The sequence below is a fragment of the Pseudophryne corroboree genome, unplaced genomic scaffold (assembly GCF_028390025.1).
Source record: "Pseudophryne corroboree isolate aPseCor3 unplaced genomic scaffold, aPseCor3.hap2 scaffold_1528, whole genome shotgun sequence".
Classification (NCBI taxonomy): domain Eukaryota; kingdom Metazoa; phylum Chordata; class Amphibia; order Anura; family Myobatrachidae; genus Pseudophryne; species Pseudophryne corroboree.
In genome coordinates, this window is record NW_026968160.1 from 41,771 (window position 1) to 113,859 (window position 72,089).

The window sequence follows — 72,089 nt, forward strand, 5'->3', positions numbered from 1 at the left end:
TGCTTAGCTTCCATCATCAGATGAGATTGGACCAGTGGCGTAACTACTGCCCCCGCAGTCCTCGCGGTGGCTTGGGGGCGAGGGGCTGCGGGGGCGCCACTGATTTACAGCAGACTGACATGCGGACGAGCGTCCGCATGTCAGTCTGCAGTCTCCTTCCCTCCGCCGCTTTTTGGAGGGACACGGAGGGCACACAGCGCGCCTCCCTGTGTCCCTCCTGCTGCATCATCTCCGGCGGCCGCGGGTCTAATAGGGGGAAGTGCCATCCGTGAGCTCTAATTGGCTCACGAACCGGCACTTCCCCCTATTAGACCCGCGGCCGCTGGAGATGATGCAGCAGGAGGGACACAGGAGAGACGAGCTGTGCCCTCCGTGTCCCTCCAAAAAGCGACGGCGGGGGGGGGGGGTAAATATCTGGCACTGGGGGCATATATGGCACGGGGGGGGGGGGAGGGAGGAATATCTGGCACTGGGGCATTTCTGGCACTGGGGGGAATATCTGGCACTGGGGGCATATCTGGCACTGGGGGGGATATCTGGCACTGGGGCATATATGGCACTGGGGGGGAATATCTGGCACTGGGGGCATATATGGCACTGGGGGGGGTATCTGGCACTGGGGGCATATATGGCACGGGGGGCATATATGGCACTGGGGGGAATATCTGGCACTGGGGGCATATATGGCACTGGGGGGGAATATCTGGCACTGGGGGCATATGTGTACCTGGCACATGGGGGGGACGACTATATTTGGCACTGGGGCATGTAAGTACCTGGCACCGTGGGGGAATATCTGGCACTGGGGACATATGTGGCACTGGGAGCACAGCCCTAGCAACAAGGACTACCTCCTAGCAACTAGCATGACACCCAGTGCATGAAACATCTGGCAACGAGCATGACACCCAGTGCATGAAACACCTGGCAACGAGCATGACACCCAGTGCATGAAACCCCTGGCAACGAGCATGACACCCTGAGCATGAAAACCCCTGGCACCGTGCATGGAACCAAGAGCATGAAACCCCTGGCAACGAGCATGACACCCAGTGCATGAAACCCCTGACAACGAGCAGGTAATTGAAAAGTAATTAGAAGCCTTACTGTAGGACTTAATGTGTAATGGGCATTACGGTGTGTGGCATAATGTATCACGGACATTGCGGTGTGTGTCATAATGTGTCGCAGGCATTACGGTGTATGGTATACTATATCGCAGGCATTGTGATAAGTGGTATAATGTCTCAGGGTCATTGCAGTGTGTGGCATAATGTATCACGGACATTGCGGTGTGTGTCATAATGTGTCAGGCATTACGGTGTGTGGTATACTATATCACGGGCATTGTGGTATGTGGTATAATGTCTCAGGGTCATTGCAGTGTGGCATAATACATAACGGGCATTGCGATGTGTGGCATAGGGTATAACGGGCAGGGCATTGCGGTATGTGTCACAGGCATTACGGTGTATGGTATACTATATCACGGGCATTGTGGTATAATGTCTCAAGGTCATTGCAGTGTGTGGCATAATGTGTCACAGGCATTGTATGTGCTATAATGTATCGGGCATTGCAGTGTGTGGCATAATGTATCACGGACATTGCGGTGTGTGTCATAATGTGTCACAGACATTGTATGTGCTATAATGTATCAGGGGCATTGCAGTGTGTAGCATAATGTATAACGGGCATTGCGATTCCTGTCATAATGTGTCACAGGCATTACGGTGTGTGGCATAATGTGTCACAGACATTACGGTGTGTGGCATAATGTGTCGGGGGCATTACAGTGTGTGCATATTGTGTCGTGCATTATTGTGTGCGGCATAATGTCTAAGGGCCATTGCAGTATGTGGCATAATGTATACTGGGCATTACTATAAGGAGGAAAAATGACAAATAATGTAAGGGGCATGAATCAGGATTATTTTTCTTTCCTGTGGTGGCCAACGTATGGGCGTGCAGGTTGCAAAACTGGGGTATAAGGTAGTCTTTTCCTGCAATGCCACGCCCCTTTATGCGAAACCACGCCCACTCCAACAAAACCACGCCCCTTTTTTGACGCGCGCACCTTAGGCGCGCGCATATTTATCCCTTTCTTGCTCCCAATTATGGAGCATGAAGGGGGGGGGGGGGGGGGGCGCCGAAGAATTTTTTGGCTTGGGGGAGAAAAATTTCTAGTTACGCCACTGGATTGGACATATCCAGTGTGATGCGGCTGTAGATGATTTTTGCTGTTTCTAACTTCTACATCAATGAATAAGTTTCAAAATAGAATGCATCAAGAGAACGGTGTTGGTAGTATAAAACTACCTACAGCACCTGGTATTCCCAGGTGGTCTCACATCCAAGAACAAACCAGGCCTAAGATCAGGTGATATTGGGCATATACAGTGTGGTGTGGCTGTAGATGAGCTTAGTGGTTTCTGTTAGAGTTCTTCTACTTCTAACTACTCGTACATAAATGAATAAGCGGATGATTTATTAAACCTGGTGAAATGATAATTTGCATGGTGATAAAGTACCAGCCAATCAGCTCCTAATTGCCATGTCACAGGCTGGGTTTGAAAAATGACAGTTAGGAGCTGACTGGCTGGTACTTTATCACCTTGCACTTTATCAGTTCACCAGGCTTAATAGATCTGCCCCAATGTTTCAAAATGGAATGCATCAAGAGAACGGTGTTGGTATTGTAAAAATACACACAGCTCCTGGTATTTCCTGGTGGTCTCCCATCCAAGTACTAAAACCAGGACCAACACTGCTCAGCTTCCATGATCAGGAGAGATTGGGCAAATCCAGTGTGCTGTGGCTGTAGATGAGCTCGTGGTTTCTGTTAGAGCTCTTCTACTTCTAACTTCTGGTACATAAAAGAATATGTGTAAAAATTAAATGTACAGTACCAAGAAAAGGGTGTTGGTAGTTTAAAAACACCTAAAGAATCTGATAATACATGGATGGGAGACTGCTTGGTAGTAACAAAGTCCAATACTGCTTTGCTTCAAAGATCAAATGAGATTGGGCATATCCAGTGTGGTGTGGCTTTAGATAAGCTTTGTGGTTTCTGTTAGAGCTCTTCTACTTCTAACTACTGGTACATTAATGAATATGTATAAGGTTGTAGTTTATCCAATATCCCTTTACTACATTACCTCCCCCCCCCCCCCTCCCCTCCCCTCCCCTCCTTATAGCTTCCTTTGTTCTCTCCTCCTCGTGTGTGCGTTATTTGTTTTCTCATACGTCCTAGAGGATGCTGGGATCACATTAAGAACCATGGGGTATAGACGGGATCCGCAGGAGACATGGGCACTTTAAGACTTTCAAAGGGTGTGAACTGTCTCCTCCCTCTATGCCCCTCCTCCAGACTCCAGTTTTAGAATTGTGCCCAGTGAGACTGGATGCACTACAGGGGAGCTCTACTGAGTTTCTCTAAAAAGACTTATGTTAGTTTTTCTTATTTTCAGGGAGGCTGCTGGCAACAGTCTCCCTGCTTCGTGGAACTTAGGGGAGAGAAGTATGACCAACTTCTAGTGAGTTCAATGGCTCTGCTTCTGGCTGACAGGACACCATTAGCTCCTGAGGGTGCTGATCGCTGGGTACGCCTAGATGCCCACTCCCGTAGCCTGCCATCACCCCCTTACAGAGCCAGAAGTCAGAAGACAGGCGAGTAGCAGAAGAACAGAAGACTTCTTCTCCAGTGACGGCATTCTGAGGTACCATGCAGCGAGCGGAATGCTGTGCGCCATGCTTCCACACAAACACAGGCACTGCAGGGTGCAGGGCATGTGGGTGGGGGGGGGGGGGCACCCTGGGCAGCATAAATTCCTCACAAAAGGCTGGCAAAAGTGGACATTAGTGCCTGGGCACTGTCCTTACCCCGCCAGCGTAATTAATTATTTGTTTCTGAGCGGGACAGAAGCGTGCCATTACAGCGGCGGGGCTTCTTCCTCACCTCACCAGCACATCTATAGAGCGTTACAAGTCTATCACTATAGAGTTTATTATTTCCCAGACTGTGTACTTTTGGCGCTGGGTTGTGAGCTGAAAAATCCTCTCTGTCCCTCTGACAGATTTACTGTAGGTCTATCCCCGATAAGCCGATGTGTCTGTGGGTACTTGGTACATGTGTGTCAACATGTCGGTGGCTGAATGTTTTTCCCAAGAGGAAACTATATTAGGAATGCAGACATATGATGGTGGCCCTGTTGGCACCACCAATAACTGACTGGGTGAAAGTTTCAATAATATCAGAGTGAGGTTGGATAAATCTGTGTCCCAGACACAGACGTAGAGAATAGATGTGATGTTCATGGCTATGCTTCTTTTCCCTCAGGCCCGCAAAAATGTTACTACACACTGATACTGACTCGGATACTGATTCCTATGTCGACCATAATATTTCCTGATTAGATCCAATATTGGCAAGGAGCATTCAGTACATGATTGTGGATATTAAGGACATATTAACATCACTGAGGACCCTGCTGTTCCTGACAAAGGGGTCTATATGTATGTATATATAGATATATAATGAAAGCTGATGTAACGTTCCTCCATCTCTGTTTGAGAAAGTCTGGGCCAGCTCGACAAGATGGTTTCAAATCCCCAAAAGGTTTCCGATTGTTTATTCATTTCCTGCTGCGGACAGAATAAAGTGGGAGTCACCCCCTGTTCTGCACGGGGCCCTGTCACAAATCCAGCGGATCATATGCAGGAAGCTACATTATTTCTAGTTATGTAACCATGGGTACATTACTTAGACCTGCCATTACATGCGCATGGGTGAGTAGTAGTATTCAAGAATTGGTCGAATACCTTGTCTTCCGATATAGATATCTTGGAGAGATGGGATACTCCTTACGTTGGATCATATCAAGGACACTGCAGCATACTTACGACTGCAAGGGATATAGGACTCTTGAGTTCACGGGCCAATTTCATGGCAGTCTCGGATAGGAGGGCATTGTGGATTCACCAAGGGAATGCTGATGCTGACTCCAAGAAGAAAGGGAGTCTCTTCCCTATGAAGGTGAAGCCTTGTTTGGCAACGGCCTAGTTAATTTGATCTCGGCAGCTCCCGCAGGTAAGTCAACCTTCTTGCCCTATGTTCCCTCTCAACGGATGAAGACGCATCATTGTCTAACGCAGTCATTTTGTCCCAATAGATATGCAAGAAGTTAAGATTCCCCTTTCTTTGCAGGTAGAGGAAGGAGAAGAGGGAAGAGGTCTGTAGCCTCTTCAAGATCGCAGGAGCAGAGATCGTCCTCTGCTTCTGCCAAATCCACTGCATGACGCTGGGGCTCTCTTGCAGGAGCCCACACCAGTGGGGGCACGTCTAAAACACTTCAGTCAGTTCTGGATTAATTTGGACCTGGACTCGTGGGTTTTACAAATAGTGTCACAAGGGTACAAACTGGGGTTTCAAGACGTTCCCCCTCACCGATTGTTCAAATCGGCCTTAGTCAGCAGGGAGAAGGTTTTTATTCAAGCCTCTTCGTGCTCCCGAAGCCGGACGGCTCAGTCAGACCAATCTTAAATCTGAAATCCCTCAATTTCTACCTGAAGAAATTCAATTTCAAGATGGAATCTCTCAGGGTAGGGATCTCCAGTCCGGAGGAAGGAGATTTCATGGTTTTGGTAGACATAAGGAAGCCTAATTACATGTTCCCGTTTAGCCACTGCATCAAGCTACCTAAGGTTTGCAATTCTGGATTGTCATTACCAATTTCAGACGTTGCCGTTTGGTCTGTCCACGGCTCCGAGGATTTTCACCAGGGTGATGGTGGAAATGATGGTTCTCCTTCGCAAGCAAGGAGTCACAATTATGCCGTACTTGGATGATCTCCTGATAAAGGCGAGATCCAGGGACCAGTTGGTGCAAAACATCTACTCTCCCTGACAGTTCTTCAACAACATGGTTGGCTCCTAAACTTGCCAAAATCGCAGTTGGTCCCAATGACGCGGTTGTTGTTTCTGGGAGTCATACTGGACACAGAAGAGGCTTTCTTCCAGTGGAAAGGCTATGGAGTTCCAGAGTCTGGTCAAACAAATTCTGAAACCAGCAAGAGTGTTAATCCATCAATGCATTCTGTTGCTGGGGAAGATGGTTGCGGCCTACGAGGCCATTCAGTTTGGCAGGTTCCATGCCAGAGTGTTCCAGTGGGACCTGTTGGACAAGTGGTCCGGATCCCACCTACACATGCACCGGAGGATAATCCTGTCTTCCAAGACCAGAATCTTACTCCATTGGTGGCTGCACAGTTCTCACCTCCTAGAGGGGCGATGGTTCGGGATCCAGGACTGGATCCTAGGGACCATGGATGCAACCCTCCGAGGCTGGGGAGCAGTCACACAGGGGGAAAACATCCAAGGAAGATGGTCAAGTCAGGAAAGTTTTCTCCACATAAATGTTCTGGAGTTAAGGGCCATTTAATAACTGCAGACACAGTACGCACTGGGACGGGTGCCCAGCATCCTCTACGGACTAAGAGAAAAGGATTTACCGGTAGGTATTAAAATCCTATTTTCTCTAACGTCCTAGAGGATGCTGGGGACTCCGTAAGGACCATGGGGATAGATAGGCTCCGCAGGAGACATGGGTACTTTAAGAAAGACTTTAGTTCTGGGTGTGCACTGGCTCCTCCCTCTATGCCCCTCCTCCAGACCTCAGTTTGATACTGTGCCCAGTGGAGACTGGGTGCTTTTCAGGAGCTCTCCTGAGCTTTCTGACAGAAAGTATTTTGTTAGGTTTTTAATTTTCAGGGAGCACTGCTGGCAACAGACTCCCTCATCGAGGGACTGAGGGGAGAGAAGCAGCCCTACTCTCTGAGTTGCAAGGTCCTGCTTCTTAGGCTACTGGACACCATTAGCTCCAGAGGGATTGGTACGCAGGATCTCACCCTCGCCGTCCGTCCCAGAGCCGCGCCTCCGTCCCCCTTGCAGAGCCGGAAGATAGAAGCCGGGTGAGTATGAGAAGAAAAGAAGACTTCAGAGGCGGCAGAAGACTTCATGATCTTCACTGAAGTAACGCACAGCACTGCAGCTGTGCGCCATTGCTCCCATACACCTCACACACTCCGGTCACTGTAAGGGTGCAGGGCGCAGGGGGGGGGGGGGGGGCACCCTGGGCAGCAATATAAACCTCTTTTTGGCAAAAATATAACACATATACAGCGGGGCACTGTATATATGTATGAGCCCCCGCCAATTTTACAGTTTAAGCGGGACAGAAGCCTGCCGCCGAGGGTGCGGGGCTTCTCCCTCAGCACTCACCAGCGCCATTTTTTCTTCACAGCACCGCTGAGAGGAAGCTCCCCGGACTCTCCCCTGCTTATACCACGGTAGACAAGAGAGTTGAAAAGAGGGGGGGGGGGGCACATAATTTGGCGCAAATTACATGCTGCAGTACTACTGGGCAAACATTAAGTTACTGTGTATTCCTGGGTTATATAGCGCTGGGGTGTGTGCTGGCATACTCTCTCTCTGTCTCTCCAAAGGGCCTTGTGGGGAAACTGTCTTCAGAAAAAGCATTCCCTGTGTGTGTGGTGTGTCGGTACACATGTGTCGACATGTCTGAGGAAGAAGGCTATATTAGAGAGGAGCAGGAGCAAATGAATGTGGTGTCTCCGCCGACAGCTGATTGGATGGATATGTGGAATGTTTTAAATGCTAGTGTAAACTCATTGCACAAAAGATTAGACAAGGCTGAAGCTTTGGGACAGTCAGGGTCTCAACCCATGCCTGATCCTATGTTGCAGGGACTGTCAGGGTCTCATAAGCGCCCACTATCCCAGATTGTTGACACAGATACAGACACGGACTCCAGTGTCGATTACGATGATGCAAAGTTACAGCCAAAATTGGCAAAATCCATTCGATATATGATTATGGCAATAAAAGATGTTTTGCACATCAGAGAGGAACCCCCTGTCCCTGACAAGAGGGTACATATGTACAAGGTGAAAAAGCCTGAGGTAACCTTTGAGGGGGTCACACGAGCTGAACGAGTTATGTGAAAAAGCTTGGGAATCTCCAGATAAAAGACTGCAGATTTCCAAAAGGATTCTTATGGCGTATCCTTTCCCATCAATGGATAGGTTACGATGGGAATCCTCCCCTAGGGTGGACAAAGCATTAACATGCTTATCCAAGAAGGTAGCCCTCCCGTCCCAGTATACGGCTACCCTCAAAGAGTCTGCTGACCGCAAACAGGAGATTACCCTGAAGTCCATTTATACACATTCAGGTACCTTACTCAGACCGGCAATTGCGTCGGCCTGGGTGTGTAGTGCTGTAGCGGCATGGACGGATACCTTATCTGTGGGGATGGATACCCTAGATAAGGATACTATTTTATTGACCCTGGGGCATATAAGAGATGCTGTCCTATATATGTGTGTATGCAAACTACAGGTGGTGCTGCAGGGCTCATACCCTTTTACTTGTCTTTTAGAGCAACTCTGGAGCTGTTTCTGGGTCCAGCTGCTGCAAGAAATCAGCTTGAATGCTTCAGGGGCTGGGGCATGGCCAACATGAGCCCACACTGATGGGGGGTGGGGGTGTATAAAGCGATTTAGGGGTCATCCAAGCGCAACCCCACAAAGGCCGCCATGCCCTGCGTGACCCTTTTCTCTTTTCATATGCAGACGAGGGTTGCAGCCAACTATGCCCACTGCTTGGATGACATCACTATATGCAAATCCATCTGCTGCAGGCCTTCCCCCAGGAATGCTTGCAGTAGTTGTTGCATTTGGTTTGTTGTTTGGGGGTGCTTCAGTATTAGGCAGCCTTCTGCCCTCCCACATTCGTCTGAAAATGTGTTCTCCCTGCAGTTGTTGTTCCCAGATGAGAGTTCCCTTGTGCTTCCTCAGTTGAATCTCCTTAACTTGACAGGGGTGTGCCCGAGCAGCCGCCCTCCACAGCCCTATCCCAACACATACTTATCTTGCATATGAGATCTCTTGATCATGAAGATAGTTCTCACAGGGTGAGGTTCATCCATTACATTTTAAAGTAGGAAGGTACAAATTACATATTCAAATTACATATATGTGCTGGATTCAAATGTTTTCCCCCCTTCCTTTCTCAATTGTGCCCATCAGCAGCTATTCTAATGTTGCTGCCAATGGGTGTGACGCATTCATTTCTTCTGTGGGGTACACTGGACTCCACAAGGATTCACATTGTATATGTACACCAGAGTAGGATCTTGATCTGAGGCACCAACAGGCTCAAAGCTTTTGACTGTTCCCAAGATGCTCAGCGCCCCCTCCTCTATAACCTCGCTTCCATGAACAGGGAGCTCAGTTTGTAGTTGGTGCCTTCAGTAGCAGGCCACTTAACAGGGGGCTTCCTCAGGCAGCCTATTCTTAGCTATTAATTTTGGCAAGAAAAGAAGAACTTTTTTTATAAGAATCTACAAGGGCTGCAGCAGGCTAGGTCTAATAGACCTCTTTACTGCAGCTCCATCACTCCCAGTGGCGCAGTATACTCCCGTGCCCCGGTTGCTGGGTCACTGCAGCGGAGGCTCCGGTTTCTTCCTAAGGTCAGTCACACACACACCGCCCTCCGGGATCACGAGGCCGCTGATGGGGGCGGGCCGTGTGCGCACTGGCGTGGACACTGATTACTGGGCAGCCGCTCCACTAGCCACCAGGGACAGTTAAGGAGCACAGCTCTGGGGTTTTTTCTCCTATATTAACCCCATTTTGTACTACCCGCAGTGCATTGTGATAGGTAATGGGGCCTGATTCAGGTTGGATCGCAATCCAACTGCAAAAACTGCTAAGAGCATACGCATCCGCCTGCATTTTCTGCGGCACCCCGCAGATAATGCGATCACCTCTGCCTGTGAATCGGTGAAGGGGGGGGGGAGGGGGGTCAACAACACTCCATTTCCAAGTCGGAGATGGAGCGGTGCGGGGGCACGGTTTCAAAATGGGGTCGGCAACGGAGAAACAGGAGGCGTGGTCAGAGCAGCTGCATGACATCACATGGGCCGGACTCTGCCAGTGGAGCCCCAGCGTCATGAGGTAGATTTTGTAGAGGCCGGGGAGGACTTCTGTTCCTGGGAACTAGCTGTGTTGTGCAGCTTTATTCCTCTGCCCCTACCTCTGGCAAGAAAGGACGCACCTCGCACTTTCTTGTTTCTTTGTGACCGAAAGGACTGCATTTGATAATGCGGAGCTTTCTTATGCTGTGAGGGAACATAAGGTAAAAAATTTGATTTTCCAACTGTAGCTGTGCGTGTTAATGCTTTGTCCATCCTACGGGAGGATTTCCATCGTAACCTATCCGTTGATGGAAAAGGATACGCCATAAGAATCCTTTTGGAAATCTGCAGTCTTTTATCTGGAGATTCCCAAGCTTTTTCACATAACTCGTTCAGCTCGTGTGACCCCCTCAAAGGTTACTTTCCCTTGTACATATGTACCCTCTTGTCAGGGACAGGGGGTTCCTCTGTGATGTGCAAAACATCTTTTATTGCCATAATCATATATCGAATGGATTTTGCCAATTTTGGCTGTAACTTTGCATCATCGTAATCGACACTGGAGTCAGAATCCGTGTCGGTATCTGTGTCAACAATCTGGGATAGTGGGCGCTTATGAGACCCTGACAGTCCCTGCAACATAGGATCAGGCATGGGTTGAGTCCCTGACTGTCCCAAAGCTTCAGCCTTGTCTAATCTTTTGTACAATGAGTTTACACTAGCATTTAAAACATTCCACATATCCATCCAATCAGGTGTCAGCGGAGACACCACATTCATTTGCTCCCGCTCCTCTCTAATATAGCCTTCTTCCTCAGACATGTCGACACACGTGTACCGACACACCACACACACAGGGAATACTTTTTCTGAAGACAGTTTCCCCACAAGGCCCTTTGGAGAGACAGAGAGAGAGTATGCCAGCACACTCCCCAGCGCTATATAACCCAGGAATAACACAGTAACTTAATGTTTGTCCAGTAGCGCTGCTGTATGTAATTTGCGCCGAATTATGTGCCCCCCTCTCTTTTCAACCCTCTTCTCTACCGTGGTATAAGCAGCGGAGAGTCCGGGGAGCTTCCTCTCAGCGGTGCTGTGGAGAAAAAATGGCGCTGGTGAGTGCTGAGGGAGAAGCCCCGCCCCCTCGGCGGCGGGCTTCTGTCCCGCTTAAACTGTAAAATTGGTGGGGGCTCATACATATATACAGTGCCCAGCTGTATATATGTTATATTTTTGCTAAAAAGAGGTTTATATTGCTGCCCAGGGCGCCCCCCCTGCGCCCTGCACCCTTACAGTGACCGGAGTATGTGAGGTGTATGGGAGCAATGGCGCACAGCTGCAGTGCTGTGCGCTACCTCAGTGAAGATCATGAACTCTGTGGAGCCCGACTATCCCCATGGTCCTTACGGAGTCCCCAGCATCCTCTAGGACGTTAGAGAAACTAGGATTTTAATACCTACCGGTAAATCCTTTTCTCTTAGTCTGTTGAGGATGCTGGGCACTCGTCCCAGTGTGTACTGTGTCTGCAGTTATTAAATGGCCCTTAACTCCAGAACATTTATGTGGAGACAACTTTCCTGACTTGACCATCTTCCTTGGACGTTTTCCCCCTGTGTGACTGCTCCCCAGCCTCGGAGGGTTGCATCTGTGGTCCCTAGGATCCAGTCCTGGATCCCGAACCATCGCCCCTCTAGGAGGTGAGAACTGTGCAGCCACCAATGGAGTGAGATTCTGGTCTTGGAAGACAGGATTATCCTCCGGTGCATGTGTAGGTGGGATCCGGACCAATTGTCCAACAGGTCCCACTGGAACACTCTGGCATGGAACCTGCCAAACTGAATGGTCTCGTAGGCCACAACCATCTTCCCCAGCAACTGAATGCATTGATGGATTAACACTCTTGCTGGTTTCAGAATTTGTTTGACCAGACTCTGGATCTCCATAGCCTTTCCACTGGAAGAAAACCTCTTCTGTGTCCAGTATGTGTTATGATTCCAGCACTCTGGTCAGAGAAGATCTTATGGCAAGGACCGGTGCACTGGAACGGAATGCTGGGGAAGGGAGCAGGACAGGAAAATAGCCCCTGGCGCCCTAACTCTGTTGTCTCACCCGTGTTGTCAGAAATCCCCTGCGAGACTATGGTTTCTTGAGCCCTTGGCAGCCGCGTTTGAAGGGCGGATTATGTCTGCCCAACTTCGATGCCCCCCGGTCTTAATGAGAGACAAAGGGAAACCCGAGACAGGGTGATAACAAGAGGCCCTCTAACTAAACAACCAGGCCAGGGGCTAAGCAAACTCAAAACTATAATATGTGCGGAGAAACCGCCAGGAAAAAGGACAACCAAAATATCCACTTGTCCAATTCTCCTACCCGGCACCGCCGAGTACCAGAGAGGACTTGTGGAAGCGGAACCCTCCGCAAATGCTCCAAACACAAAATATAAAAGGTAAAGCGGCTGAGCCGCAACACACGGCAGAGCCGCAACTCACGAACACCACTGGATATAAAACGGTGATCAGTCAGGACTCCAGGGAACCAAACGACCTCTTGGGATGAGATGACAACTCCCGAATACCGGACTTCTGCGGACTGGAATGACCGGATACAGCAGGACTGGAAACAGACTCTCAGCAAACAAAGGCAGCATGCAGGAAGCTATTACCGGCATCTGTGAGAAGCCCTGGGAGTGTATTTAACAAGGAGTCCTCCAATCAGCTGCTAAAGGCTGATTAGAATAAATGCTGTGCAGCTGCCTTGCTGCACGGCCAGAGAGCAGGTGAATATCTTAATTTCCTAAAACCTAGCAACGGGGAACGCGGTCCGCCAGTGGCGTCCCCGTTGCTAGGGTCCGTGCGGCTCAGCGCGCCCGGCGTCTAGCGTTGCTAGGGAGCCGGCGGCTGTACGTGCACGGCATCTCTAGTTGCTAGGCGCCGGGCCGCGCAGACCATCAAGCGGACCCCGGCGCCTAACAGTACCCCCCCCTTGAGGAGGGGTCAAGGAACCCCTAAAGCCAGGTTTCTGAGGAAATTCCCGAAAAAATGCCCTCTTGAGCCTCGGGGCATGAAGATCCTTATCCAGGACCCAAGACCTTTCCTCCGGACCATAGCCTTTCCAGTGAACCAGAAAATACAGCCGATCCCGGGACAATTTGGAATCGAGAACCTTCTCTACCAAGAACTCCTGTTGTCCCTGTACATCCACTGGAGATCTACCCTGAGAGATCTTCCGAGGAAATCTACTGGAAGAAACGTATTGTTTCAACAGGGAACAATGAAACGTATTTCCAATCCTGAGAGATCTTGGTAAACGTAACCGAAAGGCAACTGGGTTGACTCTTTTAATAATAAGAAATGGCCCAATAAATTTGGGTCCCAGTCTAGCTGAGGATTGTCGAAGCCTGATGTTGCGAGTCGACAACCACACCCTATCTCCCACCTTAAAAGTGCAAGGACGTCGGAGCCTGTCAGAAAATTTCTTCTCTCGAAAGGCCGCTTTTCTGAGAGCAAGGTGCACCTTTTTCCAAATGGCTCTGAGATGGGAGGTTAAGGTAAGCGAGGAGACTGAGGAATGATGAAAAAAAGAATTAGCTCTGGGGTGAAAACCAAAAACTGAAAAGAATGGAGACTCTTTAGTGGAGGAATGACAAGAATTATTGTAAGCAAATTCAGCCAACGGAAGAAACTCGGACCAATCATTCTGGAGTTTGGCTGAATACAAGCGCAAATATTGTTTCAATGATTGGTTAACTCGTTCGGTTTGCCCGTTGGATTGTGGGTGGTAACCGGATGTTAACGACAATTTCATCTTCAATGAGGCACAAAAACATTTCCAGAATTGTGCGATGAATTGTGGACCCCGATCAGAAACAATATCAGTAGGCAACCCATGAAGCCTGAATACATGGCGGAGAAACAAAACTGCCAACCCTTGGGCAGAAGGCAATCGGGGAAGAGCAATAAAATGAGCCATTTTACTAAAACGGTCCACTACCACCCATATGACTCGGAATCCGGCTGAAAGGGGAAGGTCAACCACAAAATCCATGGAAATATGAGACCATGGCCTGAGAGGAACATTTAAGGGCATAAGTTGCCCGATGGGCAAGGAACGGGGAACCTTATGCTGTGCACAAACCTGACATGAATAAACAAATTCCTTGACGTCTTTAGAAAGACCAGGCCACCATACTGAGCGAGAGACTAACTCCAATGTCTTAGAGACTCCTGGATGCCCTGAAACTTTGTTATCATGGAATTCCGTTAAAACAGTAACTCTCAAAAACTCAGGGACGTAAAGACGACCAGCAGGAGTAATTCTAGGAGCTTGGTGTTGAAGCTGTTTTAACTGGGTAAATAAATCTTGTGTGAGGCCCGCCCAGATGACCGAAGATGGAAGTATGGGGGTAACAGGATTGTTATTGTGAACCGGAAGAAAGCTATGTGACAGGGCATCAGCCTTAGTATTCTTGGAACCAGGCCTGAAAGTGATTATAAATTTGAAACGCGTAAAAAAAATAATGCCCAACGTGCCTGCTGGGCATTAAGCCGCTTAGCCGATTCAATCTATTGCAGGTTCTTATGGTCAGTCAATACCGAAATAGTATGTTTTGCTCCCTCCAGCCAATGCCTCCACTCCTCGAAAGCCCATTTTACCGCCAGTAACTCCCGATTACCAACGTCATAGTTGGATTCAGCGGAGGAGAATTTCCTGGACATAAAGGCACAAGGATGTAACTCCAGAGACTCCGGATCCTTTTGAGAAAGGATAGCCCCCACTCCAACCTCCGAGGCATCAACCTCCACCACAAAGGGCAATTCCGGATTAGGATGTCTGAGGACTGGAGCCGAGACAAAGGCTTGTTTCAAGGCCCGAAAGGACAACTCAGCTTCACGCGACCAGTTGGTAGGATCCGCTCCTTTCTTTGTCAGAGCTACAATGGGAGCAACCAGGTCAGAAAAAGAATGAATGAACCTTCTATAATAATTCGCAAACCCTAAAAAACGCTTAATTGCTTTTAAATTGGTGGGTTGCGCCCAACTAAGGATGGCCTGGAGTTTCTTTGGTTCCATGGAAAATTATGTACCCTAAAAAAGATACTTCCGTGACATGAAACTCACACTTCTCCAGCTTGGCATATAAATGATTCTCACATAAATTTTGAAGAACCAGACGCACCTGGGTAACATGTTGTTCCATTGATTTAGAAAAAATCAGGATGTCGTCTAAGTAAACGACCACGAATTTCCCTAGGAAGTCACGGAGCACATCGTTAATGAGGTCTTGAAAAACTGCCGGAGCATTGGACAGGCCGAACGGCATCACCAGGTATTCGTAGTGACCCGACTGAGTACTGAAGGCCGTTTTCCACTCATCTCCAGATTTAATTCGGATGAGGTTGTACGCTCCTCTAAGGTCAATTTTAGAAAAAATCACAGCAGAACGTAACTGATCAAAGAGTACAGAAATCAACGGCAAAGGATAGGTGTTTTTAACTGAGATCTTATTCAGGGCTCTAAAATCAATGCAAGGTCTAAGCGAGCCATCCTTTTTCTCCACAAAGAAGAAGCCTGCACTTAAAGGAGATTTTGATGGTCTAATAAATCCTTTCTCAAGGCTCTCCTTTACATAATCATTCATAGCCGCAGTTTCTGGCCCGGATAATGCATATAATCTTCCCTTTGGCAATGCGGCACCAGAAATTAACTCAATAGCACAATCATAAGGCCGATGGGGAGGCAGAATGTCCGCATTGCCTTTGGAGAAAACATCAGCAAACTCCTGGTATTCCACCGGAATGAGTTCTGGAATGATAGCTGCTACTCTGACTGGAAACGTGATACATTCCTTATCACAAAAAGTACCCCAATGTGAAATCTCCCCCGACCGCCAATCAATGGTGGGATTATGAAAGGCCAGCCAAGGGTGACCCAGAACAACTGGAACTGCTGGGCAATGTGTAAGAAAGAACTCGATTTTCTCGGAATGTAGAGCTCCTACTGTAAGTAGTACAGGGGGTGTACGGAGAGAAATAATCCCATTAGACAGCGGACTCCCATCTAAGCCATGCATGGTGACACACCTACCCAAAGGTAACTGAGGAATGCCTAAGGCCTTAGCCCAAGTTAAATCCATAAAGTTTCCTGCAGCTCCACTGTCAACAAAAGCCGACACCAAAGAACTGAGGCTGCCAAAGGAAACTTTAACTGGGACTAAAAGGGAGTTATTCGAGGAGATAAGCTGCAGACCTAGGTGAACCCCCTCACAATTCACCTGGTCAAAGCGTTTCCCGACTTGTTTGGACAATTACGAGCAAAATGTCCCTTACCCCCACAGTACAGACAAAGACCAGAATTTTGCCTTCTGGCTCTTTCTTCAGGAGACAGCCGGGAGAGACCCATCTGCATGGTCTCCTCTACGTCTTCAGGAATGGAATATACACACGGACTTGACCTTACAGGTGCTCCTTTTTCAGCCCTCCGCTCTCTGAGACGACGATCAATCTTAATAGAAAGCTCCATGAGTTTATCGAGAGTCTCAGGAGCGGGGTACTGAAGGAGACTGTCTTTTATAGACTCTGATAAGCCGAGGCGAAACTGACTGCGCAGGGCTGGGTCATTCCAGCCACAGTCGTTCGACCAACGGCGAAACTCCGTACAATAAACCTCTGCAGGATTTCTACCCTGTCTGAGAGCGCGCAACTGACTTTCAGCGGACGCCTCTCTATCAGGGTCATCATACAAGAGCCCTAAAGACTCAAAAAAAGCGTCAATTGACAACAATGCCGGATCCTCTGCTCTTAAACCAAATGCCCAGGTCTGAGGATCCCCCTGGAGCAAAGAAATAATAAACCCGACCCGCTGAGATTCAGTACCCGAGGAAGTCGGTCTTAAACGAAAATAAAGTTTACAGGATTCTTTAAAATTAAAAAACTCTTTTCTATCACCAGAAAAACGGTCAGGCAAATGCATCTTTGGTTCAGGGACTACCCTTGGGGAAGCTCGCAAAAGATCTTCCTGCGACTTCACCCGAAGAAAAAGATCCTGAACCATCTGAGTAAGTTCTTGAATCTGGCTGACTAAGAGCTGACCAGGATTTGGCCCTAAACCTGTTGGATTCATGAGGCCGATAAACTCTCACAAAACTGAATGAGAAAAAATTAAACCCCGTTTAATTTTAAGTTTTGGTATGGCCGGTAATAATGTTATGATTCCAGCACTCTGGTCAGAGAAGATCTTATGGCAAGGACTGGAGCACTGGAACGGAATGCTGGGGAAGGGAGCAGGACAGGAAAATAGCCCCTGGCGCCCTAACTCTGTTGTCTCACCCATGTTGTCAGAAATCCCCTGCGAGACTATGGTTTCTTGAGCCCTTGGCAGCCGCGTTTGAAGGGCGGATTATGTCTGCCCAACTTCGATGCCCCCCGGTCTTAATGAGAGACAAAGGGAAACCTGAGACAGGGTGATAACAAGAGGCCCTCTAACTAAACAACCAGGCCAGGGGCTAAGCAAACTCAAAACTATAATATGTGCGGAGAAACCGCCAGGAAAAAGGACAACCAAAATATCCACTTGTCCAATTCTCCTACCCGGCACCGCCAAGTACCAGAGAGGACTTGTGGAAGCGGAACCCTCCGCAAATGCTCCAAACACAAAATATAAAAGGTAAAGCGGCTGAGCCGCAACACACGGCAGAGCCGCAACTCACGAACACCACTGGATATAAAACGGTGATCAGTCAGGACTCCAGGGAACCAAACGACCTCTTGGGATGAGATGACAACTCCCGAATACCGGACTTCTGCGGACTGGAATGACCGGATACAGCAGGACTGGAAACAGACTCTCAGCAAACAAAGGCAGCATGCAGGAAGCTATTACCGGCGTCTGTGAGAAGCCCTGGGAGTGTATTTAACAAGGAGTCCTCCAATCAGCTGCTAAAGGCTGATTAGAATAAATGCCGTGCAGCTGCCTTGCTGCACGGCCAGAGAGCAGGTGAATATCTTAATTTCCTAAAGCCTAGCAACGGGGAACGCGGTCCGCCAGTGGCGTCCCCGTTGCTAGGGTCCGTGCGGCTCAGCGCACCCGGCGTCTAGCGTTGCTAGGGTGCCGGCGGCTGTACGTGCACGGCGTCTCTAGTTGCTAGGCGCCGGGCCGCGCAGACCATCAAGCGGACCCCGGCGCCTAACAGTATGACTCCCAAAAACAACAACCGCGTCATTGGGACCAACTGCGATTTTGGCAAGTTTAGGAGCCAACCATGTTGTTGAAGAACTGTCAGGGAGAGTGCAATGTTTTGCACCAACTGGTCCCTGGATCTCGCCTTTATCAGGAGATCATCCAAGTACGGGATAATTGTGACTCCTTGCTTGCGAAGGAGAACCATAATTTCCACCATCACCCTGGTGAAAATCCTCGGAGCCGTGGACAGACCAAACGGCAATGTCTGAAATTGGTCATGACAATCCTGAATTGCAAACCTTAGGTAGCTTGAGGCAGTGGCTAAATGGGAACATGTAAGTAGGCATCCTTTATGTCTACCAAAACCATGAAATCTCCGTCCTCCGGACTGGAGATCACTGCCCTGAGAAAATTCCATCTTGAAATTGAATTTCTTTAGGAAGAAATTGAGGGATTTCAGATTTAAGATTGGTCTGACTGAGCCGTCCGGCTTCGGGACCACGAAGAGGCTTGAATAAAAACCTTCTCCCTGCTGACTAAGGCCAATTTGAACAATCGGTGAGGGGGAACGTCTTGAAACCCCAGTTTGTACCCTTGGGACACTATTTGTAAAACCCACGAGTCCAGGTCCGAATGAATCCAGAACTGACTGAAGAGTTTTAGACGTGCCCCCACTGGTGTGGGCTCCTGCAAGAAAGCCCCAGTGTCATGCAGTGGATTTGGCAGAAGCAGAGGACAATCTCTGGTCCTGCAATCTTGAAGAGGCTACAGACCTCTTCCTTTTCCTTCCTCTACCTGCAAAGAAAGGGGAATCTAAACTTCTTGCATATCTATTGGGCCAAAATGACTGCGGTAGATAATGATGCGTCTTCATCCGTTGACAGGGAACATAGGGCAAGAAGGTTGACTTACCATTGAAATGAGGATGCATCTTGCTGCCTTTCCAATGAAGCAAGTTTAATTTAGTAATAGGTGAAAAACCATCCTTACAAAGGTGTTAATCAGAGACTTGGCTTTGTGGACACTTTTCAGAGAACAAATTTGTTAGCATAAAAATAAAGCCAGAAAATGAAGAGCTGTTTAATCACTCAATTGGATTTTTCTGCCAGCATATTTTTTTTCTCTGCAACCCACTGCTAAATTGTGCTTCCTAGCTGTTTTTATAAAATCACTGAATCAAATCTAACTCTGATTACATCAGAGAAGGCCAGGTACCCTACACCATAACAGGGGGTTTGAAATTTTGACTTGTCTACTTAAAGATCACCAAAATCTGATAACAAGGTCAATTAGGTCCCTGGGTGGGATTGAACCACCAACCTTATGGTTAATAGCCGTACATACTAACTGATTGCGCCACAGAGACACTTTGCAAAAGTTCATACTGACAAAGGCTAATAAGCATTCATCTAAAACGTTTCCTAGAAAAACTTTAAAAAGTCAATAATCTGGAGAGTTTTTGTAAGATGTTTCTTCCATCAACCAACGAAGAAACACATTGGTACTTTCCCATGATGAGTGAGTGCTTCAGGATCTCTTGCACTTACATGTGCAGCAGAGTACTGCAATGGAAGCATGCTGGGCCCATAACCCAGAGGTAGGCAGATTGAAACTATCCTCTGCTATATGCATTTTTTTTTGTTAATTAAAGTAATCCAAAACTGGGATTGATATTTTGTCTCTTTTATTTTTACTTAAAGTACAATAACTTTTACCATTTTAATTTGTTTTAATAGAATATCGACAGTATTGTTTTCTTTCAAAAATCCACTTCATTTTCTGTACCCTATTATTAAAATGGTAATTGACAAAAACAAACTACATTGTCACCAGAAGAGCAATACAAAATGTACAAGTGATATATTAAAATCATCTTTCCAGCTTGAATTTCAATGATGCATTGGGTCAACAATTTTGTGAGAAACATCTTCACCCTTAAATAAAGATTTTCTTAATTCCTTACCTGTGTGCTAATTAGATATCACCTTGTTTTCACATTAAACAGACTTCCACATGAGAAAGCAGCAAGGATGCAGTGGCGTTAATGTTTCCTGGTGTCAACCTGTATTATTTCAGTAGACATTGAAATGAGGATACATCTTGCTGCCTTTCCAATGAAGCAAGTTTAATTTAGTAATAGGTGAAAAACCATCCCTACAAAGGTGTTAATCAGAGACTTGGCTTTGTGGACACTTTTCAGAGAACAAATTTGTTAGCATAAAAATAAAGCCAGAAAATGAAGAGCTGTTTAATCACGCAATTTGATTTTTTTGCCAGCATATTTCTTTTTCTCTGCAACCCACTGCTAAATTGTGCTTCCTAGATGTTTTTATAAAATCACTGAATCAAATCTAACTCTGATTACATCAGAGAAGGCCAGGTACCCTACACCATAACAGGGGGTATGAAATTTGACTTGTCTACTTAAAGATCACCAAAATCTGATAACAAGGTCAATTACGTCCCTGGGTGGGATTGAACCACCAACCTTTTGGTTAATAGCCGTACACACTAACTGATTGCGCCACAGAGACACTTTGCAAAAGTCCATACTGACAATTGCTAATAAGCATTCATCTAAAACGATTCCTAGAAAAACTTAAAAAAGTCAATAATCTGGAGAGTTTTTGTAAGATGTTTCTTCTATCAACCAACGAAGAAACACATTGGTACTTTCCCATGATGAGTGAGTGCTTCAGGATCTCTTGCACTTACATGTGCAGCAGAGTACAGCAATGGAAGCATGCTGGGCCTATAACCCAGAGGTAGGCAGATTGAAACTATCCTCTGCTATATGCATTTTTTTGTTTGTTAATTAAAGTAATCCAAAACTGGGATTGATATTTTGGCTCTTTTATTTTTACTTAAAGTACAATAACTTTTACCATTTTAATTTGTTTTAATAGTATATTGACAGTATTGTTTTCTTTCAAAAATCCACTTAATTTTCTTTACCCTATTATTAAAATGGTAATTGACAAAAACAAACTACATTGTCACCAGAAGAGCAATACAAAATGTACAAGTGATATATTAAAATCATCTTTCCAGCTTGAATTTCAATGATGCATTGGGGCAACGATTTTGTGAGAAACATCTTCACCCTTTAATAAAGATTTTCTTAATTCCTTACCTGTGTGCTAATTAGATATCACCTTGTTTTCACATTAAACAGACTTCCACATGAGAAAGCAGCAAGGATGCAGTGGCGTTAATGTTTCCTGGTGTCAACCTGTATTATTTCAGTAGACATTGAAATGAGGATGCATCTTGCTGCCTTTCCAATGAAGCAAGTTTAATTTAGTAATAGGTGAAAAACCATCCTTACAAAGGTGTTAATCAGAGACTTGGCTTTGTGGACACTTTTCAGAGAACAAATTTGTTAGCATAAAAATAAAGCCAGAAAATAAAGAGCTGTTTAATCACTCAATTGGATTTTTCTGCCTGCATATTTTTTTTCTCTGCAAACCACTGCTAAATTGTGCTTCCTAGCTGTTTTTATAAAATCACTGAATCAAATCTAACTCTGATTACATCAGAGAAGGCCAGGTACCCTACACCATAACAGGGGGTTTGAAATTTTGACTTGTCTACTTAAAGATCACCAAAATCTGATAACAAGGTCAATTAGGTACCTGGGTGGGATTGAACCACCAACCTTTTGGTTAATAGCCGTACATACTAACTGATTGCGCCACAGAGACACTTTGTAAAAGTGTATACTGACAAAGGCTAATAAGCATTCATCTAAAACGTTTCCTAGAAAAACTTTAAAAAGTCAATAATCTGGAGAGTTTTTGTAAGATGTTTCTTCCATCAACCAACGAAGAAACACATTGGTACTTTCCCATGATGAGTGAGTGCTTCAGGATCTCTTGCACTTACATGTGCAGCAGAGTACAGCAATGGAAGCATGCTGGGCCCATAACCCAGAGGTAGGCAGATTGAAACTATCTTCTGCTATATGCATTTTTTTTGTTAATTAAAGAAATCCAAAACTGGGATTGATATTTTGGCTCTTTTATTTTTACTTAAAGTACAACAACTTTTACCATTTTAATTTGTTTTAATAGTATATTGACAGTATTGGTTTCTTTCAAAAATCCACTTCATTTTCTTTACCCTATTATTAAAATGGTAATTGACAAAAACAAACTACATTGTCACCAGAAGAGCAATACAAAATGTACAAGTGATATATTAAAATCATATTTCCAGCTTGAATTTCAATGATGCATTGGGGCAACGATTTTGTGAGAAACATCTTCACCCTTAAATAAAGATTTTCTTAATTCCTTACCTGTGTGCTAATTAGATATCACCTTGTTTTCATATTAAACAGACTTCCACATGAGAAAGCAGCAAGGATGCAGTGGCGTTAATGTTTCCTGGTGTCAACTTGTATTATTTCAGTAGACATTGAAATGAGGATGCATCTTGCTGCCTTTCCAATTAAGCAAGTTTAATTTAGTAATAGGTGAAAAACCATCCTTACAAAGGTGTTAATCAGAGACTTGGCTTTGTGGACACTTTTCAGAGAACAAATTTGTTAGCATAAAAATAAAGCCAGAAAATGAAGAGCTGTTTAATCACTCGATTGGATTTTTCTGCCAGCATATTTTTTTTCTCTGCAACCCACTGCTAAATTGTGCTTCCTAGCTGTTTTTTTATAAAATCACTGAATCAAATCTAACTCTGATTACATCAGAGAAGGCCATGTACCCTACACCATAAGAGGGGGTTTGAAATTTTGACTTGTCTACTTAAATATCACCAAAATCTGATCACAAGTTTAATTACGTCCCTGGGTGGGATTGAACCACCAACCTTTCGGTTAATAGCCGAACACACTAACCGATTGCGCCACAGAGACACTTTGCAAAAAGTGCATACTGACAAAGGTTAATAAGCATACATCTAGAACGTTTCCTAGAAAAACATAAAAAAATCAATAATCTGGAGAGTTTTTGTAAGATGTTTCTTCCATCAACCAACGAATAAACACATTGGTACTTTCCCATGATGAGTGAGTGCTTCAGGATCTCTTGCACTTACATGTGCAGCAGAGTACTGCAATGGAAGCATGCTGGACCCATAACCCAGAGGTAGGCAGATTGAAACTATCCTTTGCTATATGCATTTTTTTTGTTAATTTAAGTAATCAAAACTGGGATTGATATTTTTGCTCTTTTATTTTTACTTAAAGTACAATAACTTTTACCATTTTAATTTGTTTTAATAGTATATTGACAGTATAGTTTTCTTTCAAAAATCCACTTAATTTTCTTTACCCTGTTATTAAAATGGTAATTGACAAAAAAAAACTACATTGTCACCAGAAGAGCAATACAAAATGTACAAGTGATATATTAAAATCATCTTTCCAGCTTGAATTTCAATGATGCATTGGGGCAACAATTTTGTGAGAAACATCTTCACCCTTAAATAAAGATTTTCGTAATTCCTTACCTGTGTGCTAATTAGATATCACCTTGTTTTCACATTAAACAGACTTCCACATGAGAAAGCAGCAAGGATGCAGTGGCGTTAATGTTTCCTGGTGTCAACCTGTATTATTTCAGTAGACATTGAAATGAGGATGCATCTTGCTGCCTTTCCAATGAAGCAAGTTTAATTTAGTAATAGGTGAAAAACCATCCCTACAAAGGTGTTAATCAGAGACTTGGCTTTGTGGACACTTTTCAGAGAACAAATTTGTTAGCATAAAAATTAAGCAAGAAAATTAAGAGCTGTTAAATCAAGCAATTTGATTTTTTTGCAAGCATATTTCTTTTTCTCTGCAACCCACTGCTAAATTGTGCTTCCTAGATGTTTTTATAAAATCACTGAATCAAATCTAACTCTGATTACATCAGAGAAGGCCAGGTACCCTACACAATAAGAGGGGGTTTGAAATTTTGACTTGTCTACTTAAATATCACCAAAATCTGATGACAAGGTCAATTACGTCCCTGGGTGGGATTGAACCACCAACCTTTTGGTTAAAAGCCGTACACACTAACTGATTGTGCCACAGAGACACTTTGCAAAAGTACATACTGACAAAGGCTAATAAGCATTCATCTAAAACGTTTCCTAGAAAAACTTAATAAAGTCAATAATCTGGAGAGTTTTTGTAAGATGTTTCTTCTATCAACCAACGAAGAAACACATTGGTACTTTCCCATGATGAGTGAGTGCTTCAGGATCTCTTGCACTTACATGTGCAGCAGAGTACAGCAATGGAAGCATGCTGGGCCCATAACCCAGAGGTAGGCAGATTGAAACTATCCTCTGCTATATGCATTTTTTTGTTTGTTAATTAAAGTAATCCAAAACTGGGATTGATATTTTGGCTCTTTTATTTTTACTTAAAGTACAATAACTTTTACCATTTTAATTTGTTTTAATAGTATATTGACAGTATTGTTTTCTTTCAAAAATCCACTTAATTTTCTTTACACTATTATTAAAATGGTAATTGACAAAAACAAACTACATTGTCACCAGAAGAGCAATACAAAATGTACAAGTGATATATTAAAATCATCTTTCCAGCTTGAATTTCAATGATGCATTGGGGCAACGATTTTGTGAGAAACATCTTCACCCTTAAATAAAGATTTTCTTAATTCCTTACCTGTGTGCTAATTAGATATCACCTTGTTTTCACATTAAACAGACTTCCACATGAGAAAGCAGCAAGGATGCAGTGGCGTTAATGTTTCCTGGTGTCAACCTGTATTATTTCAGTAGACATTGAAATGAGGATGCATCTTGCTGCCTTTCCAATGAAGCAAGTTTAATTTAGTAATAGGTGAAAAACCATCCTTACAAAGGTGTTAATCAGAGACTTGGCTTTGTGGACACTTTTCAGAGAACAAATTTGTTAGCATAAAAATAAAGCCAGAAAATAAAGAGCTGTTTAATCACTCAATTGGATTTTTCTGCCAGCATATTTTTTTTCTCTGCTACCCACTGCTAAATTGTGCTTCCTAGCTTTTTTTATAAAATCACTGAATCAAATCTAACTCTGATTACATCAGAGAAGGCCAGGTACCCTACACAATAACAGGGGGTATGAAATTTGACTTGTCTACTTAAAGATCACAAAAATCTGATAACAAGGTCAATTACGTCCCTGGGTGGGATTGAACCACTAACCTTTTGGTTAATAGCCGTACATACTAACTGATTGCGCCACAGAGACACTTTGCAAAAGTACATACTGACAAATGCTAATAAGCATTCATCTAAAACGTTTCCTAGAAAAACTTAAAAAAGTCAATAATCTGGAGAGTTTTTGTAAGATGTTTCTTCTATCAACCAACGAAGAAACACATTGGTACTTTCCCATGATGAGTGAGTGCTTCAGGATCTCTTGCACTTACATGTGCAGCAGAGTACAGCAATGGAAGCATGCTGGGCCCATAACCCAGAGGTAGGCAGATTGAAACTATCCTCTGCTATATGCATTTTTTTTTGTTAATTAAAGTAATCCAAAACTGGGATTGATATTTTGTCTCTTTTATTTTTACTTAAAGTACAATAACTTTTACCATTTTAATTTGTTTTAATAGTATATTGACAGTATTGTTTTCTTTCAAAAATCCACTTAATTTTCTTTACCCTATTATTAAAATGGTAATTGACAAAAACAAACTACATTGTCACCAGAAGAGCAATACAAAATGTACAAGTGATATATTAAAATCATCTTTCCAGCTTGAATTTCAACGATGCATTGGGGCAACGATTTTGTGAGAAACATCTTCACCCTTAAATAAAGATTTTCTTAATTCCTTACCTGTGTGCTAATTAGATATCACCAAACAAGGCTTCACCTTCATAGGGAAGAGACTCCCTTTCTTCTTGGAGTCAGCATCAGCATTCTCTTGGTGAATCCACAATGCCCTCCTATCCGACACTGCCATGAAATTGGCCCGTGAACTCAAGAGTCCTATATCCCTTGCAGTCTCACGTAAGTATGCTGCAGTGTCCTTGATATGATACAACGTAAGGAGTATCCCATCTCTCCAGGGTATCTATATCGGATGACAAGGTATTCGACCAATTCTTGAATACTACTACTCACCCATGCACATGTATTTGTATTCTGTCCGCGGCGGGAAATGAATAAACAACCAGAATCCTTTTGGGGATTTGAAACCATTTTGTCGAGCTGGCCCAGACTTTCTCAAACAGAGATGGAGGAACGTTACATCAGCTTTCATTATATATCTATATATACATACATATAGACCCCTTTGTCAGGAACAGCAGGGTCTTCAGTGATTTTAATATGTCCATAATATCCACAATCATGTACTGAATGCTCCTTGCCAATATTGGATCTAATCAGGAAACTTATGGTCGACATAAGTATCAGTATCCGTGTCAGTATCAGTGTGTAGTAACTGGGCAAAATAACATTTTTGCGACCCAGCGGGGCCTGAGGGAAAAGAAACATAGCCATGAATATCACATCTATTCTCTACGTCTGTGTCTGGGACACAGATTTATCCAACCTTACTCTGATATTACTGAAACATTTACCCAGTCAGTTATCGGTGGTGCCAACAGGGCCACCATCATATGTCTGCATTCCTAATATAGTTTCCTCTTGGGAAAAACAGGTCAGATTTCTTTGTCTCAGATCTTCCTCTAGCCTTGTTCTTCTTTTGAGAGTTCCCTTGTGCTGCCTCAGTTGGATCTCCTTCACTTGACAGGGGGGTGCCCGAGCAGCGACCCTCCCCAGCTCTAGCCCAACTCCTACTTACGTGCCAAGTGAGATACTATGATCAGGAAGGTGCTTCTCCCAGGGCAAGGCTCACCCATTGCACTCTGGGTGTGCTGCTCCTGCGATTTCCCCAAATGTGGGACACTTGACTGCATAATTTGTGTTTCCACTGGTCTGCTTTCATATAATTCAGATCTCTTTGTCTCAGGTCTCTCTCCAGCCTAGTTTGCTGTCTGTTTCCACTTCTTTTTTTTTTGAGCCCCTCCCTTCTATACCCTTGTGCACTATCCTGACTTCTCCTCCTGTCTGCTTACTTTGTGCCTTCCAACGCACAATGCGAACTACAGGTAGTGCTGCAGTGCCCACACCCTTTTACTTGCCTTACAGAGCAGCTCTGGAGCTGTTACAGTGCCCAGCTGCTGCAAGAAATCAGCTTGAATGCTTCAGGGGCTGGGGCATAGCCAACATGAGCCCCACACCGAAGGAGGGTGGAGGTGTTTAATGCGAACTAGGGGTCATCCAAGCGCCGCAAAAGGCCGCCATGCCCTGCACGCCCCTTTTCTCTTTTCATATGCAGATGAGGGTTGAAGCCAACTTTGACCCACTGCTTGGATGACATCACCGTATGCAAATCCATCTGCTGCAGGCCTTCCCCCAGGAATGCTTGTACTAGTTGTTGCATTTGGTTTGTTGTTTGGGGGTGCTTCAGTATTAGGCAGCCTTCTGCCCTCCCATGTTCATCTGAAAATATGTGTTCTCCCTGCAGTTGTTGTCCCCAGATGAGAGTTCCCTTGTGCTGCCTCAGTTGAATCTCCTTTACTTGACAGAGATGTGCCTGAGCAGCGGCCCTCCCCAGCTCTATCCCAAATCATACTTATTTTGCATAGGAGATACCATGGTCATGAAGATTGTTCTCCCAGGGTGAGGTTCATTCATTGCATTCTGAGTATGCTAACCCCTGTGATTTCCCCAAATGTGGGAAACTCGACTGCATTATTTGTGGTAGTGGGGGACTGTGTTTGTGCTTTCCTCTGGTCAGCTCTGGTAAAAGTCAGATTTCTTTGTCTCAGATCTTCCTCTAGCCTTGTTCTTCTTTCGAGAGTTCCCTTGTGCTGCCTCAGTTGGATCTCCTTCATTTGACAGGGGGGTGCCCGAGCAGCGACCCTCCCCAGCTCTAGCCCAACTCCTACTTACCTGCCAGGTGAGATACTATGATCATGAAGGTGCTTCTCCCAGGGCAAGACTCACCCATTGCACTCTGGGTGTGCTGCCCCTGTGATTTCCCCAAATGTGGGAAACTTGGCTGCATAATTTGTGTTTCCACTGGTCGGCTTTCATATAATTCAGATTTCTTTGTCTTAGGTCTCTCTCCAGCCTAGTTTGCTGTCTGCTGGCATACTCTCTCTCTGTCTCTCCAAAGGGCCTTGTGGGGAAACTGTCTTCAGAAAAAGCATTCCCTGTGTGTGTAGTGTGTCGGTACACGTGTGTCGACATGTCTGAGGAAGAAGGCTATATTAGAGAGGAGCGGGAGCAAATGAACGTGGTGTCTCCGCCGACACCTGATTGGATGGATATGTGGAATGTTTAAAATGCTAGTGTAAACTCATTGCACAAAAGATTAGACAAGGCAGAAGCTTTGGGACAGTCAGGGTCTCAACCAATGCCTAATCCTATGTCGCAGGGACTGTCAGGGTCTCATAAGCGCCCACTATCCAGATTGTTGACACAGATACCGACACGGATTCTGACTCCAGTGTCGATTACGATGATGCAAAGTTACAGCCAAAATTGGCAAAATACATTTGATATATGATTATGGCAATAAAAGATGTTTTGCACATCACAGAGGAGCCCCCTATCCCTGACAAGAGGGTACATATGTACAAGGGAAAGAAGCCTGAGGTAACCTTTCCCCCCTCACACGAGCTGAACGAGTTATGTGAAAAAGCTTGGGAATCTCCTGCAGATTTCCAAAAGGATTCCCCTTTCCCATCAACGGATAGGTTACGATGGGAATCCTCCCCTTGGGTGGACAAAGCATTAACACGCTTATCCAAGAAGGTAGCCCTCCCGTCCCAGGATACGGCTACCCTCAAAGAGTCTGCTGACCGCAAACAGGAGATTACCCTGAAGTCCATTTATACACATTCAGGTACCTTACTCAGACCGGCAATTGCGTCGGCCTGGGTGTGTAGTGCTGTAGCGGCATGGACGGATACCCTAGATAAGGCTACTATTTTATTGCCCCTGGGGCATATAAGAGATGCTGTCCTATATATGTGTGTATGCAAACTACAGGTGGTGCTGCAGGGCTCACACCCTTTTACTTGTCTTGTAGAGCAACTCTGGAGCTGTTACTGGGTCCAGCTGCTGCAAGAAATCAGCTTGAATGCTTCAGGGGCTTGGGCATGGCCAACATGAGCCCCACACTGATGGGGGTGTATAAAGCGATCTAGGGGTCATCCAAGCGCAACCCCACAAAGGCCGCCATGCCCTGCGTGACCATTTTCTCTTTTCATATGCAGACGAGGGTTGCAGCCAACTATGCCCATTGCTTGGATGACATCACCGTATGCAAATCCGTCTGCTGCAGACCTTTCCCCAGGAATGCTTGTACTAGTTGTTGCATATGGTTTGATGTTTGAGGGTGCTTCAGTATTAGGCAGCCTTCCGCCCTCTCATGTTCATCTGAAAATATGTGGTCTCCCTGCAGTTCCCTTGTGCTTCCTCAGTTGAATCTCCTTAACTTGACGGGTGTGTGCCCGAGCAGCCGCCCTCCACAGCCCTATCCCAGCACATGCTTTTCTTGCGTATGAGATCTCTTGATCATGAAGATAGTTCTCACAGGGTGAGGTTCATCCATTACATTTTAAAGTAGGAAGGTACAAATTACATATTCAAATTACATATATGTGCTGGATTCAAATGTTTTCCCCCCTTCCTTTCTCAATTGTGCCCATCAGCAGCTATTCTAATGTTGCTGCCAATGGGTGTGACACATTCATTTCTTCTGTGGGGTACACTGGACTCCACAAGGATTCACATTGGGGTGTAGAGTAGGATCTTGATCTGAGGCACCAACAGGCTCAAAGCTTTTGACTGTTCCCAAGATGCTCAGCGCCCCCTCCTCTATAACCTCGCTTCCATGAACAGGGAGCTCAGTTTGTAGTTGGTGCCTTCAGTAGCAGGCCACTTAAGAGGGGGCTGCCTCAGGCAGCCTATTCTTAGCTATTAATTTTGACAAGAAAAGAAGAACTTTTATTTATAAGAATCTACAAGGGCTGCAGCGGCCCTCCCCAGCCCTATCCCAAATCATACTTATTTTGCATAGGAGATACCATGGTCATGAAGATTGTTCTCCCAGGGTGAGGTTCATTCATTGCATTCTGGGTATGCTGACCCCTGTGATTTCCCCAAATGTGGGAAACTCAACTGCATTATTTGTGGTAGTGGGGGACTGTGTTTGTGCTTTCTTCTGGTCAACTCCCCCCTCTTCCTGCTGTGTTCGGCCACCCCCTACCCCCTCCCCTCCCTGCCGTGTGTCCGGTCACCCTCCCCTCTCTGCTGTGTGTCCAGCCACCCCCCCCCCCTCTCAGCTGTGTGTCCGGCCACCCCCCCCAGACACGCAGCGCCTGACACACACAGACATGCAACGCCTGACACGCATACGCATATGCAGCGCTGGACGCACACGCACACAGCACCTGACACACACACACACACACACAGCACCTGACACACACGCACACACACAGCACCTGACACACACACACACAGCACCTGACACTCACACGGACCTGACACACGCGCACACACTCACACGCAGCACCTGACACACGCACACACAGACGCAGCACCTGACACTCACACGGACCTGACACACACGCACACACTCACACGCGGCGCCTGACGCACATAGACACGCGGCGCCTGACGCACATAGACACGCGGCGCCTGACGCACACGCGGCGCCTGACGCACACGCGGCGCCTGACGCACACGCGGCGCCTGACAGACACGCGGCGCCTGACACACACGCACAGGCAGCGCCTGGCACACACGCACAGGCAGCGCCTGACACACACGCAGCGCCTGACACACACAGACACGCAGCGCCTGACACACACAGACACGCAGCGCCTAACGCACAGGCAGCGCCTGACACACGCAGCGCCTGACACACGCAGCGCCTGACACACGCAGCGCCTGACACACGCAGCGCCTGACACACACACGCACCTGACACTCACATGCTCCTGACACACGAAGCATGATGGCCTAACAGGAGGCTTTAAAATTTTCTTTCTAGTGACCTTCGTTTGGGAGAAAAATGCAAAGGTACAAGACAGCTTTTCCTTGCCAATATCTCTCTTTTGCAAAGAGCTGCGCATTGGAAAATTCAGGGCTATGTCGTGTAGATGATGGCCTAACAGGAGGCTTTAAAATTATCTTTCTAGTGTCCTTCGTTTGGGAGAAAAATGCAAAGGTACAAGACAGCTTTTCCTTGCCAATATCTCTCTTTTGCAAAGAGCTGCGCATTGGAAAATTCAGGGCTATGTCGTGTAGATGATGGCCTAACAGGAGGCTTTAAAATTATCTTTCTAGTGTCCTTCGTTTGGGAGAAAAATGCAAAGGTACAAGACAGCTTTTCCTTGCCAATATCTCTCTTTTGCAAAGAGCTGCGCATTGGAAAATTCAGGGCTATGTCGTGTAGATGATGGCCTAACAGGAGGCTTTAAAATTTTCTTTCTAGTGTCCTTCGTTTGGGAGAAAAATGCAAAGGTACAAGACAGCTTTTCCTTGCCAATATCTCTCTTTTGCAAAGAGCTGCGCATTGGAAAATTCAGGGCTATGTCGTGTAGATGATGGCCTATCAGGAGGCTTTAACATTTTCTTTCTAGTGTCCTTCGTTTGGGAGAAAAATGCAAAGGTACAAGACAGCTTTTCCTTGCCAATATCTCTCTTTTGCAAAGAGCTGCGCATTGGAAAATTCAGGGCTATGTCGTGTAGATGATGGCCTAACAGGAGGCTTTAAAATTTTCTTTCTAGTGTCCTTCGTTTGGGAGAAAAATGCAAAGGTACAAGACAACTTTTCCTTGCCAATATCTCTCTTTTGCAAAGAGCTGCGCATTGGAAAATTCAGGGCTATGTCGTGTAGATGATGGCCTAACAGGAGGCTTTAAAATTTTCTTTCTAGTGACCTTCGTTTGGGAGAAAAATGCAAAGGTACAAGACAGCTTTTCCTTGCCAATATCTCTCTTTTGCAAAGAGCTGCGCATTGGAAAATTCAGGGCTATGTCGTGTAGATGATGGCCTAACAGGAGGCTTTAAAATTATCTTTCTAGTGTCCTTCGTTTGGGAGAAAAATGCAAAGGTACAAGACAGCTTTTCCTTGCCAATATCTCTCTTTTGCAAAGAGCTGCGCATTGGAAAATTCAGGGCTATGTCGTGTAGATGATGGCCTAACAGGAGGCTTTAAAATTATCTTTCTAGTGTCCTTCGTTTGGGAGAAAAATGCAAAGGTACAAGACAGCTTTTCCTTGCCAATATCTCTCTTTTGCAAAGAGCTGCGCATTGGAAAATTCAGGGCTATGTCGTGTAGATGATGGCCTAACAGGAGGCTTTAAAATTTTCTTTCTAGTGTCCTTCGTTTGGGAGAAAAATGCAAAGGTACAAGACAGCTTTTCCTTGCCAATATCTCTCTTTTGCAAAGAGCTGGGCATTGGAAAATTCAGGGCTATACCGTGTAGATGAAGCACTAACAGGAGGCTTTAAAATTTTCTTTCTAGTGTCCTTCGTTTGGGAGAAAAATGCAAAGGTACAAGACAGCTTTTCCTTGCCAATATCTCTCTTTTGCAAAGAGCTGCGCATTGGAAAATTCAGGGCTATGCCGTGTAGATGATGGCCTAACAGGAGGCTTAAAAATTTTCTTTCTAGTGTCCTTCGTTTGGGAGAAAAATGCAAAGGTACAAGACAGCTTTTCCTTGCCAATATCTCTCTTTTGCAAAGAGCTGCGCATTGGAAAATTCAGGGCTATGTCGTGTAGATGATGGCCTAACAGGAGGCTTTAAAATTTTCTTTCTAGTGACCTTCGTTTGGGAGAAAAATGCAAAGGTACAAGACAGCTTTTCCTTGCCAATATCTCTCTTTTGCAAAGAGCTGCGCATTGGAAAATTCAGGGCTATGTCGTGTAGATGATGGCCTAACAGGAGGCTTTAAAATTTTCTTTCTAGTGTCCTTCGTTTGGGAGAAAAATGCAAAGGTACAAGACAGCTTTTCCTTGCCAATATCTTTCTTTTGCAAAGAGCTGCGCATTGGAAAATTCAGGGCTATGTCGTGTAGATGATGGCCTAACAGTAGGCTTTAAAATTATCTTTCTAGTGTCCTTCGTTTGGGAGAAAAATGCAAAGGTACAAGACAGCTTTTCCTTGCCAATATCTCTCTTTTGCAAAGAGCTGCGCATTGGAAAATTCAGGGCTATACCGTGTAGATGAAGCACTATCAGGAGGCTTTAAAATTTTCATTCTAGTGTCCTTCGTTTGGGAGAAAAATGCAAAGGTACAAGACAGCTTTTCCTTGCCAATATCTCTCCTTTGCAAAGAGCTGCGCATTGGAAAATTCAGGGCTATGCCGTGTAGATGATGGCCTAACAGGAAGCTTTAAAATTTTCTTTCTAGTGTCCTTCGTTTGGGAGAAAAATGCAAAGGTACAAGACAGCTTTTCCTTGCCAATATCTCTCTTTTGCAAAGAGCTGTGCATTGGAAAATTCAGGGCTATGTCGTGTAGATGATGGCCTAACAGGAGGCTTTAAAATTATCTTTCTAGTGTCCTTCGTTTGGGAGAAAAATGCAAAGGTACAAGACAGCTTTTCCTTGCCAATATCTCTCTTTTGCAAAGAGCTGCGCATTGTAAAAATCAGGGCTATGTCGTGTAGATGATGGCCTAACAGGAGGCTTTAAAATTATCTTTCTAGTGTCCTTCGTTTGGGAGAAAAATGCAAAGGTACAAGACAGCTTTTCCTTGCCAATATCTCTCTTTTGCAAAGAGCTACGCATTGGAAAATTCAGGGCTATGTCTTGTAGATGATGGCCTAACAGTAGGCTTTAAAATTTTCTTTCTAGTGTCCTTCGTTTGGGAGAAAAATGCAAAGGTACAAGACAGCTTTTCCTTGCCAATATCTCTCTTTTGCAAAGAGCTACGCATTGGAAAATTCAGGGCTATGTCTTGTAGATGATGGCCTAACAGTAGGCTTTAAAATTTTCTTTCTAGTGTCCTTCTTTTGGGAGAAAAATGCAAAGGTACAAGACAGCTTTTCCTTGCCAATATCTCTCTTTTGCAAAGAGCTGCGCATTGGAAAATTCAGGGCTATGTCGTGTAGATGATGGCCTAACAGGAGGCTTTAAAATTATCTTTCTAGTGTCCTTCGTTTGGGAGAAAAATGCAAAGGTACAAGACAGCTTTTCCTTGCCAATATCTCTCTTTTGCAAAGAGCTACGCATTGGAAAATTCAGGGCTATGTCGTGTAGATGATGGCCTAACAGGAGGCTTTAACATTTTCTTTCTAGTGTCCTTCGTTTGGGAGAAAAATGCAATGGTACAAGACAGCTTTTCCTTGCCAATATCTCTCTTTTGCAAAGAGCTGCGCATTGGAAAATTCAGGGCTATGTCGTGTAGATGATGGAATAACAGGAGGCTTTAAAATTTTCTTTCTAGTGTCCTTCGTATGGGAGAAAAATGCAAAGGTACAAGACAGCTTTTCCTTGCCAATATCTCTCTTTTGCAAAGAGCTGCGCATTGGAAAATTCAGGGCTATGCCGTGTAGATGATGGCCTAACAGGAGGCTTTAAAATTTTCTTTCTAGTGTCCTTCGTTTGGGAGAAAAATGCAAAGGTACAAGACAGCTTTTCCTTGCCAATATCTCTCTTTTGCAAAGAGCTGCGCATTGGAAAATTCAGGGCTATGTCGTGTAGATGATGGCCTAACAGGAGGCTTTAAAATTATCTTTCTCTATCGTCCTAAGTGGATGCTGGGGTTCCTGAAAGGACCATGGGGAATAGCGGCTCCGCAGGAGACAGGGCACAAAAGTAAAGCTTTTACAGGTCAGGTGGTGTGTACTGGCTCCTCCCCCTATGACCCTCCTCCAGACTCCAGTTAGATTTTTGTGCCCGGCCGAGAAGGGTGCAATTCTAGGTGGCTCTCATAAAGAGCTGCTTAGAGAGTTTAGCTTAGGTTTTTTATTTTACAGTGATTCCTGCTGGCAACAGGATCACTGCAACGAGGGACAGAGGGGAGAAGAAGTGAACTCACCTGCGTGCAGGATGGATTGGCTTCTTGGCTACTGGACATGAAGCTCCAGAGGGACGATCACAGGTACAGCCTGGATGGTCACCGGAGCCACGCCGCCGGCCCCCTCACAGATGCTGAAGCAAGAAGAGGTCCAGAATCGGCGGCTGAAGACTCCTGCAGTCTTCTTAAGGTAGCGCACAGCACTGCAGCTGTGCGCCATTTTCCTCTCAGCACACTTCACACGGCAGTCACTGAGGGTGCAGGGCGCTGGGGGGGGGGCGCCCTGGGAGGCAAATGAAAACCTTTAAAAAGGCTAAAAATACCTCACATATAGCCCCAGAGGCTATATGGAGATATTTACCCCTGCCTAAATGTACTAAATAGCGGGAGACGAGCCCGCCGAAAAAGGGGCGGGGCCTATCTCCTCAGCACACGGCGCCATTTTCTGTCACAGCTCCGCTGGTCAGGAAGGCTCCCAGGTCTCTCCCCTGCACTGCACTACAGAAACAGGGTATAACAGAGAGGGGGGGCAAAATAAATGGCAATATATTAATATAAAAGCAGCTATAAGGGAGCACTTAATCATAAGGCTATCCCTGTCATATATAGCGCTTTTTGGTGTGTGCTGGCAGACTCTCCCTCTGTCTCCCCAAAGGGCTAGTGGGTCCTGTCTTCGTATAGAGCATTCCCTGTGTGTCTGCTGTGTGTCGGTACGTGTGTGTCGACATGTATGAGGACGTTATTGGTGTGGAGGCGGAGCAATTGCCAAATATGAGGATGTCACCTCCTAGGGGGTCGACACCAGAATGGATGCCTTTATTTGTGGAATTACGGGATAGCGTCAACTCGCTTAAGCAGTCGTTTGCCGACATGAGGCGGCCGGACACTCAATTAGTGCCTGTCCAGGCGCCTCAAACACCGTCAGGGGCTGTAAAACGCCCCTTGCCTCAGTCGGTCGACACAGACCCAGACACAGGCACTGATTCCGGTGGTGAAGGTGACGAATCAACCGTATTTTCCAGTAGGGCCACACGTTATATGATTTTGGCAATAAAGGAGATGTTACATTTAGCTGATACTACAGGTACCACTAAACAGGGTATTATGTGGGGTGTGAAAAAACTACCAGTAGTTTTTACCGAATCAGAAGAATTAAATGACGTGTGTGATGAAGCGTGGGGTGCCCCGATAAAAAACTGCTAATTTCAAAGAAGTTATTGGCTTTATACCCTTTCCCGCCAGAGGTTAGGGAGCGCTGGGAAACACCTCCTAGGGTGGACAAAGCGCTAACACGCTTATCAAAACAAGTGGCGTTACCCTCTCCTGAGACGGCCGCACTTAAAGATCCATCAGATAGGAGGATGGAAAATATCCAAAAAGGTATATACACACATGCAGGTGTTATACTACGACCAGCTATTGCGACTGCCTGGATGTGCAGTGCTGGGGTAGTTTGGTCAGAGTCCCTGATCGAAAATATTGATACCCTGGACAGGGACAATATTTTACTGTCGTTAGAACAAATAAAGGATGCATTTCTTTATATGCGTGATGCACAGAGAGATATCTGCACACTGGCATCACGGGTAAGTGTGCTATGTCCATTTCGGCCAGAAGAGCTTTATGGACACGACAGTGGACAGGCGATGCGTAGAGGAGTTATTTGGGGTCGGTCTATCGGATTTGGTGGCCACGGCTACGGCCGGGATATCCACCTTTCTACCTCAAGTCACTCCCCAACAGAAAAAGGCACCGACCTTTCAACCGCAGCCCTTTCGTTCCTTTAAAAATAAGAGAGCAAAGGGCTATTCATATCTGCCACGAGGCAGAGGACGAGGGAAGAGACAGCAACAGGCAGCTCCTTCCCAGGAACAGAAGCCCTCCCCGGCTTCTACAAAAGCCTCAGCATGACGCTGGGGCTTCGCAAGCGGACTCGGGGGCGGTAGGCGGTCGTCTCAAGAATTACAGCGCGCAGTGGGCTCACTCGCAGGTAAATCCCTGGATCCTGCAGATAATATCTCAGGGGTACAGGTTGAAATTAGAGACAGAGCCACCTCGCCGTTTCCTGAAGTCTGCTTTACCAACGTCCCCCTCAGAAAGGGAGACGGTTTTGGAAGCCATTCACAAGCTGTATTCTCAGCAGGTGATAGTCAAGGTACCTCTTCTACAACAAGGGAAGGGGTATTATTCCACTCTTTTTGTGGTACCGAAGCCGGATGGCTCGGTAAGGCCTATTCTAAATCTGAAGTCCTTGAACCTGTACATAAAGAAGTTCAAGTTCAAGATGGAGTCACTCAGAGCAGTGATAGCGAACCTGGAAGAAGGGGACTTTATGGTATCCTTGGACATCAAGGATGCGTATCTCCACGTTCCAATTACCCCTCACACCAGGGGTACCTCAGGTTCGTTGTACAAAACTGTCACTATCAGTTTCAGACGCTGCCGTTTGGTTTGTCCACGGCACCTCGGGTCTTTACAAAGGTAATGGCCGAGATAATATTTCTTCTTCGAAGAAAAGGCGTATTAATTATCCCATACTTGGACGATCTCCTAATAAGGGCAAGGTCCAGAGAACAGCTAGAGATGGGTTTAGCACTATCTCAAGAGGTGCTAAAGCAGCACGGATGGATTCTGAATATTCCAAAATCCCAATTAATGCCGACAACTCGTCTGCTGTTCCTGGGGATGATTCTGGACACAGTTCAGAAAAAGGTTTTTCTTCCCGAAGAAAAAGCCAAGGAGTTATCTGACCTGGTCAGGAACCTCCTAAAACCAGGAAAGGTGTCTGTACATCAATGCACAAGAGTCCTGGGAAAAAATGGTAGCTTCTTACGAAGCAATCCCTTTCGGCAGATTCCATGCAAAGGGATCTGTTGGACAAATGGTCAGGGTCGCATCTTCAGATGCACCTGCGGATAACCCTGTCGCCGAGGACAAGGGTATCCCTTCTGTGGTGGTTGCAGGAGGCTCATCTATTGGAGGGCCGCAGATTCGGCATGCAGGATTGGATCCTGGTGACCACGGATGCCAGCCTGAGAGGCTGGGGAGCAGTCACACAGGGAAGAAATTTCCAGGGAGTGTGGTCGAGCCTGAAAAAGTCTCTTCACATAAGCATTCTGGAACTAAGAGCAATCTACAATGCTCTAAGCCAGGCGGAACCTCTGCTTCAAGGAAGACTGGTGTTGATCCAGTCGGACAACATCACGGCAGTCGCCCATGTAAACAGACAGGGCGGCACAAGAAGCAGGAGGGCAATGGCAGAAGCTGCCAGGATCCTTCGCTGGGCGGAGAATCACGTGATAGCACTGTCAGCAGTATTCATCCCGGGCGTGGACAACTGGGAAGCAGACTTCCTCAGCAGACACGACCTTCACCCGGGAGAGTGGGGACTTCATCCAGAAGTTTTCCACATGCTATTAAACCGTTGGGTAAAACCAATGGTGGACATGATGGCGTCTCGCCTCAACAAAACACTGGACAGGTATTGCGCCAGGTCAAGAGATCCGCAGGCAATAGCTGTGGACGCGCTGGTAACACCTTGGGTGTACCAGTCGGTATATGTGTTTCCTCCTCTGCCTCTCATACCAAAGGTATTGAGGATTATACGGCAAAGAGGAGTAAGACTAGTGGCTCCGGATTGGCCAAGAAGGACTTGGTACCCGGAACTTCAAGAGATGGTCACGGACGATCCGTGGCCTCTAGTTCTGAGAAGGGACCTGCTTCAGCAGGGTCCTTGTCTTTTTCAAGACTTACCGCGGCTGCGTTTTGACGGCATGGCGTTTGAATGCCAGATCCTAAAAGGAAAAGGCATTCCAGAAGAAGTCATTCCTACCTTGATAAAGGCAAGGAAGGAAGTCACCGCGAAGCATTATCGCCGTATTTGGCGAAAATATGTTGCGTGGTGCGAGCAGCGGAGTGCTCCGATGGAGGAATTTCAACTGGGTCGTTTTCCTACATTTCCTGCAATCAGGATTGTCTATGGGTCTCAAATTGGGATCTATTAAGGTTCAAATTTCGGCCCTATCAATATTCTTCCAAAAAGAATTGGCCTCAGTCCCTGAGGTCCAGATTTTTATCAAAGGAGTACTGCATATACAGCCTCCTGTGGTGCCTAAGGTGGCACCGTGGGATCTAAATGTAGTTTTAGATTTCCTCAAATCCAATTGGTTTGAACCACTAAAGAATGTGGATTTGAAATATCTCACATGGAAAGTGACTATGTTACTGGCCCTGGCTTCGGCCGGGAGAGTATCTGAACTGGCGGCTTTGTTTTATAAAAGCCCATATTTAATTTTCCATTCGACATAGGGCAGAGCTGCGGACGCGTCCGCATTTTCTCCCTAAGGTGGTATCAGCGTTTCACCTGAACCAGCCTATTGTAGTGCCTGCGGCTACAGACGACTTGAAGGACTCCAAGTTGTTGGACGTTGTCAGAGCCTTAAAAATATACATTTAAAGGACGGCTGGAGTCAGAAAATCTGACTCGCTGTTTATACTGTATGCACCCAACAAGTTGGGTGCACCTGCTTCTAAGCAGTCGATTGCTCGTTGGATTTGTAACAAAATTCAACTTGTACATTCTGTGGCAGGCCTGCCACAGCCTAAATCTGTTAAGGCCCATTCCGCAAGGAAGGTGGGCTCATCTTGGGCGGCTGCCCGAGGGGTCTCGGCATTACAACTCTGCCGAGCAGCTACGTGGTCAGGGGAGAACACGTTTGTAAATTTTTACAAATTTGATACCCTGGCAAAGGAGGACCTGGAGTTCTCTCATTCGGTGCTGCAGAGTCATCCGCACTCTCCCGCCCGTTTGGGAGCTTTGGTATAATCCCCATGGTCCTTTCAGGAACCCCAGCATCCACTTAGGACGATAGAGAAAATAAGAATTTACTTACCGATAATTCTATTTCTCGGAGTCCGTAGTGGATGCTGGGCGCCCATCCCAAGTGCGGATTATCTGCAATACTTGTACATAGTTATTGTTAACTAATTCGGGTTATTGTTTAGGAAGCCATCTTTCAGAGGCTCCTCTGTTATCATACTGTTAACTGGGTTTAGATCACAAGTTGTACGGTGTGATTGGTGTGGCTGGTATGAGTCTTACCCGGGATTCAAAATCCTCCCTTATTGTGTACGCTCGTCCGGGCACAGTACCCAACTGGAGTCTGGAGGAGGGTCATAGGGGGAGGAGCCAGTACACACCACCTGACCTGTAAAAGCTTTACTTTTGTGCCCTGTCTCCTGCGGAGCCGCTATTCCCCATGGTCCTTTCAGGAACCCCAGCATCCACTACGGACTCCGAGAAATAGAATTATCGGTAAGTAAATTCTTATTTTCTAGTGTCCTTCGTTTGGGAGAAAAATGCAAAGGTACAAGACAGCTTTTCCTTGCCAATATCTCTCTTTTGCAAAGAGCTGCGCATTGGAAAATTCAGGGCTATGTCGTGTAGATGATGGCCTAACAGGAGGCTTTAAAATTATCTTTCTAGTGTCCTTCGTTTGGGAGAAAAATGCAAAGGTACAAGACAGCTTTTCCTTGCCAATATCTCTCTTTTGCAAAGAGCTACGCATTGGAAAATTCAGGGCTATGCCGTGTAGATGAAGCACTAACAGGAGGCTTTAAAATTATCTTTCTAGTATCCTTCGTTTGGGAGAAAAATGCAAAGGTACAAGACAGCTTTTCCTTGCCAATATCTCTCTATTGCAAAGAGCTACGCATTGGAAAATTCAGGGCTATGCCGTGTAGAGGAAGCACTAACAGGAGGCTTTAAAATTATCTTTCTAGTGTCCTTCGTTTGGGAGAAAAATGCAAAGGTACAAGACAGCTTTTCCTTGCCAATATCTCTCTATTGCAAAGAGCTACGCATTGGAAAATTCAGGGCTATGCCGTGTAGATGAAGCACTAACAGGAGGCTTTAAAATTATCTTTCTAGTGTCCTTCGTTTGGGAGAAAAATGCAAAGGTACAAGACAGCTTTTCCTTGCCAATATCTCTCTTTTGCAAAGAGCTGCGCATTGGAAAATTCAGGGCTATGTCGTGTAGATGACGGCCTAACAGGAGGCTTTAAAATTATCTTTCTAGTGCCCTTCGTTTGGGAGAAAAATGCAAAGGTACAAGACAGCTTTTCCTTGCCAATATCTCTCTTTTGCAAAGAGCTACGCATTGGAAAATTCAGGGCTATGTCGTGTAGATGATGGCCTAACAGGAGGCTTTAAAATTATCTTTCTAGTGCCCTTCGTTTGGGAGAAAAATGCAAAGGTAAAGACAGCTTTTCCTTGCCAATATCTCTCTTTTGCAAAGAGCTGCGCATTGGAAAATTCAGGGCTATGCCGTGTAGATGATGGCCTAACAGGAGGCTTTAAAATTTTCTTTCTAGTGTCCTACGTTTGGGAGAAAAATGCAAAGGTACAAGACAGCTTTTCCTTGCCAATATCTCTCTTTTGCAAAGAGCTGCGCATTGGAAAATTCAGGGCTATGTCGTGTAGATGATGGCCTAACAGGAGGCTTTAAAATTATCTTTCTAGTGTCCTTCGTTTGGGAGAAAAATGCAAAGGTACAAGACAGCTTTTCCTTGCCAATATCTCTCTTTTGCAAAGAGCTACGCATTGGAAAATTCAGGGCTATGTCTTGTAGATTATGGCCTAACAGTAGGCTTTCAAATTTTCTTTCTAGTGTCCTTCGTTTGGCAGAAAAATGCAAGGTACAAGACAGCTTTTCCTTGCCAATATCTCTCTTTTGCAAAGAGCTACGCATTGGAAAATTCAGGGCTATGTCTAGTAGATGATGGCCTAACAGTAGGCTTTAAAATTTTCTTTCTAGTGTCCTTCGTTTGGGAGAAAAATGCAAAGGTACAAGACAGCTTTTCCTTGCCAATATCTCTCTTTTGCAAAGAGCTACGCATTGGAAAATTCAGGGCTATGTCGTATAGATGATGGCCTAACAGGAGGCTTTAAAATTTTCTTTCTAGTGTCCTTCGTTTGGGAGAAAAATGCAAAGGTACAAGACAGCTTTTCCTTGCCAATATCTCTCTTTTGCAAAGAGCTACGCATTAGAAAATTCAGGGCTATGCCGTGTAGCTGAAGCACTAACAGGAGGCTTTAAAATTTTCATTCTAGTGTCCTTCGTTTGGGAGAAAAATGCAAAGGTACAAGACAGCTTTTCCTTGCCAATATCTCTCTTTTGCAAAGAGCTGCGCATTGGAAAATTCAGGGCTATACCGTGTAGATGAAGCACTAACAGGAGGCTTTAAAATTTTCTTTCTAGTGTCCTTCGTTTGGGAGAAAAATGCAATGGTACAAGACAGCTTTTCCTTGCCAATATCTCTCTTTTGCAAAGAGCTACGCATTGGAAAATTCAGGGCTATGTCGTGTAGATGATGGCCTAACAGGAGGCTTTAACATTTTCTTTCTAGTGTCCTTCGTTTGGGAGAAAAATGCAAAGGTACAAGACAGCTTTTCCTTGCCAATATCCCTCTTTTGCAAAGAGCTGCGCATTGGAAAATTCAGGGCTATGTCGTGTAGATGATGGCCTAACAGGAGGCTTTAAAATTTTCTTTCTAGTGACCTTCGTTTGGGAGAAAAATGCAAAGGTACAAGACAGCTTTTCCTTGCCAATATCTCTCTTTTGCAAAGAGCTGCGCATTGGAAAATTCAGGGCTATGTCGTGTAGATGATGGCCTAACAGGAGGCTTTAAAATTTTCTTTCTAGTGACCTTCGTTTGGGAGAAAAATGCAAAGGTATAAGACAGCTTTTCCTTGCCAATATCTCTCTTTTGCAAAGAGCTGCGCATTGGAAAATTCAGGGCTATGTCGTGTAGATGATGGCCTAACAGGAGGCTTTAAAATTTTCTTTCTAGTGTCCTTCGTTTGGGAGAAAAATGCAATGGTACAAGACAGCTTTTCCTTGACAATATCTCTCTTTTGCAAAGAGCTGCGCATTGGAAAATTCAGGGCTATGTCGTGTAGATGATGGCCTAACAGGAGGCTTTAAAATTTTCTTTCTAGTGTCCTTCGTTTGGGAGAAAAATGCAAAGGTACAAGACAGCTTTTCCTTGCCAATATCTCTCTTTTGCAAAGAGCTGCGCATTGGAAAATTCAGGGCTATGTCGTGTAGATGATGGCCTAACAGGAGGCTTTAAAATTTTAATTCTAGTGTCCTTCGTTTGGGAGAAAAATGCAAAGGTACAAGACAGCTTTTCCTTGCCAATATCTCTCTATTGCAAAGAGCTACGCATTGGAAAATTCAGGGCTATGCCGTTTAGATGAAGCACTAACAGGAGGCTTTAAAATTTTAATTCTAGTGTCCTTCGTTTGGGAGAAAAATGCAAAGGTACAAGACAGCTTTTCCTTGCCAATATCTCTCTTTTGCAAAGAGCTACGCATTGGAAAATTCAGGGCTATGTCGTGTAGATGATGGCCTAACAGGAGGCTTTAAAATTATCTTTCTAGTGTCCTTCGTTTGGGAGAAAAATGCAAAGGTAAAGACAGCTTTTCCTTGCCAATATCTCTCTTTTGCAAAGAGCTGCGCATTGGAAAATTCAGGGCTATGCCGTGTAGATGATGGCCTAACAGGAGGCTTTCAAATTTTCTTTCTAGTGTCCTTCGTTTGGGAGAAAAATGCAAAGGTACAAGACAGCTTTTCCTTGCCAATATCTCTCTTTTGCAAAGAGCTACGCATTGGAAAATTCAGGGCTATGTCATATAGATGATGGCCTAACAGGAGGCTTTAAAATTTTCTTTCTAGTGTCCTTCGTTTGGGAGAAAAATGCAAAGGTACAAGACAGCTTTTCCTTGCCAATATCTCTCTTTTGCAAAGAGCTACGCATTAGAAAATTCAGGGCTATGCCGTGTAGCTGAAGCACTAACAGGAGGCTTTAAAAAATTCTTTCTAGTGACCTTCGTTTGGGAGAAAAATGCAAAGGTAAAGACAGCTTTTCCTTGCCAATATCTCTCTTTTGCAAAGAGCTGCGCATTGGAAAATTCAGGGCTATGCCGTGTAGATGATGGCCTAACAGGAGGCTTTAAAATTTTCTTTCTAGTGTCCTTCGTTTGGGAGAAAAATGCAAAGGTACAAGACAGCTTTTCCTTGCCAATATCTCTCTTTTGCAAAGAGCTACGCATTGGAAAATTCAGGGCTATGTCGTATAGATGATGGCCTAACAGGAGGCTTTAAAATTTTCTTTCTAGTGTCCTTCGTTTGGGAGAAAAATGCAAAGGTACAAGACAGCTTTTCCTTGCCAATATCTCTCTTTTGCAAAGAGCTACGCATTAGAAAATTCAGGGCTATGCCGTGTAGCTGAAGCACTAACAGGAGGCTTTAAAATTTTCATTCTAGTGTCCTTCGTTTGGGAGAAAAATGCAAAGGTACAAGACAGCTTTTCCTTGCCAATATCTCTCTTTTGCAAAGAGCTGCGCATTGGAAAATTCAGGGCTATACCGTGTAGATGAAGCACTAACAGGAGGCTTTAACATTTTCTTTCTAGTGTCCTTCGTTTGGGAGAAAAATGCAATGGTACAAGACAGCTTTTCCTTGCCAATATCTCTCTTTTGCAAAGAGCTACGCATTGGAAAATTCAGGGCTATGTCGTGTAGATGATGGCCTAACAGGAGGCTTTAACATTTTCTTTCTAGTGTCCTTCGTTTGGGAGAAAAATGCAAAGGTACAAGACAGCTTTTCCTTGCCAATATCTCTCTTTTGCAAAGAGCTGCGCATTGGAAAATTCAGGGCTATGTCGTGTAGATGATGGCCTAACAGGAGGCTTTAAAATTTTCTTTCTAGTGACCTTCGTTTGGGAGAAAAATGCAAAGGTACAAGACAGCTTTTCCTTGCCAATGTCTCTCTTTTGCAAAGAGCTGCGCATTGGAAAATTCAGGGCTATGTCGTGTAGATGATGGCCTAACAGGAGGCTTTAAAATTTTCTTTCTAGTGACCTTCGTTTGGGAGAAAAATGCAAAGGTACAAGACAGCTTTTCCTTGCCAATATCTCTCTTTTGCAAAGAGCTGCGCATTGGAAAATTCAGGGCTATGTCGTGCAGATGATGGCCTAACAGGAGGCTTTAAAATTTTCTTTCTAGTGTCCTTCGTTTGGGAGAAAAATGCAATGGTACAAGACAGCTTTTCCTTGCCAATATCTCTCTTTTGCAAAGAGCTGCGCATTGGAAAATTCAGGGCTATGTCGTGTAGATGATGGCCTAACAGGAGGCTTTAAAATTTTCTTTCTAGTGTCCTTCGTTTGGGAGAAAAATGCAAAGGTACAAGACAGCTTTTCCTTGCCAATATCTCTCTTTTGCAAAGAGCTGCGCATTGGAAAATTCAGGGCTATGTCGTGTAGATGATGGCCTAACAGGAGGCTTTAAAATTTTAATTCTAGTGTCCTTCGTTTGGGAGAAAAATGCAAAGGTACAAGACAGCTTTTCCTTGCCAATATCTCTCTATTGCAAAGAGCTACGCATTGGAAAATTCAGGGCTATGCCGTTTAGATGAAGCACTAATAGGAGGCTTTAAAATTTTAATTCTAGTGTCCTTCGTTTGGGAGAAAAATGCAAAGGTACAAGACAGCTTTTCCTTGCCAATATCTCTCTTTTGCAAAGAGCTGCGCATTGGAAAATTCAGGGCCATGTCGTGTAGATGATGGCCTAACAGGAGGCTTTAAAATTATCTTTCTAGTGTCCTTCGTTTGGGAGAAAAATGCAAAGGTACAAGACAGCTTTTCCTTGCCAATATCTCTCTTTTGCAAAGAGCTGCGCATTGGAAAATTCAGGGCTATGTCGTGTAGATGATGGCCTAACAGGAGGCTTTAAAATTTTAATTCTAGTGTCCTTCATTTGGGAAAAAAATGCAAAGGTACAAGACAGCTTTACCTTGCCAATATCTCTATTTTGCAAAGAGCTGCGCATTGGAAAATTCAGGGCTATGTCGTGTAGATGATGGCCTAACAGGAGGCTTTAAAATTTTCTTTCTAGTGTCCTTCGTTTGGGAGAAAAATGCAAAGGTACAAGACAGCTTTTCCTTGCCAATATCTCTCTTTTGCAAAGAGCTACGCATTGGAAAATTCAGGGCTATGTCGTGTAGATGATGGCCTAACAGGAGGCTTTAAAAATTTCTTTCTAGTGACCTTCGTTTGGGAGAAAAATGCAAAGGTACAAGACAGCTTTTCCTTGCCAATATCTCTCTTTTGCAAAGAGCTGCGCATTGGAAAATTCAGGGCTATGTCGTGTAGATGATGGCCTAACAGGAGGCTTTAAAATTTTCTTTCTAGTGACCTTCGTTTGGGAGAAAAATGCAAAGGTACAAGACAGATTTTCCTTGCCAATATCTCTCTTTTGCAAAGAGCTGCGCATTGGAAAATTCAGGGCTATGTCGTGTAGATGATGGCCTAACAGGAGGCTTTAAAATTTTCTTTCTAGTGTCCTTCGTTTGGGAGAAAAATGCAATGGTACAAGACAGCTTTTCCTTGCCAATATCTCTCTTTTGCAAAGAGCTGCGCATTGGAAAATTCAGGGCTATGTCGTGTAGATGATGGCCTAACAGGAGGCTTTAAAATTTTCTTTCTAGTGTCCTTCGTTTGGGAGAAAAATGCAATGGTACAAGACAGCTTTTCCTTGCCAATATCTCTCTTTTGCAAAGAGCTGCGCATTGGAAAATTCAGGGCTATGTCGTGTAGATGATGGCCTAACAGGAGGCTTTAAAATTTTCTTTCTAGTGTCCTTCGTTTGGGAGAAAAATGCAAAGGTACAAGACAGCTTTTCCTTGCCAATATCTCTCTTTTGCAAAGAGCTGCGCATTGGAAAATTCAGGGCTATGTCGTGTAGATGATGGCCTAACAGGAGGCTTTAAAATTTTCTTTCTAGTGTCCTTCGTTTGGGAGAAAAATGCAAAAGTACAAGACAGCTTTTCCTTGCCAATATCTCTCTTTTGCAAAGAGCTACGCATTGGAAAATTCAGGGCTATGTCGTGTAGATGATGGCCTAACAGGAGGCTTTAAAATTTTCTTTCTAGTGACCTTCGTTTGGGAGAAAAATGCAAAGGTACAAGACAGCTTTTCCTTGCCAATATCTCTCTTTTGCAAAGAGCTGCGCATTGGAAAATTCAGGGCTATGTCGTGTAGATGATGGCCTAACAGGAGGCTTTAAAATTTTTATTCTAGTGTCCTTCGTTTGGGAGAAAAATGCAAAGGTACAAGACAGCTTTTCCTTGCCAATATCTCTCTTTTGCAAAGAGCTGCGCATTGGAAAATTCAGGGCTATGTCGTGTAGATGATGGCCTAACAGGAGGCTTTAAAATTTTCTTTCTAGTGTCCTTCGTTTGGGAGAAAAATGCAAAGGTACAAGACAGCTTTTCCTTGCCAATATCTCTCTTTTGCAAAGAGCTACGTATTGGAAAATTCAGGGCTATGTCGTGTAGATGATGGCCTAACAGGAGGCTTTAAAAATTTCTTTCTAGTGACCTTCGTTTGGGAGAAAAATGCAAAGGTACAAGACAGCTTTTCCTTGCCAATATCTCTCTTTTGCAAAGAGCTGCGCATTGGAAAATTCAGGGCTATGTCGTGTAGATGATGGCCTAACAGGAGGCTTTAAAATTTTCTTTCTAGTGACCTTCGTTTGGGAGAAAAATGCAAAGGTACAAGACAGCTTTTCCTTGCCAATATCTCTCTTTTGCAAAGAGCTGCGCATTGGAAAATTCAGGGCTATGTCGTGTAGATGATGGCGTAACAGGAGGCTTTAAAATTTTCTTTCTAGTGTCCTTCGTTTGGGAGAAAAATGCAATGGTACAAGACAGCTTTTCCTTGCCAATATCTCTCTTTTGCAAAGAGCTGCGCATTGGAAAATTCAGGGCTATGTCGTGTAGATGATGGCCTAACAGGAGGCTTTAAAATTTTCTTTCTAGTGTCCTTCGTTTGGGAGAAAAATGCAAAGGTACAAGACAGCTTTTCCTTGCCAATATCTCTCTTTTGCAAAGAGCTGCGCATTGGAAAATTCAGGGCTATGTCGTGTAGATGATGGCCTAACAGGAGGCTTTAAAATTTTAATTCTAGTGCTACTCCGATCAACAACTGTTCCTTGGACCTCGCCTTTATCTGGAGATCGTCCAAGTACGGGATAATTATAACTCCCTTTTTTCGCAGGAGTATCATCATCTCGGCCATTACCTTGGTAAACACCCTCGGTGCCGTGGACAGACCAAACGGCAGCGTCTGGAATTGGTAATGACAGTCCTGTACCACAAATCTGAGGTACTCCTGGTGAGGAGAGTAAATGGGGACATGCAGGTAAGCATCCTTGATGTCCAGTGATACCATGTAATCCCCTTCCTCCAGGCTTGAGATAACCGCCCTGAGCGATTCCATCTTGAACTTGAACCGTTTTATATACGTGTTCAAAGATTTAAAATTTAAAATGGGTCTCACCGAACCGTCCGGTTTCGGTACCACAAACCTTATTATTTCAAAACTTGTAACCATGCCAATCACAGACAGAAGGTTTCCATTAGACACAGATCTGAGAATATACTTAACTGAACATTATGTCCCACACACAAAACCATAACACACAAATTTAAATACAGTTTGCAAACTTCAATTTCTTGCAGATTTCAACAGTTTTGCCGATTTCAAAATACGCTTAGTATTGGTTGATCAGGCCAATATTATACAGCATGATTTAAATGCAAAACATATACTGTACCCTTTGTCACAGTACTATACAAAATTTGTGCTTCTATGGAATATTTCTTCCATACATGATATGCACACTTAGGGTTAATCCTCCCTGCCCTTCCCATACGCTGGAAAAATTCGCAATCCCTGCAATTTTTCACACACGCGACACGTCTGTCAACTGGGAAGCTGCAGTAGATCCTCTTATCACAACTACAATCACAAAGCAACATGCTTAGGTTATGCTTAAAACAACCAGCAGCTCTTAGCAGCTCAGTATTGCAATATATACTTACACTCAGTTACATATAATCCCTATAACCTCGGGTTGTTCACTCTATTTTTTTCTAATGTACCCTTCTTATACACGTGTAGCTGACTAACAAGTGGAGGTGATCTATGTGCTTTTTACTTTATTTGGCTCTTGGTCCAAAGCACTTATTCATGCAATCATTCATAGAGTGAAAAACACAGGTCACTGTTTCTTTGCTCAAATCTTTGAATTAATTTTGGTATTCTTATTTACATGCAACAGCATCTGTCAATCATCATTTCCGAGTTACTTGGTCCTTCAACCGATTTGGACATAATTTTGGTATTCATTTTACAAACAAGCAACAACAAACAGGTCCCTGAGTTATTTTACTAGTTTTTTTTCAATCTCTCCACTTCTCATTCTCATATTATAAAAAATACAATCACACAGACAGCTGGCAGGTATAGAAACAGCATGTACTGGAATACAGCACATACCATGGTATTCTATACTTACCAGTGCTGTTATGACTTGGGATGTTCCTTCCATCATCAGCTGCTGGCTGGCTGGCACACCCCTTTGAGAATTTGATGAAGAGATCGAGATCTATAGTTCCAAGGACATAGCCCCCATCTGTTGAATTCTCTTGGATTAACTAAATTAACCATCTTGTTGCTGTTTGGGTTGTTAGGTAAAAGAATGAATTGAAAATGGATTTATAAAAATCAATTATTATTTATTCAAAGGGCCACGCCCGTATACAGGGGAGAAGTAGCATTCTCTCGTCCTGTGTCAAATCATTTAACAACAACATACACGTATCAACAATGAGTTTTATATAATACACAGTTACACCCCTTTTGTATATTCCTCCCATATGATTTCATACCCCAGGAATACAATGTTAGGCAATAGAGTTATGCAATATTGGGACAATTGTCAAGAATACTAAAAAGATACTCGTGAGCTTCAACTGTGTCCATATTAGGAATTACATCTGGTCTCTATGAGCTTTTAGAAAGTGCGTATGTGGAAACAATACTTAGCCAACAAAGTTGTTTTTCTCTCAGGGTGTGTAAAAAGTTCAAGATGAATTTGCTATATCATCTAGCTAGAATCAAAATGGATTCTGTTATGCTTTCATATTATACTAGTGAATATGAGAACCCTTTGCTTATTGGATGTATACATAATATACGTACTATCCCGTAGTGCACACACATAACTGTTAGGCCTTCAGCAGGTTGCCTCTGTCACAGTATTCAACACATCTTATAAAACTCTCCAGATTATTGACTTTTTAAAGTTTTTCTAGGAAACGTTTTAGATGAATGCTTATTAGCCTTTGTCAGTATGCACTTTCGCAAAGTGTCTCTGTGGCGCAATCAGTTAGTGTGTACGGCTGTTAACTAAAAGGTTGGTGGTTCAATCCCACCCAGGGATGTAATTGATCTTGTTATCAGATTTTGGTGATCTTTAAGTAGACAAGTCAAAATTTCAAACCGCCTCTTATGGTGTAGGGTACCTGGCCTTCTCTGATGTAATCAGAGTTAGATTTGATTCATTGATTTTATAAAAACAGCTAGGAAGCACAATTTAGCAGTGGTTTGCAGAGAAAAAAAATATGCTGGCAGAAAAATCCAATTGAGTGATTAAACAGCTCTTCATTTTCTGGCTTTATTTTTATGCTAACAAATTTGTTCTCTGAAAAGTGTCCACAAAGCCAAGTCTCTGATTAACACCTTTGTAAGGATGGTTTTTCACCTATTACTAAATTATACTTGCTTCATTGGAAAGGCAGCAAGATGCATCCTCATTTCAATGTCTACTGAAATAATACAGGTTGACACCAGGAAACATTAACGCCACTGCATCCTTGCTGCTTTCTCATGTGGAAGTCTGTTTAATGTGAAAACAAGGTGATATCTAATTAGCACACAGGTAAGGAATTCCGAAAATCTTTATTTAAGGGTGAAGATGTTTCTCACAAAATTGTTGCCCCAATGCATCATTGAAATTCAAGCTGGAAAGATGATTTTAATATATCACTTGTACATTTTGTATTGCTCTTCTGGTGACAATGTAGTTTTTTTTTCAATTACCATTTTAATAACAGGGTAAAGAAAATTAAGTGGATTTTTGAAAGAAAACTATACTGTCAATATACTATTAAAACAAATTAAAATGGTAAAAGTTATTGTACTTTAAGTAAAAATAAAAGAGCAAAAATATCAATCCCAGTTTTGATTACTTAAATTAACAAAAAAAATGCATATAGCAAAGGATAGTTTCAATCTGCCTACCTCTGGGTTATGGGTCCAGCATGCTTCCATTGCAGTACTCTGCTGCACATGTAAGTGCAAGAGATCCTGAAGCACTCACTCATCATGGGAAAGTACCAATGTGTTTATTCGTTGGTTGATGGAAGAAACATCTTACAAAAACTCTCCAGATTATTGATTTTTTAATGTTTTTCTAGGAAACGTTCTAGATTTATGCTTATTAGCCTTTGTCAGTATGCACTTTTTGCAAAGTGTCTCTGTGGCGCAATCGGTTAGTGTGTTCGGCTATTAACCGAAAGGTTGGTGGTTCAATCCCACCCAGGGATGTAATTAAACTTGTGATCAGATTTTGGTGATATTTAAGTAGACAAGTCAAAATTTCAAACCCCCTCTTATGGTGTAGGGTACATGGCCTTCTCTGATGTAATCAGAGTTAGATTTGATTCAGTTATTTTATAAAAAAACAGCTAGGAAGCACAATTTAGCAGTGGGTTGCAGAGAAAAAAAAATATGCTGGCAGAAAAATCCAATCGAGTGATTAAACAGCTCTTCATTTTCTGGCTTTATTTTTATGCTAACAAATTTGTTCTCTGAAAAGTGTCCACAAAGCCAAGTCTCTGATTAACACCTTTGTAAGGATGGTTTTTCACCTATTACTAAATTAAACTTGCTTCATTGGAAAGGCAGCAAGATGCATCCTCATTTCAATGTCTACTGAAATAATACAAGTTGACACCAGGAAACATTAACGCCACTGCTTCCTTGCTGCTTTCTCATGTGGAAGTCTGTTTAATGTGAAAACAAGGTGATATCTAATTAGCACACAGGTAAGGAATTAAGAAAATCTTTATTTAAGGGTGAAGATGTTTCTCACAAATTTGTTGACCCAATGCATCATTGAAATTCAAGCTGGAAAGATGATTTTAATATATCACTTGTACATTTTATATTGCTCTTCTGATGACAATGTAGTTTGTTTTTGTCAATTACCATTTTAATAATAGGGTAAAGAAAATGAAGTGGATTTTTGAAAGAAAACAATACTGTCAATATACTATTAAAACAAATTAAAATGGTAAAAGTTATTGTACTTTAAGTAAAAATAAAAGAGCCAAAATATCAATCCCAGTTTTGGATTACTTTAATTAACAAAAAAAAATGCATATAGCAGAGGATAGTTTCAATCTGCCTACCTCTGGGTTATGGGCCCAGCATGCTTCCATTGCTGTACTCTGCTGCACATGTAAGTGCAAGAGATCCTGAAGCACTCACTCATCATGGGAAAGTACCAATGTGTTTCTTCGTTGGTTGATAGAAGAAACATCTTACAAAAACGCTCCAGATTATTGACTTTTTTAAGTTTTTCTAGGAAACGTTTTAGATGAATGCTTATTAGCCTTTGTCAGTATGGACTTTTGCAAAGTGTCTCTGTGGCGCAATCAGTTAGTATGTACGGCTATTAACCATAAGGTTGGTGGTTCAATCCCACCCAGGGACCTAATTGACCTTGTTATCAGATTTTGGTGATCTTTAAGTAGACAAGTCAAAATTTCAAACCCCCTGTTACGGTGTAGGGTACCTGGCCTTCTCTGATGTAATCAGAGTTAGATTTGATTCAGTGATTTTATAAAAACAGCTAGGAAGCACAATTTAGCAGTGGGTTGCAGAGAAAAAAAAATATGCTGGCAGTAAAATCCAATTGAGTGATTAAACAGCTCTTCATTTTCTGGCTTTATTTTTATGCTAACAAATTTGTTCTCTGAAAAGTGTCCACAAAGCCAAGTCTCTGATTAACACCTTTGTAAGGATGGTTTTTCACCTATTACTAAATTAAACTTGCTTCATTGGAAAGGCAGCAAGATGCATCCTCATTTCAATGTCTACTGAAATAATACAAGTTGACACCAGGAAACATTAACGCCACTGCATCCTTGCTGCTTTCTCATGTGGAAGTCTGTTTAATATGAAAACAAGGTGATATCTAATTAGCACACAGGTAAGGAATTAAGAAAATCTTTATTTAAGGGTGAAGATGTTTCTCACAAAATCGTTGCCCCAATGCATCATTGAAATTCAAGCTGGAAATATGATTTTAATATATCACTTGTACATTTTGTATTGCTCTTCTGGTGACAATGTAGTTTGTTTTTGTCAATTACCATTTTAATAATAGGGTAAAGAAAATGAAGTGGATTTTTGAAAGAAAACAATACTGTCAATATACTATTAAAACAAATTAAAATGGTAAAAGTTGTTGTACTTTAAGTAAAAATAAAAGAGCCAAAATATCAATCCCAGTTTTGGATTACTTTAATTAACAAAAAAAAATGCATATAGCAGAAGATAGTTTCAATCTGCCTACCTCTGGGTTATGGGCCCAGCATGCTTCCATTGCTGTACTCTGCTGCACATGTAAGTGCAAGAGATCCTGAAGCACTCACTCATCATGGGAAAGTACCAATGTGTTTCTTCGTTGGTTGATGGAAGAAACATCTTACAAAAACTCTCCAGATTATTGACTTTTTAAAGTTTTTCTAGGAAACGTTTTAGATGAATGCTTATTAGCCTTTGTCAGTATGTACTTTTGCAAAGTGTCTCTGTGGCGCAATCAGTTAGTATGTACGGCTATTAACCAAAAGGTTGGTGGTTCAATCCCACCCAGGGACCTAATTGACCTTGTTATCAGATTTTGGTGATCTTTAAGTAGACAAGTCAAAATTTCAAACCCCCTGTTATGGTGTAGGGTACCTGGCCTTCTCTGATGTAATCAGAGTTAGATTTGATTCAGTGATTTTATAAAAACATCTAGGAAGCACAATTTAGCAGTGGGTTGCAGAGAAAAAGAAATATGCTGGCAAAAAAATCAAATTGCGTGATTAAACAGCTCTTCATTTTCTGGCTTTATTTTTATGCTAACAAATTTGTTCTCTGAAAAGTGTCCACAAAGCCAAGTCTCTGATTAACACCTTTGTAGGGATGGTTTTTCACCTATTACTAAATTAAACTTGCTTCATTGGAAAGGCAGCAAGATGTATCCTCATTTCAATGTCTACTGAAATAATACAGGTTGACACCAGGAAACATTAACGCCACTGCATCCTTGCTGCTTTCTCATGTGGAAGTCTGTTTAATGTTAAAACAAGGTGATATCTAATTAGCACACAGGTAAGGAATTAAGAAAATCTTTATTTAAGGGTGAAGATGTTTCTCACAAAATTGTTGACCCAATGCATCATTGAAATTCAAGCTGGAAAGATGATTTTAATATATCACTTGTACATTTTGTATTGCTCTTCTGGTGACAATGTAGTTTGTTTTTGTCAATTACCATTTTAATAATAGGGTAAAGAAAATGAAGTGGATTTTTGAAAGAAAACAATACTGTCAATATACTATTAAAACAAATTAAAATGGTAAAAGTTATTGTACTTTAAGTAAAAATAAAAGAGACAAAATATCAATCCCAGTTTTGGATTACTTTAATTAACAAAAAAAAATGCATATAGCAGAGGATAGTTTCAATCTGCCTACCTCTGGGTTATGGGCCCAGCATGCTTCCATTGCAGTACTCTGCTGCACATGTAAGTGCAAGAGATCCTGAAGCACTCACTCATCATGGGAAAGTACCAATGTGTTTCTTCGTTGGTTGATGGAAGAAACATCTTACAAAAACTCTCCAGATTATTGACTTTTTAAAGTTTTTCTAGGAAACGTTTTAGATGAATGCTTATTAGCCTTTGTCAGTATGGACTTTTGCAAAGTGTCTCTGTGGCGCAATCAGTTAGTATGTACGGCTATTAACCATAAGGTTGGTGGTTCAATCCCACCCAGGGACCTAATTGACCTTGTTATCAGATTTTGGTGATCTTTAAGTAGACAAGTCAAAATTTCAAACCCCCTGTTATGGTGTAGGGTACCTGGCCTTCTCTGATGTAATCAGAGTTAGATTTGATTCAGTGATTTTATAAAAACAGCTAGAAAGCACAATTTAGCAGTGGGTTGCAGAGAAAAAAAATATGCTGGCAGAAAAATCCAATTGAGTGATTAAACAGCTCTTCATTTTCTGGCTTTATTTTTATGCTAACAAATTTGTTCTCTGAAAAGTGTCCACAAAGCCAAGTCTCTGATTAACACCTTTGTAAGGATGGTTTTTCACCTATTACTAAATTAAACTTGCTTCATTGGAAAGGCAGCAAGATGCATCCTCATTTCAATGGTAAGTCAACCTTCTTGCCCTATGTTCCCTGTCAACGGATGAAGACGCATCATTATCTACCGCAGTCATTTTGGCCCAATAGATATGCAAGAAGTTTAGATTCCCCTTTCTTTGCAGGTAAAGGAAGGAAAAGGAAGAGGTCTGTAGCCTCTTCAAGATCGCAGGACCAGAGATTGTCCTCTGCTTCTGCCAAATCCACTGCATGACACTGGGGCTTTCTTGCAGGAGCCCACACCAGTGGGGGCACGTCTAAAACTCTTCAGTCAGTTCTGGATTCATTCGGACCTGGACTCGTGGGTTTTACAAATAGTGTCCCAAGGGTACAAACTGGGGTTTCAAGACGTTCCCCCTCACCGATTGTTCAAATTGGCCTTAGTCAGCAGGGAGAAGGTTTTTATTCAAGCCTCTTCGTGGTCCCGAAGCCGGACGGCTCAGTCAGACCAATCTTAAATCTGAAATCCCTCAATTTCTTCCTAAAGAAATTCAATTTCAAGATGGAATTTCTCAGGGCAGTGATCTCCAGTCCGGAGGATGGAGATTTCATGGTTTTGGTAGACATAAAGGATGCCTACTTACATGTTCCCATTTAGCCACTGCCTCAAGCTACCTAAGGTTTGCAATTCAGGATTGTCATTACCAATTTCAGACATTGCCGTTTGGTCTGTCCACGGCTCCGAGGATTTTCACCAGGGTGATGGCGGAAATTATGGTTCTCCTTCGCAAGCAAGAAGTCACAATTATCCCGTACTTGGATGATCTCCTGATAAAGGCGAGATCCAGGGACCAGTTGGTGCAAAACATTGCACTCTCCCTGACAGTTCTTCAACAACATGGTTGGCTCCTAAACTTGCCAAAATCGCAGTTGGTCCCAATGACGCGGTTGTTGTTTTTGGGAGTCATACTGTTAGGCGCCGGGGTCCGCTTGATGGTCTGCGCGGCCCGGCGCCTAGCAACTAGAGACGCCGTGCACGTACAGCCGCCGGCTCCCTAGCAACGCTAGACGCCGGGCGCGCTGAGCCGCACGGACCCTAGCAACGGGGACGCCACTGGCGGACCGCGTTCCCCATTGCTAGGCTTTAGGAAATTAAGATATTCACCTGCTCTCTGGCCGTGCAGCAAGGCAGCTGCACGGCATTTATTCTAATCAGCCTTTAGCAGCTGATTGGAGGACTCCTTGTTAAATACACTCCCAGGGCTTCTCACAGACGCCGGTAATAGCTTCCTGCATGCTGCCTTTGTTTGCTGAGAGTCTGTTTCCAGTCCTGCTGTATCCGGTCATTCCAGTCCGCAGAAGTCCGGTATTCGGGAGTTATCATCTCATCCCAAGAGGTCGTTTGGTTCCCTGGAGTCCTGACTGATCACCGTTTTATATCCAGTGGTGTTCGTGAGTTGCGGCTCTGCCGTGTGTTGCGGCTCAGCCGCTTTACCTTTTATATTTTGTGTTTGGAGCACTTGCGGAGGGTTCCGCTTCCACAAGTCCTCTCTGGTACTTGGCGGTGACGGGTAGGAGAATTGGACAAGTGGATATTTTGGTTGTCCTTTTTCCTGGCGGTTTCTCCGCACATATTATAGTTTTGAGTTTGCTTAGCCCCTGGCCTGGTTGTTTAGTTAGAGGGCCTCTTGTTATCACCCTGTCTCAGGTTTCCCTTTGTCTCTCATTAAGACCGGGGGGCATCGAAGTTGGGCAGACATAATCCGCCCTTCAAACGCGGCTGCCAAGGGCTCAAGAAACCATAGTCTCGCAGGGGATTTCTGACAACACGGGTGAGACAACAGAGTTAGGGCGCCAGGGGCTATTTTCCTGTCCTGCTCCCTTCCCCAGCATTCCGTTCCAGTGCTCCAGTCTTTGCCATAAGATCTTCTCTGACCAGAGTGCTGGAATCATAACATTATTACCGGCCATACCAAAACTTAAAATTAAACAGGGTTTAATTTTTTCTCATTCAGTTTTGTGAGAGTTTATCGGCCTCATGAATCCAACAGGTTTAGGGCCAAATCCTGGTCAGCTCTTAGTCAGCCAGATTCTAGAACTTACTCAGATGGTTCAGGATCTTTCTCTTCGGGTGAAGTCGCAGGAAGATCTTTTGCGAGCTTCCCCAAGGGTAGTCCCTGAACCAAAGATGCATTTGCCTGACCGTTTTTCTGGTGATAGAAAAGAGTTTTTTTAATTTTAAAGAATCCTGTAAACTTTATTTTCGTTTAAGACCGACTTCCTCGGGTACTGAATCTCAGCGGGTCGGGTTTATTATTTCTTTGCTCCAGGGGGATCCTCAGACCTGGGCATTTGGTTTAAGAGCAGAGGATCCGGCATTGTTGTCAATTGACGCTTTTTTTGAGTCTTTAGGGCTCTTGTATGATGACCCTGATAGAGAGGCGTCCGCTGAAAGTCAGTTGCGCGCTCTCAGACAGGGTAGAAATCCTGCAGAGGTTTATTGTACGGAGTTTCGCCGTTGGTCGAACGACTGTGGCTGGAATGACCCAGCCCTGCGCAGTCAGTTTCGCCTCGGCTTATCAGAGTCTATAAAAGACAGTCTCCTTCAGTACCCCGCTCCTGAGACTCTCGATAAACTCATGGAGCTTTCTATTAAGATTGATCGTCGTCTCAGAGAGCGGAGGGCTGAAAAGGGAGCACCTGTAAGGTCAAGTCCGTGTGTATATTCCATTCCTGAAGACGTAGAGGAGACCATGCAGATGGGTCTCTTCCGGCTGTCTCCTGAAGAAAGAGCCAGAAGGCAAAATTCTGGTCTTTGTCTGTACTGTGGGGGTAAGGGACATTTTGCTCGTAATTGTCCGAACAAGTCGGGAAACGCTTTGACCAGGTGAATTGTGAGGGGGTTCACCTAGGTCTGCAGCTTATCTCCTCGAATAACTCCCTTTTAGTCCCAGTTAAAGTTTCCTTTGGCAGCCTCAGTTCTTTGGTGTCGGCTTTTGTTGACAGTGGAGCTGCAGGAAACTTTATGGATTTAACTTGGGCTAAGGCCTTAGGCATTCCTCAGTTACCTTTGGGTAGGTGTGTCACCATGCATGGCTTAGATGGGAGTCCGCTGTCTAATGGGATTATTTCTCTCTGTACACCCCCTGTACTACTTACAGTAGGAGCTCTACATTCCGAGAAAATCGAGTTCTTTCTTACACATTGCCCAGCAGTTCCAGTTGTTCTGGGTCACCCTTGGCTGGCCTTTCATAATCCCACCATTGATTGGCGGTCGGGGGAGATTTCACATTGGGGTACTTTTTGTGATAAGGAATGTATCACGTTTCCAGTCAGAGTAGCAGCTATCATTCCAGAACTCATTCCGGTGGAATACCAGGAGTTTGCTGATGTTTTCTCCAAAGGCAATGCGGACATTCTGCCTCCCCATCGGCCTTATGATTGTGCTATTGAGTTAATTCCTGGTGCCGCATTGCCAAAGGGAAGATTATATGCATTATCCGGGCCAGAAACTGCGGCTATGAATGATTATGTAAAGGAGAGCCTTGAGAAAGGATTTATTAGACCATCAAAATATCCTTTAAGTGCAGGCTTCTTCTTTGTGGAGAAAAAGGATGGCTCGCTTAGACCTTGCATTGATTTTAGAGCCCTGAATAAGATCTCAGTTAAAAACACCTATCCTTTGCCGTTGATTTCTGTACTCTTTGATCAGTTACGTTCTGCTGTGATTTTTTCTAAAATTGACCTTAGAGGAGCGTACAACCTCATCCGAATTAAATCTGGAGATGAGTGGAAAACGGCCTTCAGTACTCAGTCGGGTCACTACGAATACCTAGTGATGCCGTTCGGCCTGTCCAATGCTCCGGCAGTTTTTCAAGACCTCATTAACGATGTGCTCCGTGACTTCCTAGGGAAATTCGTGGTCGTTTACTTAGACGACATCCTGATTTTTTCTAAATCAATGGAACAACATGTTACCCAGGTGCGTCTGGTTCTTCAAAAGTTATGTGAGAATCATTTATATGCCAAGCTGGAGAAGTGTGAGTTTCATGTCACGGAAGTATCTTTTTTAGGGTACATAATTTCCCCTCAGGGATTTTCCATGGAACCAAAGAAACTCCAGGCCATCCTTAGTTGGGCGCAACCCACCAATTTAAAAGCAATTAAGCGTTTTTTAGGGTTTGCGAATTATTATAGGAGGTTCATTCATTCTTTTTCTGACCTGGTTGCTCCCATTGTAGCTCTGACAAAGAAAGGAGCGGATCCTACCAACTGGTCGCGTGAAGCTGAGTTGTCCTTCCGGGCCTAGAAACAAGCCTTTGTCTCGGCTCCAGTCCTCAGACATCCTAATCCGGAATTGCCCTTTGTGGTGGAGGTTGATGCCTCGGAGGTTGGAGTGGGGGCTATCCTTTCTCAAAAGGATCCGGAGTCTCTGGAGTTATATCCTTGTGCCTTTATGTCCAGGAAATTCTCCTCCGCTGAATCCAACTATGACGTTGGTAATCGGGAGTTACTGGCGGTAAAATGGGCTTTCGAGGAGTGGAGGCATTGGCTGGAGGGAGCAAAACATACTATTTCGGTATTGACTGACCATAAGAACCTGCAATAGATTGAATCGGCTAAGCGGCTTAATGCCCGGCAGGCACGTTGGGCATTATTTTTTACGCGTTTCAAATTTATAATCACTTTCAGGCCTGGTTCCAAGAATACTAAGGCTGATGCCCTGTCACATAGCTTTCTTCTGGTTCACAATAACAATCCTGTTACCCCCATACTTCCATCTTCGGTCATCTGGGCGGGCCTCACACAAGATTTATTTACCCAGTTAAAACAGCTTCAACACCAAGCTCCTAGAATTACTCCTGCTGGTCGTCTTTACGTCCCTGAGTTTTTGAGAGTTACTGTTTTAACGGAATTCCATGATAACAAAGTTTCAGGGCATCCAGGAGTCTCTAAGACATTGGAGTTAGTCTCTCGCTCAGTATGGTGGCCTGGTCTTTCTAAAGACGTCAAGGAATTTGTTTATTCATGTCAGGTTTGTGCACAGCATAAGGTTCCCCGTTCCTTGCCCATCGGGCAACTTATGCCCTTAAATGTTCCTCTCAGGCCGTGGTCTCATATTTCCATGGATTTTGTGGTTGACCTTCCCCTTTCAGCCGGATTCCGAGTCATATGGGTGGTAGTGGACCGTTTTAGTAAAATGGCTCATTTTATTGCTCTTCCCCGATTGCCTTCTGCCCAAGGGTTGGCAGTTTTGTTTCTCCGCCATGTATTCAGGCTTCATGGGTTACCTACTGATATTGTTTCTGATCGGGGTCCACAATTCATCGCACAATTCTGGAAATGTTTTTGTGCCTCATTGAAGATGAAATTGTCGTTAACATCCGGTTACCACCCACAATCCAACGGGCAAACCGAACGAGTTAACCAATCATTGAAACAATATTTGCGCTTGTATTCAGCCAAACTCCAGAATGATTGGTCCGAGTTTCTTCCGTTGGCTGAATTTGCTTACAATAATTCTTGTCATTCCTCCACTAAAGAGTCTCCATTCTTTTCAGTTTTTGGTTTTCACCCCAGAGCTAATTCTTTTTTTCATCATTCCTCAGTCTCCTCGCTTACCTTAACCTCCCATCTCAGAGCCATTTGGAAAAAGGTGCACCTTGCTCTCAGAAAAGCGGCCTTTCGAGAGAAGAAATTTTCTGACAGGCTCCGACGTCCTTGCACTTTTAAGGTGGGAGATAGGGTGTGGTTGTCGACTCGCAACATCAGGCTTCGACAATCCTCAGCTAGACTGGGACCCAAATTTATTGGGCCATTTCTTATTATTAAAAGAGTCAACCCAGTTGCCTTTCGGTTACGTTTACCAAGATCTCTCAGGATTGGAAATACGTTTCATTGTTCCCTGTTGAAACAATACGTTTCTTCCAGTAGATTTCCTCGGAAGATCTCTCAGGGTAGATCTCCAGTGGATGTACAGGGACAACAGGAGTTCTTGGTAGAGAAGGTTCTCGATTCCAAATTGTCCCGGGATCGGCTGTATTTTCTGGTTCACTGGAAAGGCTATGGTCCGGAGGAAAGGTCTTGGGTCCTGGATAAGGATCTTCATGCCCCGAGGCTCAAGAGGGCATTTTTTCGGGAATTTCCTCAGAAACCTGGCTTTAGGGGTTCCTTGACCCCTCCTCAAGGGGGGGGTACTGTTAGGCGCCGGGGTCCGCTTGATGGTCTGCGCGGCCCGGCGCCTAGCAACTAGAGATGCCATGCACGTACAGCCGCCGGCTCCCAAGCAATGCTAGACGCCGGGCGCGCTGAGCCGCACGGACCCTAGCAACGGGGACGCCACTGGTGGACCGCGTTCCCCGTTGCTAGGCTTTAGGAAATTAAGATATTCACCTGCTCTCTGGCCGTGCAGCAAGGCAGCTGCACGGCATTTATTCTAATCAGCCTTTAGCAGCTGATTGGAGGACTCCTTGTTAAATACACTCCCAGGGCTTCTCACAGATGCCGGTAATAGCTTCCTGCATGCTGCCTTTGTTTGCTGAGAGTCTGTTTCCAGTCCTGCTGTATCCGGTCATTCCAGTCCACAGAAGTCCGGTATTCGGGAGTTGTCATCTCATCCCAAGAGGTCGTTTGGTTCCCTGGAGTCCTGACTGATCACCGTTTTATATCCAGTGGTGTTCGTGAGTTGCGGCTCTGCCATGTGTTGCGGCTCAGCCGCTTTACCTTTTATATTTTGTGTTTGGAGCATTTGCGGAGGGTTCCGCTTCCACAAGTCCTCTCTGGTACTCGGCGGTGCCGGGTAGGAGAATTGGACAAGTGGATATTTTGGTTGTCCTTTTTCCTGGCGGTTTCTCCGCACATATTATAGTTTTGAGTTTGCTTAGCCCCTGGCCTGGTTGTTTAGTTAGAGGGCCTCTTGTTATCACCCTGTCTCGGGTTTCCCTTTGTCTCTCATTAAGACCGGGGGGCATCGAAGTTGGGCAGACATAATCCGCCCTTCAAACGCGGCTGCCAAGGGCTCAAGAAACCATAGTCTCGCAGGGGATTTCTGACAACACGGGTGAGACAACAGAGTTAGGGCGCCAGGGGCTATTTTCCTGTCCTGCTCCCTTCCCCAGCATTCCGTTCCAGTGCTCCGGTCCTTGCCATAAGATCTTCTCTGACCAGAGTGCTGGAATCATAACACATACTGGACACAGAAGAGGTTTTCTTCCAGTGGAAAGGCTATGGAGATCCAGAGTCTGGTCAAACAAATTCTGAAACCAGCAAGAGTGTTAATCCATCAATGCATTCAGTTGCTGGGGAAGATGGTTGTGGCCTACGAGGCCATTCAGTTTGGCAGGTTCCATGCCAGAGTGTTCCAGTGGGACCTGTTGGACAATTGGTCCGGATCCCACCTACACATGCACCGGAGGATAATCCTGTCTTCCAAGACCAGAATCTCACTCCATTGGTGGCTGCACAGTTCTCACCTCCTAGAGGGGCGATGGTTCGGGATCCAGGACTGGATCCTAGGGACCACAGATGCAACCCTCCGAGGCTGGGGAAAACGTCCAAGGAAGATGGTCAAGTCAGGAAAGTTGTCTCCACATAAATGTTCTGGAGTTAAGGGCCATTTAATAACTGCAGACACAGTACACACTGGGACGGGTGCCCAGCATCCTCAACAGACTAAGAGAAAAGGATTTACCGGTAGGTATTAAAATCCTAGTTTCTCTAACGTCCTAGAGGATGCTGGGGACTCCGTAAGGACCATGGGGATAGACGGGCTCCACAGAGTTCATGATCTTCACTGAGGTAGCGCACAGCACTGCAGCTGTGCGCCATTGCTCCCATACACCTCACATACTCCGGTCACTGTAAGGGTGCAGGGCGCAGGGGGGGCGCCCTGGGCAGCAATATAAACCTCTTTTTGGCAAAAATATAACATATATACAGCTGGGCACTGTATATATGTATGAGCCCCCACCAATTTTACAGTTTAAGCGGGACAGAAGCCCGCCGCCGAGGGGGCGGGGCTTCTCCATCAGCACTCACCAGCGCCATTTTTTCTCCACAGCACCGCTGAGAGGAAGCTCCCAGGACTCTCCCCTGCTTATACCACGGTAGAGAAGAGGGTTGAAAAGAGAGGGGGGGCACATAATTCGGCCCAAATTACATACAGCAGCGCTACTGGACAAACATTAAGTTACTGTGTTATTCCTGGGTTATATAGCGCTGGGGAGTGCGCTGGCATACTCTCTCTCTGTCTCTCCAAAGGGCCTTGTGGGGAAACTGTCTTCAGAAAAAGTATTCCCTGTGTGTGTGGTGTGTCGGTACACGTGTGTCGACATGTCTGAGGAAGAAGGCTATATTAGAGAGGAGCGGGAGCAAATTAATGTGGTGTCTCCGCTGACACCTGATTGGATGGATATGTGGAATGTTTTAAATGCTAGTGTAAACTCATTGTACAAAAGATTAGACAAGGCTGAAGCTTTGGGACAGTCAGGGACTCAACCCATGCCTGATCCTATGTTGCAGGGACTGTCAGGGTCTCATAAGCGCCCACTATCCCAGATTGTTGACACAGATACCGACACGGATTCTGACTCCAGTGTCGATTACGATGATGCAAAGTTACAGCCAAAATTGGCAAAATCCATTCGATATATGATTATGGCAATAAAAGATGTTTTGCACATCACAGAGGAACCCCCTGTCCCTGACAAGAGGGTACATATGTACAAGGGAAAGAAGCCTGAGGTAACCTTTGAGGGGGTCACACGAGCTGAACGAGTTATGTGAAAAAGCTTTGGAATCTCCAGATAAAAGACTGCAGATTTCCAAAAGGATTCTTATGGCGTATCCTTTTCCATCAACGGATAGGTTACGATGGAAATCCTCCCGTAGGATGGACAAAGCATTAACACGCACAGCTACAGTTGGAAAATCAAATTTTTTACCTTATGTTCCCTCACAGCATAAGAAAGCTCCGCATTATCAAATGCAGTCCTTTCGGTCACAAAGAAACAAGAAAGTGCGAGGTGCGTCCTTTCTTGCCAGAGGTAGGTGCAGAGGAATAAAGCTGCACAACACAGCTAGTTCCCAGGAACAGAAGTCCTCCCCGGCCTCTACAAAATCTACCTCATGACGCTGGGGCTCCACTGGCAGAGTCCGGCCCATGTGATGTCATGCAGCTGCTCTGACCACGCCTCCTGTTTCTCCGTTGCTGACCCCATTTTGAAACCGTGCCCCGCACCGCTCCATCTCTGACTTGGAAATGGAGTGTTGTTGACCCCCCTCCCCCCCCCCCTTCACCGATTCACAGGCAGAGGTGATCGCATTATCTGCGGGGTGCCGCAGAAAATGCAGGTGGATGCGTATGCTCTTAGCAGTTTTTGCAGTTGGATTGCGATCCAACCTGAATCAGGCCCCATTACCTATCACAATGCACTGCGGGTAGTACAAAATGGGGTTAATATAGGAGAAAAAACCCCAGAGCTGTGCTCCTTAACTGTCCCTGGTGGCTAGTGGAGCGGCTGCCCAGTAATCAGTGTCCACGCCAGTGCGCACACGGCCCGCCCCCATCAGCGGCCTCGTGATCCCGGAGGGCGGTGTGTGTGTGACTGACCTTAGGAAGAAACCGGAGCCTCCGCTGCAGTGACCCAGCAACCGGGGCACGGGAGTATACTGCGCCACTGGGAGTGATGGAGCTGCAGTAAAGAGGTCTATTAGACCTAGCCTGCTGCAGCCCTTGTAGATTCTTATAAAAAAAGTTCTTCTTTTCTTGCCAAAATTAATAGCTAAGAATAGGCTGCCTGAGGCAGCCCCCTGTTAAGTGGCCTGCTACTGAAGGCACCAACTACAAACTGAGCTCCCTGTTCATGGAAGCGAGGTTATAGAGGAGGGGGCGCTGAGCATCTTGGGAACAGTCAAAAGCTTTGAGCCTGTTGGTGCCTCAGATCAAGATCCTACTCTGGTGTACATATACAATGTGAATCCTTGTGGAGTCCAGTGTACCCCACAGAAGAAATGAATGCGTCACACCCATTGGCAGCAACATTAGAATAGCTGCCGATGGGCACAATTGAGAAAGGAAGGGGGGAAAACATTTGAATCCAGCACATATATGTAATTTGAATATGTAATTTGTACCTTCCTACTTTAAAATGTAATGGATGAACCTCACCCTGTGAGAACTATCTTCATGATCAAGAGATCTCATATGCAAGATAAGTATGTGTTGGGATAGGGCTGTGGAGGGCGGCTGCTCGGGCACACCCCTGTCAAGTTAAGGAGATTCAACTGAGGAAGCACAAGGGAACTCTCATCTGGGAACAACAACTGCAGGGAGAACACATTTTCAGACGAATGTGGGAGGGCAGAAGGCTGCCTAATATTGAAGCACCCCCAAACAACAAACCAAATGCAACAACTACTGCAAGCATTCCTGGGGGAAGGCCTGCAGCAGATGGATTTGCATATAGTGATGTCATCCAAGCAGTGGGCATAGTTGGCTGCAACCCTCGTCTGCATATGAAAAGAGAAAAGGGTCACGCAGGGCATGGCGGCCTTTGTGGGGTTGCGCTTTCGAGAGTTCCCTTGTGCTGCCTCAGTTGGATCTCCTTCACTTGACAGGGGGGTGCCCGAGCAGCGACCCTCCCCAGCTCTAGCCCAACTCCTACTTACCTGCCAGGTGAGATACTATGATCAGGAAGGTGCAAAACCAGTGCTGTTGGCTGGCAATCATAACATATGTGCACAAGCAGAAGCAAATCCTGTCCCCTACCAAAGGGCCAGTGCTAGGGTGTTTGGCGCCTCCCTGCAAACTATTAATTTGGGCCCTCTCTCCAATACTTAATAAAGGGACAGTGCGCTCCTTAAAAAAAGAAGGTGTGGTATCACAAGGAAGGGGCATGGCCACACAATAGCACCCCAAATCAAAATACGCCACACAGTAGCACTATCTTATTGTCATTACACCACATGTAATAATAATAATAATAATAATAATAATAATAATACCCACAGTCGCAGTGCCCTTTATACACATAACCACCATATCAGTGCAGCTTACACACATAATGCCAACAGTAGCAGTGCCCCTTCTACACATGCCCACGGTGGCAATCCTTTACATGGCAAATATCAACCTGGTTTTGCCATGTAAAGGATTGCCACTTTAAAAAACAAACAATAAAAAAAAAAAAAACAACAGGAAAAAACACAAAATCTCTCACTTTCTGATTCTCACACCCTATTACATTCCTCCCTATATATTTAAATGTTTCTATTACTGTATGTTCCCTCTTCCCTTCTCCAAACTATACACATAATCTTTTAGTATTTCCAGGTAAGTTTTGTGATGTAGGCCATGCACAATTTTAGTTGCCCTAATGTATTTACAGCCTTCTGGAGATATGGCTTCGGGAACTGAACACAGGATTCTAAATGTGGCTGTACCAAGGACCTATACAGTGGCATTACAGGTTGAGTATCCCTTATCCAAAATGCTTGGGACCAGAGGAATTTTGGATATCGGATTTTTCTGTATTTTGGAATAATTGCATACCATAACGAGATATCATGGTGATGGGACCTAAATCTAAGCACATAATGCATTTATGTTTCATATACACCTTATACACACAGCCTGAAGGTCATTTTAGCCAATATTTTTTATAACTTTGTGCATTAAACAAAGTGTGTGTACATTCACAGAATTCATTCATGTGTCATATACACCTTATACACACAGTCTGAAGTTCATTTAATACAATATTTTTAATAACTTTGAGTATTAAACAAAGTTTGTGTACACTGAGCCATCAAAAAACAAAGGTTTCACTAGATAGTGGTTGGTGGAGCAACAGAGTCAAGAGCAGAAGTAAGGGAAGCATTGTATGTGGAAGTGGCTTGTTCAGGGCATGAGAGAGAGAGAATAGGAGAGAGAAGTGAGTCAAACAGGGAGGAAAGGAATGTGGTGTCAATAGCTTCAATGTTACGCTTAGTGATGGTAGCCTTAGGAGGTAGAGATGGGGAAGTCGAGAGAGATAGGTTGAAGGAGAGCAGGTGGTGGTCAGAGAGGGGAAATGGGGAGTTGGAAAAATCAGAAATATCACAGCGGTGAGTGAAGACCAGATCCAGTGAGCTCCCATTCACATGGGAGGGTGAGGAGGTCCACTGGGAGAGACCAAGTGAAGAGGTGAGGTTAAGGAGTTTAGAGGCAGGGGATTGTGTGGGGATGTCAATAGGGATGTTGAAATCGCCTAGGATAATGGTGGGAATGTCAGAAGAGAGGAAGTGAGGAAGCCAGGAAGCAAAGTTGTCGATGAATTTGGAAGCAGTGCCAGGGGGGCGGTAAATGACAGCTACTCTAAGATGGACTGGTTGGAAGAGGCATATGGCGTGGTCCTCAAATGTAGAGAATATAAGGGATGGTTCTGGTGGTATGAGTTGGTAGGAGTAACTAGAAGGTAAAAGGATCCCAACACCACCCCCATGGCGACCCCCAGGTCGGGGTGTGTGTGTGAATGTAAGGCCCCCAGCAGAGAGAGCAGCAGCAGAAGTAGTGTCAGAGGGCGTAATCCAAGTTTCAGTAATGGCTAGTAGGTGTAGGGAGTTGGAAATGAAAAGGTCATGAGTGGGGACCAGTTTGTTACAAACAGATCTGGCATTCCAGAGGGCACAGGATAGGGGGTATGAGTTTGTGGGAGAGATGTGAATTAGATTTTCAGGGTTGCTGTAGCGATGAGGTGGGATTAACTTTGAGGGCAGGGATGATGAGAGAGTAGTGATGGTACGGGTGCCTGAGCTAGGAGTGGAAACTGCAGGAGGTGGGCAGGGAGGGAGGTCAGTGTGATGTGGATGGGGGTGTGGGGAGGTGACAGGGAAGGGAGAGAGGGAGCAGGGCTGAGTTGTGGGGTAGCAGGACCATGGGGCAGAGGTGAATGAAAGTGGGGTAACAGGAAAGGTGGGGGAAGGAAACAGAGGGATGGAGGGGAGACAGAGGAGGGGAGAGAGGAGGAGGTGGAGGAGACTAGTGGGGAAGGATAAAGATACATTATTAGGTAGACACTGAGTGATGTGGGGAGTATAAGAAAACCTTGACATAGTGTTAAGTAGGTAAATAGGTTGAAGTAGTGGAAGTAGGAGAGGAGACTGTAAGGCAATCCGAGCAGAAGAATTGCAGAAATGCAGGTGAGAAAAGCAGTGTAGGCTCAAGGGGTGTAGATTTAGTATGAAATGAGTCAAAAGCGTAGATAAAGTGGGTGCAGAAATGTATTTGGAGTGTAAGAAATGAAAGGATTGTGAGAGGTTTAAGAAGCAATGGTAATTATGTTAGATGTTTTAAGTGTTTGCAGGCAAAATTGCATTGGTGCAGCTGTGCTTAAAAAACAAAATTACAATAATACAGATACAGGCATTTGTAGGTGAAATGGATGGTTTATGAAATGTCCAAGTAAGGTAGTTCTGTGCTATGTAATCAGATGCAACAATCAGGAGGTGAGTGATCTGAGGAGTAAGTGACTCACATTTGTTATTAGTTCTTCAGTTTTCTTTGTTTTGTTAGATTGGTGTGCTTCTGTTTTCCTTCTTTTTCACTTCGATTGAACGCTGATTGAACACTGCTGTTATGTGTCAATTTTATCACGCTTTGATAAAAATGCACGCTTAGATCAATAAATGCACAGCCAAATGGCTTTGCACAGCCTACACCATTGGACTTAAGTAGAAGACTATTACAAGTGAAACCAATAATTGAAATCTGTAACCACACCCCACCCCCTCAAATGCCAGGCAATAAATTACCTTAAAAACAACAACCAGGCATTCCACAAAGATTAAACTGGGTCTATATCATTCAAAACTTTAAAAAAGTACTTCAAAATCACATACTATGCAATAATGTTTCAATTTGCATTACCCAGCAGAATTAGCTTTGCATATATAGATATAGTGCAGCAGAATATATTGGTGGTTGTAGTCAATTGTAATTACCTGGAGGTGACAAGAAGAGAAGAAACGTCAATTCACAATCGATATCAGCTGAAGATAAATTAATGCTGATTGAACACTGCTGTTATGTGTCAATTTTATCACGCTTTGATAAAAATGCATGCTTAGATCAATAAATGCACAGCCTACACCATTGGACTTAAGTAGAAGACTATTACAAGTGAAACCAATAATTGAAATCTGTAACCACACCCCACCCCCTCAAATGCCAGGCAATAAATTACCATAAAAACAACAACCAGGCATTCCACAAATATTAAACTGGGTCTATATCATTCAAAACTTTAAAAAAGTACTTCAAAATCACTTACTATGCAATAATGTTTCAATTTGCATTACCCAGCAGAATTAGCTTTGCATATATAGATATAGTGCAGCAGAATATATTGGTGGTTGTAGTCAATTGTAATTACCTGTAGGTGACAAGAAGAGAAGAAATGTCAATTCACAATCGATATCAGCTGAAGATAAATTAACGCTGATTGAACGCTGCTGTTATGTGTCAATTTTATCACGCTTTGATAAAAATGCACGCTTAGATCAATAAATGCACAGCCAAACGGCTTTGCACAGCCTACACCATTGGACTTAAGTAGAAGACTATTACAAGTGAAACCAATAATTGAAATCTGTAACCACACCCCACCCCCTCAAATGCCAGGCAATAAATTACCTTAAAAACAACAACCAGGCATTCCACAAAGATTAAACTGGGTCTATATCATTCAAAACTTTAAAAAAGTACTTCAAAATCACATACTATGCAATAATGTTTCAATTTGCATTACCCAGCAGAATTAGCTTTGCATATATAGATATAGTGCAGCAGAATATATTGGTGGTTGTAGTCAATTGTAATTAACTGTAGGTGACAAGAAGAGAAGAAACGTCAATTCACAATCGATATCAGCTGAAGATAAATTAACGCTGATTGAACGCTGCTGTTATGTGTCAATTTTATCACGCTTTGATAAAAATGCACGCTTGGATCAATAAATGCACAGCCAAACGGCTTTGCACAGCCTACACCATTGGACTTAAGTAGAAGACTATTACAAGTAAAATCAATAATTGAAATCTGTAACCAAACCCCCCCCCACCTCAAATGCCAGGCAATAAATTACCTTAAAAACAACAACCAGGCATTCCACAAAGATTAAACTGGGTCTTTATCATTCAAAACTTTAAAAAAGTACTTAAAAATCACATACTATGCAATAATGTTTCAATTTGCATTACCCAGCAGAATTAGCTTTGCATATATAGATATAGTGCAGCAGAATATATTGGTGGTTGTAGTCAATTGTAATTACTCAGCAGAATTAGCTTTGCATATATAGATAGAGTGCAGCAGAATATATTGGTGGTTGTAGTCAATTGTAATTACCCAGCAGAATTAGCTTTGCAAATATAGATATAGTGCAGCAGAATATATTGGTGGTTGTAGTCAATTGTAATTACCCAGCAGAATTAGATCTTCATATATATAGTGCAGCAGAATATATTGGTGGTTGAAGTAAATTGTAATTACCCAGCAGCAGCTCTACTGCACTCAACATCACCAGTGCTCACAATATATATAATGCTATATACTATGCCATAGTGGTGCTTACTATATAACACCTCCTACTGCGTTCCCCCTGGCAATGAGCATGACACCCAGAGAGTGAAACCCCTGGCAATGAGCATGACACCCAGCACGTGAAACTCTTGGCGTTGAGCAGTTTTTGTAAAAGTAATTAGAAGCTTTACTGTAGGGCATAGTGTATCACAGATATTGTGGTGTGTGACATAATATGTTCCAAAGGGCATTAATGTGTGGGGCTTAACATGGTGGAAATTACTGTACTTTTTTCCCTGTGGTGGCCGAGGTCTGTTGGTGCAGGGTCAAGAACTAGGGTGTAAGGTAGTCTTTGCCTGCAAGGCTACGCTCATTTTATGGAGACCATACCCATACATTTAAGTGTGGCATATACCTGCGCTTGCTCGCGGGGTGAGAACATCTCCCTAATTGAATTCAGCGATATGAATAGAGGTTGTGCAGCAGCCACAGAAAGGGTTAATCTCTGCAGCTTGTCACTAAATTACATTGTTGCAATTTTAGCTGGGAGCTGCAATAATTACTCTAATACATAACACAGCCAACACTTCTATATTCACACAATATACTGCATGGTGAATATAGAAGTGGTGCTTGCTAAACAGCACCTCCTACTGCATTCCACATCACCGCTGGTCACACTCATATCAGGCCCATAATGCTGTATACTATGCCATAGTGGTGCTTACTATATAACACCAGGTGCTGTGCAGTGGTCAAAACACACTAACTGGTCCCATGCTGTTGTTGAACTAAAGGCCTATACACACGATGAGATTCGGTCTATGCTAATAGGTTTAAAAAGGTTACATAAAAGCTACTTTATGTATTTATTCATTAAAGTTTTTAAGTTGTATTTTACAACCATACAATGATATGATATATAATGTATCGTATAATCATTACATAATGTTGATGGCATTGAATTGTCTCTGCCTTGACTAGTGGCAGCAGC

General features: G+C 44.3%; 6 non-coding genes across 6 annotated transcripts; 5 read left to right on the forward strand and 1 right to left on the reverse strand.

Moving 5' to 3' along the window:
- Positions 1 to 22,973: 22,973 nt before the first annotated feature.
- Positions 22,974 to 23,047, reverse strand: TRNAN-AUU (transfer RNA asparagine (anticodon AUU)). The gene has a single exon. It is a non-coding gene; the product is annotated as a tRNA-Asn (tRNA).
- A 3,899-nt stretch (positions 23,048 to 26,946) lies between these two features.
- LOC135000236 (U1 spliceosomal RNA) lies at positions 26,947 to 27,109 on the forward strand. Its single transcript, XR_010202218.1, has one exon. It is a non-coding gene; the product is annotated as a U1 spliceosomal RNA (small nuclear RNA).
- A 675-nt stretch (positions 27,110 to 27,784) lies between these two features.
- Positions 27,785 to 27,948, forward strand: LOC135000238 (U1 spliceosomal RNA). Its single transcript, XR_010202220.1, has one exon. It is a non-coding gene; the product is annotated as a U1 spliceosomal RNA (small nuclear RNA).
- Positions 27,949 to 28,100: 152 nt separating this feature from the next.
- LOC135000237 (U1 spliceosomal RNA) lies at positions 28,101 to 28,263 on the forward strand. The gene has a single exon (XR_010202219.1). It is a non-coding gene; the product is annotated as a U1 spliceosomal RNA (small nuclear RNA).
- Positions 28,264 to 30,228: 1,965 nt separating this feature from the next.
- LOC135000235 (U1 spliceosomal RNA) lies at positions 30,229 to 30,392 on the forward strand. The gene has a single exon (XR_010202217.1). It is a non-coding gene; the product is annotated as a U1 spliceosomal RNA (small nuclear RNA).
- Positions 30,393 to 51,641: 21,249 nt separating this feature from the next.
- Positions 51,642 to 51,715, forward strand: TRNAN-AUU (transfer RNA asparagine (anticodon AUU)). Its single transcript has one exon. It is a non-coding gene; the product is annotated as a tRNA-Asn (tRNA).
- Positions 51,716 to 72,089: the final 20,374 nt, after the last annotated feature.